The sequence below is a fragment of the Lolium rigidum genome, chromosome 6 (genome assembly GCF_022539505.1).
Source record: "Lolium rigidum isolate FL_2022 chromosome 6, APGP_CSIRO_Lrig_0.1, whole genome shotgun sequence".
NCBI lineage: Eukaryota > Viridiplantae > Streptophyta > Magnoliopsida > Poales > Poaceae > Lolium > Lolium rigidum.
The window spans coordinates 315,870,460-315,941,508 of NC_061513.1; the positions used below are offsets into that span (position 1 = coordinate 315,870,460).

General features: G+C 47.4%; 3 protein-coding genes and 1 pseudogene across 7 annotated transcripts; 2 read left to right on the plus strand and 2 right to left on the minus strand.

The window, feature by feature from the left end:
• Positions 1-25,520: 25,520 nt before the first annotated feature.
• Positions 25,521-28,707, minus strand: LOC124665971 (annotated as a pseudogene).
• Positions 28,708-36,291: 7,584 nt separating this feature from the next.
• Positions 36,292-47,664, plus strand: LOC124665251 (aspartate--tRNA ligase, chloroplastic/mitochondrial-like). The gene is made up of 15 exons (XM_047202672.1): positions 36,292-36,684; positions 37,290-37,430; positions 37,865-37,974; positions 41,650-41,761; positions 42,237-42,308; positions 42,578-42,669; positions 42,954-43,074; positions 43,434-43,556; positions 43,931-44,126; positions 44,214-44,401; positions 44,558-44,629; positions 45,368-45,466; positions 46,073-46,153; positions 46,819-46,876; positions 47,237-47,664. Exons 1-15 carry the CDS (start codon positions 36,292-36,294, stop codon positions 47,404-47,406), a joined length of 2,028 nt encoding a protein of 675 aa, XP_047058628.1. The 3' UTR covers positions 47,407-47,664.
• A 5,586-nt stretch (positions 47,665-53,250) lies between these two features.
• LOC124666836 lies at positions 53,251-58,279 on the minus strand. 2 transcript variants are annotated; one of them, XM_047204168.1, is made up of 3 exons: positions 57,777-58,279; positions 54,310-54,363; positions 53,251-53,406 (listed from the first exon to the last, which is right to left on the minus strand). In XM_047204168.1, the coding sequence occupies exons 1-3, from the start codon at positions 58,002-58,004 to the stop codon at positions 53,287-53,289; spliced, it is 402 nt and encodes a 133-aa protein (XP_047060124.1). In that variant the 5' UTR covers positions 58,005-58,279; the 3' UTR covers positions 53,251-53,286. The 2 variants fall into 2 exon arrangements, with proteins under 2 accessions (XP_047060124.1, XP_047060123.1); XM_047204167.1 differs by having other exon boundaries at positions 54,310-54,366.
• LOC124666835 lies at positions 53,274-56,979 on the plus strand. 4 transcript variants are annotated; one of them, XM_047204163.1, is made up of 4 exons: positions 53,274-54,132; positions 54,446-54,528; positions 54,603-54,736; positions 54,822-56,979. In XM_047204163.1, the coding sequence occupies exons 2-4, from the start codon at positions 54,473-54,475 to the stop codon at positions 56,537-56,539; spliced, it is 1,908 nt and encodes a 635-aa protein (XP_047060119.1). In that variant the 5' UTR covers positions 53,274-54,132; positions 54,446-54,472; the 3' UTR covers positions 56,540-56,979. The 4 variants fall into 4 exon arrangements, with proteins under 4 accessions (XP_047060119.1, XP_047060121.1, XP_047060118.1 ...); XM_047204165.1 differs by having other exon boundaries at positions 53,274-54,127; XM_047204162.1 differs by having other exon boundaries at positions 53,274-53,420; positions 54,026-54,528.
• Positions 58,280-71,049: the final 12,770 nt, after the last annotated feature.

Here is a 71,049-nt window from a genome sequence, read left to right on the forward strand (position 1 = left end):
CAATGCCTACGGATTGTACACTAGGGTTTAGTTGGAAGTAGAGGGCAAGTAGATCTTGAAGGTTCAGCCGGAAAAGTACTCGACTGCTAGAAAACTAGGGTTGTGTTTGACAATGAAATTGATCCTCTCTTTCTCCCTCGACTCCCCCTTATATAGGAGGCGGAGCCGAGGGTTTCGTGACTTACAAGTTACAAAGTCCGGGGGACTCCTTGAAGCCGTCCCGTAATCGTTACAAATCATTATTCCTATTACAATTCTATCTTTCCAAACTATCTCTTAATTGGGCTTCCGAGCTTCCCAAACATCAGGTCGTGGGCCTTCAGTAAATCCCGGGTACCATCTTCGGCAGGCCCATTGGGGATGCCTATGTCCCTCGGACTATTGCAAATCTAGCTTGCAAAACACCGAAATCTCATTCTATATCTTTTCGAGCTGTCTCTTGTGCTTTTGCAAACTCACCTTCAGCTCTGTTCCCTAGCTCTCAGATGGTTTTCACAAATGTGGCCCAATCCGTGTATATACCGTCGGCAAGGTAGTACCCCATTGTGTACTCCCTCCCGTTGACGGTGTAGTTGCAATCCGGGGCATCACCTTTAGCAAGTCGGGCAAGAAGATGAGATCGATGCAAGACATTTATGTCATTGAGTGAACCTGGCAAACCAAAAAAAAAACTGTGCCAAATCCAAAGATCCTGCGATGCAACGGCCTCAAGAACGATTGTTGGGTCACCGCTCCGGCCACAATACAAACCTTGCCAAGCTTTTGGACAATTTTTTCATGTCCAATGCATACAATCTATGCTTCCTAGCATGCCCGGCCACCCCGTTGTTCGTTCTCCGCTATTAATCTTGCAGTGTCTTCGTCATTGGGAGCTCGAAGATATATCAGCCCATACACGCGCATTATAACCTTGCAAAAACGCCGGACAGACTCCAACGTCGTATCCTCGCCCATGCGAAGATACTCGTCGGCATAGTCCGCCGGAATGCTATATGGGAAGGTGCGCATGACGGCGGATATTTTTTGGTGAGCGCTAAATCCCAAGAGCCCGGCGGCATTCCTTTTGCGCTTGAAGTAGCGGGTGTTGTCCTCACACATTGCGACGATTTTGTTGAACAAAGATCGCCGCATTCGGTACCGACGGCGAAAAAGATGGGGCGGGTATGTCGGTACCTCGGTGAAGTAGTCGCGCATGAGCAAGGTGTGGCCGAGGGCGCGGTTCCGCAGGATGCACAGCCGCCCCATGGTCAAGCCCTTCCGCTTCCTCGGCCGCACGTCCGTGGCCGCCGCCGCGAGTATCACCGCCATCTGCTCGAGGTCATCATCGAGGAGCTCCTCCAAGTCGGAGTCGTCGGAGGAGGACGAATCCTCCAACAAAAACAGTGCGCACGGGTCCATCTGCAAAGGCGCAACAACCGCGGCAAACAATTAGAGCTACGGCGGCTGCGGCGAGCTTGGGAGAAGCTTACCGGCGAGGCCGGCGCGGTGGGGTTAATTCCAGCCGATTGGTGCCCGATTCGCGCGCCGGTGGGCGGAGCAGATGCGGCGGGGCCACGCGCGTGCTTCTACCTACCGGATTCGGAGAGGAAGGGCGGGGGAGGCCATGATCGGAGGCGCGCGGCGATGGCTGTTGGCGGGAGGAAGAGGGGAAGGGGAGAGCTGAAACTTCCTTCGTGCCAAGGGGCGGAAAGGGATGGAGGCCGGCCTCGCACATCCCCTCCTACCCAGAAACTTGGAGGTTGCGCGACGCGAATCGGGGCGGTCTGGAATTATTTTTGAAAATAGGGGTCTGATACGGGATCTGAACGGCACGTATTTTGCTCTCTGAACCGAAAATCCCCGGTTATAATCTGGTAGAGATGCTCTAACTAAACAGCTCTCTATTTTCTCTTAGCCTAAGACAGCCGACCAAACGTCGTGGCCTCGTGGGTTTTTTACGCCTTCAATGTGAAAAAAGGCTTGTTGGCATCTAAACTAGATGATTTTAAACACTATGTATCGGGGTCCGATTGAAAGCAAATGGCCGGGCCTCTCCAAAGCCGTTCATCTCATCTCCATCGGACGGCCTGGTTCTGTATTAAAGAAAAGAAATTCCATTAACTGAGCATCTTTTAGCCGTAAATTCTGGTAAGTTATGTTGATTCCATATCTTCTCCCCCAAACGCCTCCACATATCGATTGAAGCACAGCATAGCTCCCGTTCCGTCCTCATCGCTCTGCTTCCTCCGTCGTCCCCGCGACACTACTCTCACGCCTCGCCTCGTCTCCCATCCAGGCAGACACCAACTTGGGGGCTACTGCACCGGCACACATGATGCTTCGCCGCCGGAGACTTTGTCGAGGCAGCGCTGGTCGGCGGTTGGCGCAAGTAGGTGTCGGAGGCGGCGCAGGTTGGTGTTGGCTGACGATCCGGCTAAAGGTGATGTCCTTCGACCCTGTGATGCATCTATCCTCAACTGGACAAACGCCGACTTGTGATGCCGTTCCACCGCGTGTAAACATCGCCGACGTCTCTGTACTAGCCAGCTCGTCGCTCACTGTTTCCTCCGCCGATGGTTGTGCATGCCCTTCTCCACTGCGACAGCTGGCAACAATACGTCACCGACGGGAAACACGGTTGCGGCAGCTCACCTCGTGCGCAAGCACATCTCGGCTCCAGCGGCAGTAGGTACAGCAAGATCCACCAATCATGCTAGCGTTCCCTGTTTTCCCTAGATTTCCGTTTTATGATTTTAAGAATAAACCTACGAGTGTAGTGCTGTCTCCTCCAGCCCGGCCTGTATGTATTGACAATTGCAATCCTCTATGTATGAAGTGAACAGATGGAACACTGGAAAAACTGTATATTTTCTAATTTGTTCATGGGAGCAAAATTTAAACTGTTTCGAAACACTATCCATTTTGTTTGAAGCACATGTAAGTAATCTGTGACGATGGTCATACTATTCTAGAAGGGAAAATTCATATTTTGATGGAAGCAATATTATTGTCGACGGAAGCATTATTGTGATGTTTTTGAAACATGTATCCCTAACATAACAAACACATCTGTGTTAAACTGAAGCACTCTTCATTCACCTTGAAGCAAGATTTCGGAAACAAAATATGCTTTAGAAGGAAGCAAAGTAAGGTTTTTGGAAAAAAAAAATTAAACTGAAGGCCTCAGCCCTGCTTTAAATTAATAAAGCGTCAACACACCATACAAAGTCAGGATACATAACGAGCAACCGCTCCCACACCGAACACAACGACACACGGGTCCCCAGACCTAACAAGAGCTACAGTTCAAAGGATGTAAAACAGCACCAGATAAGATAAAGTTCATCACAACAGGAAGCACCATCCCCCTGGTACAAAGAAGATAGAGGAAACTCGGCGACATCAGGAGCCCGCCTGCACCACCAGATCCGCATGCATCCGCCTAAGAGAGTCCATCGCCGCATCCACGAGGCCTCTATCCTTCCACTTCACCAGCATCCTCCATTGCTGCATGTAGATGATCATTTTGAACAAGGCGTCAGCTGGTTTGCTAATGATAACGCCTTCCATAGTTAGCTTATTACGAATATTCCATAAGGCCCAAGCTAACGCCGCAAAGGAGAACCAAACTACTCGTCTATACGCCCCAGTCAAGCCATGAGAGATAGCAAGGAAATCGCCTGCCCCTGCAGGGTTCCAGGAGCAATGCAGGAGCTCCCTAACTCCCGCCCATAAGAAGCGAGCCAATGGACACTTGAAAAAGATATGATCGCAGTCCTCAGGCTCACCACAAAGAGAACAAAGCCCATTAGACGGACCTCTCCGTTTGGCCACCTGCATAGAGCAAGGCAGTTTACCCCAAAGGAGTTGCCACAAGAATACCCTTATCCTCGGAGGCACCCTCGTCCGCCAGACTTCTCTAAAGTGCGTGACCGCCGCTCCCTGCGACAGCCGGCAATATAGGGACTTAGCAGAGAAGTCACCAGAAGCCTCCAAACACCAAGAAACCACGTCGTCATCGGCACTGGCCTGGGTAACGTCTAGCTCCCTAGTGAGATTGTCCCATTCAACCGTCTCGGCAAGGGAAAAAGGGCGCCTAAACCGCAAGCGCCAACCCGGGCCGTCCCTGGCCCCCAGCACCGTAATGAACGGTGAGTCGCAACAGCTGAACAGCACCGGATACCTATCTCTGAGCGGAGCGGTGCCCAGCCACCAATCCAGCCAGAAAAACGTCCGTTTCCCATTACGGACGCAATGCTTCGCGCCAAGCTTAAAATACCACTTGACTCTCTGGATGGAGTTCCAGAATTGCGAGCCCTTGGTAGGTACCAACGGCGAGAAGAGGTCATGCTCCCCGAGGTACTTGGCTCTGATGAGATCCGCCCAAAGCCCATCCGCGTTATGGTAGAGCTTCCAAACCCATTTGAGCATAAGCGCAATGTTCATATGCCTAGTGTTGAGGATACCCAAACCCCCAACCTCCTTAGGTCGGCACACCGTTGCCCAATCAACCATGTGATACTTGCGCTTATCCCCCACCCCTTCCCAAAAGAAGCGGGAGCGAACCTTGTCAAAAGCCGCATGCGTCGAGTCAAAGAGCATGAACAAGCTCATTGCAAACAACGGGAGGCTAGACAAGCAAGAATTCGTCAGCTCCAGGCGCCCCGCCGAAGCCAAGAAAATTCCCTGCCAAGGGTCAACCCGTTTGGCCACTTTCGACGTCAGGAAATCCCAGTCCGAGGCGCAAAGCGTTTTGTTACTCAAAGGCAGACCCAGGTATTTGATGGGGAATTTCCCCAAGCGGCAGTTAAGGAGCCGAGCCACCCGCTCCTGCTCCTGGGGTGTGGTCCCAACCACAACAACCTCACTTTTAGCAAGATTGATCTTAAGTCCAGACATCAGCTCAAAACTAAGCAAAACAAGCTTAAGATTGGCAATACCCTCATCTGACGGCTCAATCATCACCATAGTGTCATCCGCATACTGCAGGTGAGTGACTCCCCCAGGAATCAAGTGCCGCACCAGGCCCACAATGTGACCAGCCTCCTTAGCCCGCGACAGCATGGCTGCCAAGGCATCGACCATGAAGTCAAAGAGGATGGGCGACAGCGGGTCTCCCTGCCTGACCCCTCGCGCGTTCCGGAAGAAAGGTCCGATTTCCCCATTGACGTTCACCGCCGTTTGGCCACCCGAGACCAGCTGCATCAAGCGGTGAACCATAGTGGCAGAGAACCCTTTCCGACCAAGAACTTCGCGCAGAAAATCCCAGTCCACGCGGTCATAAGCCTTCTCAAAATCAAGCTTGAGGAAGAGGCCCCCTAGCCTTTTAACCCGCAGTTCGTGAGCAATCTCATGCAGGGCCAACACTCCCTCGTGAAGGGCCCTGCCCTCGATAAAAGCGATACCGTGAGCGGTCAATCGTCCTATGTGCTAACGGCGCTAGGCGAGACGCATAAGCCTTAGAGACAAACTTAAAAATAACATTGATAAGGGCGATCGGTCGGAATTGCTTAACGGAGTCAGCCCCTTTAACTTTGGGAATCAAGGAAAGGATCCCAAAATTCAGCCGTGAGATATCCACCCTCCCTAGGGCAAAATCATTCAGAATCTGGAAAACTAGTGGTCGCAGGGTTCCCCAGAACCGCAGAAAGAAGGCCACAGGCAAGCCATCCGGTCCAGGAGCCGAATCCACCTTCATATCATGAAGGACAGCATCCAGCTCCTCTATGGTAAACGATCTCTCCAACTCCCAGTTTTCAGCAACGGAGATACGTTTGGAGGCAGGCCAGAGGTCTTGAGCAAGGGTGAAAGCCCTAGCCTCGCCGGCTGTGCCCATCAACTGGCGGTAGAAGTCGTACACGTGTCCCATGATAGCCTTCTGATCCGAAAGCTCGCCATGTTCCGAGATCAGGCGAGGAATTCCGCACCTTCGACGCCGCCCATTGGCGATGGCATGGAAATACGCCGTACACGCGTCCCCTTTTATCAGCCATTGAATGCGGCTCCGCTGGCGCCAATATTCCTCCTCTAAGGAGTCAAGCATAACCACTTGGTCCTCCAGGTGATAGCGGAAGGCCCATCCTTCCTCGTCCAGCCCGGAAGAGTCAGCCAGCACATCCAGTGCCGCAACTCCGAGCCAAAAGCCCAGCCTTACGGTCCCGCTTCTCCTTCCCGAGGTTGGCCCCCCAACCCTTGAGGAACTGACGCGACAACCTGGCCACACACATCCAGAGGTCAATCGAACCCCTATGAGGACCAAAGTCAGTCAAAAAGGATTCCAGTTTACCCTTAACTAGATCCAGGAAACCCGGAACCCCAAACCACCAAGTCTGGAACATGAACCTAGCTGGCCCGCATCGCTCATCCTCTCCACTATTAAGAAGAAGAGGGGTGTGGTCCGAGCCAATGCGGGTGATCGCCGTCAAGGAGCAGAGTGGGAACCAAGCCTCCCAGGCAGGGGACACAAAAACTCTGTCCAGCACACATCTCACCGGCGACAAGCCGCTTGTTCGTCCAGGTGTACCGCGCCCCAACCCTTGCCACCTCCCTAAGTGACAAGTTAGCAATGACGTCATTAAACCTATGGACCCTGGGCCAGTTAATATTGGCGTTATTCTTATCCCCAGCCCGGCGAATAAGATTAAAGTCCCCGCCCAAAACCACCGGGTCCTGGTAAGAGCTAACTTCCCTTGTCAACTCTTCCAAGAACTCGTCGGTACGCCGGTGGTCTGCTGGTCCGTAAACCAGCACAAACCACCACTTCCTGTTAGACCTCCGCTGAAGGATATGAGCGCTGAGGTAGAAGGTACCCTTCCTCCACACCCCAACTTCAAAGGTCTTGTCCCTGAAACCTAGCAACAGGCCTCCCGAGTGCCCTGTCGCTGGCAGCCAATTCCAGTTAAATTGGCCACCGACCTCTAACCTGCGTAACTCGGAGGCCGAGAACTCCTGCCTAATCGTCTCTTGGAGACCCACAAAATCAACTTTCTCCGACCGCAGATAATCAAGCATTTGGGTGCGTCTCCCAGTCGCCCCGAAGCCCCGGATATTATAAATGAGACCTCGCATCGCTAACCGGCGCACGTACCCCGTCCCTTACGGGTTGACAGCATTGGCCGCTTTGCGTACGCACGCTTGGGCTTGCTTCGGGTCGAAGGACCGACCCCCTCCGGGTCCGCCGTCGCCATAGGGCCCTCCTCCGGCGACAAAACTTGCACCCCGGCCTCCCTAGCCGCGGCAAGTTGCTCTTCCCTCTCCTTCTTGAGGGCTGCAGCCGCAATGGAAGCCTGGGCGAGCTCCCTTGCTCGCACCAAGTCCAAAATCTCACACGGTGAGCCCCTGCTCGGGTTGAAGAGGATGCAGCTATCCACAAGCACATTCGAAAGCCTAGCATCAGGGAGAGAATCAAGAGAAGTGGAGTGAGGCGTACCTGGGTCGAGGTTCTTGTCTGCAGCCAGCCTCTTGGCCTTCTCCAGCACCGAGAGGTTGACCGACGCCTTGTTGTGCCTGGAGCTCTTCCTCACGGACAGCATGTTGTCCTTCCCCTTCTTCTTGTGCGCCCTCGAATACGTTGCCGCCGGCATCGTCTTCTCCCCCACCGCAGACACCGCCGACACCACCTCACCATCCTCAGGAAGCACCACCCCCGGTAGCGACGGGGACAGCTGCCCCCCAGCACCATCATGGGGTCGCTCCGGCGTGGCGACGACGGGACCCCCGGCACCCGGAAGCTCTCCCTGAGCCTCCGCCATGGGAACTACCATCCCCTGGTCTGTCCCCGTGTCCGCACCCCCCTCCATGGCGGGATCGCAGACCTGCGACTCAGTTGACCCCTCCGCCACCTTAGGAGGGGAGGCCGCAGGCACCATGAGTGAGCGAGGCTGGCGAAAGGAGGCCAACATACCGCCAACCGCCAGGTTTGACCCATACTCGAAGATGAAGCGCAGCCTCGACTCCGCGACGCCAAGCTGAGGGGCGCTGTGGTACCCCCCAGCACCCGTCCCCCCTCCAGGCGCCTCCGCCGCCCGCTCCTTACCCTTGGCCGCCTCCGGCGACTTCACGGCCGCCGCGTGCTTCGTCTTGTCCTTGTCCTTCTTCCCCAGGTCGTTCCATTCCTCCTCGGATGGGGACAGGTCATCATAGTCCTCATCATCCTGATCATCGTCCCTTGGAGGCGACGGAGCCGGCCCCGACCCAGAGGTGCCGCCGCCCCTCCCACCAAGCTCAGCCTTCACCGTGATGTCGTACCCTTCCCCATTAACCACCAGCTGGACAGTCCCTTTGATCCGCTCCGGGTAGCGGCACTGGAAACGCATCCGAATCGGCTCCGTACGGCATTTGCGCAGCGACAGCTCATCCACCTCCAAAGGACGGCCAATCAGCACCATCGCGGCCATCAAGCGATCCACCTCCAAGAGGTCATCCGGGACGCCAGATAGCTGAACCCACACCGACGGTAGGCACAAGGCAGGTTTGGGGCTAAGGAACGCCTCCCGAATCTCCACCTCCACCTTGTTGAGAGGGAGGAACAGCTTGCCATGCCTCGTTCCCATACGAAGCGTGGCCTGAGAAGGGAAACACACCGAGAACTCCGTCTCCGATAAGCGACACACCTGCCAATCCCACTGCTCGTCCACCAAATCTTTGAATTCATCCGAAATCTGCAGGGGTGACAGCGGAGTGCTCTTGAACTTGATCACCGCGGAGAAGGACTCCCCGGTGCCCTTGCCCTTGATCGGATCCACCTCAATCGCGAAGAACCCCGCCCCCGCAATGGCGTGTCCCATGGTCCGCAAACGCAGAAACTTGCCGCGAGACGTACAGTTTGCAGACGCGTGCCCCTCACCTCCACAAATCACACAAATCGGCTCAAAGGTGCACGATGTTTGAAAGTGTCCAGGGCGCCCACACCTGAAACATTCAGCATCTGCCGCGGCCCCAACCGGACCAGCAGCCCCGGCTTTGCCCTTGTGCTTGCCGGCACCACCCTTCCCTGCTGCCGGCCCCTGCCGCCCAGCGTTGGGGATCCTGGCGCGGTTCTCGCCAGCCGGGCGTCGCTGCGCCTCACGCCGCTGCTGAGCATGCGACGCCGGTGGCTGAACCCATCCCTCCTGTTGCTGGTAGCCCCCGCCACCTCCACTGCCTTGGCCCTCGGAGCGGAAGCCGTTCTGGCCACTTCCTCCCTGGAAGTGCCCGGCCTCGCCTTCCGGCCGGAATTGACCCACCGTCTCCTGGCGGGAAGAGCCACCGCCGCCAGCCGCCTGGCGAAAGGAGCTGCCTCCCTCCTGGCGGTAAGAGCCGCCCCCGCCATGGCCATGACTGTCACCCTCCTGGCGGTAGGCGCCACCTCCACCGTAGGCGCTCCCGCCCTCCTGGTGGAAGGGGCCACCACCACCACCACTCTCCTGGCGGAAGAAGCCGCCCCCGCCTCCGCCGCCGAAGCCGCCGCCCTCCTGGCGGAAGGCCGCCACCGCCACCCTCTTGGCGACGCCCCCCGTCCGACCCGCCATAGCCGGGCCCCTGCCAGTTGTTGGCGCCGTAGCCGTAGCGACCGCCTCCCTGCTCCTGCCTGTGGCCGCCGCCCCACCGCGCTACCTCCCTCCCGCCGCAGCGCCGCACCGCCGCCGCCCCCCTCCAGGCGCCGCCCGTCACCGCCGTCCCCATCGAGCCGACGCTTGTTGCGGCCATCACCACCCATCGCCGTCACCTCCGCAAAAGACCGAAGGAGCACCGGTGGATTTGGGGGGCGAATGGTGTACTTGGACTGTCTGGAGAAGCGCCGTCGCACCTCCTCTCCTCTTGCAAGAAACCCTAGACGTGGATCAGAGACCCCTTTTGGCATCCAGAGCCATCTCTTAACCCCAATGGAGGCCCCTTCCAGGCCCGTTGGAAACGAGAGTAAAAAAGGCCCCGACCCCGCACACGGCCCAGAGCCCGAAAACAAACCTGGCAGCTGAGGAAACTCCTCCGGGCCCGGAACCCCAGCGCTGGCAGGCCGGCCCAAATCCAGCCCACCAGAGTGGCACGAAGCTCTCGGCTGCGAGACGCTCCGCTCCCCCGCCGCCACGGCCTCCGGCGGCGCCGAAGCCGCCGCCGCGTCCCACCGAGTGCTCCGCCGCTGATCTCCCGTGACCAGGCCGCGCACCGCAGAAGACGCCGCCGCCGAGGAACCACGGCCACCCCGCCGCCCTCCGGCGTCCCCAAGCCTGACAAACCTGGGAGCCACGCCCGCCGAGAAACGCGAGCCCTTGCCTCCCGGAGCAAAGGCCCGCCTACGCCGGTGGCGGAGAGAGCCCCCAAGCTCCTCCGCCCGAAGGATGAAATCCTCCAGCGTCACCGAGGTCACCGGCCTCCGCCGGCCCTCCGCGGAAGGCGAATCCCCAGATCCCGCCTCCGCGACCACCTCCACTGCGAGGCACGGGTCCTCTCCCCGGACCTCGTCGTCGGACACCGCGAGCGCCCGAGAGCGGCCGAAGCTCCGCCCCATGCCCTCGCCGGGGGACGGAGCAGGCAGCGAGCCCCTGTCCTGGCCACCGTCGGGGACAAGCAGGCCGCCGTCGCCCCGCCATCGCCATTCAAATCGCCTATCCCTGTCCGAACCGTCATGCGCACTCGTGTTTGCAACCGTCCAGGTTTTTGGAATCAAAATGTGTTTCGAGAGGAGGCAAATTATATGGATATTTCTGTAATTGCTTCACATGGAAGCATCTTGTCCGGTGTATGGAAACATGAATTTGATGTGCTTGTAGCTTATTTTGGCACGTGTAAAACAAAGTTCAAATTTTTATGTGAAAGTGGAGCAAGGAAACAAATTTTTTATTTTATTTGAAGAAAACTTCAGTTCCTAAGATGCAAAGTAGAATAACCTCTGAAAAAATATGCTTCATATGGTAACCGAGCTAGTGTAAGTAATCACTTTTCAAAAGCCATCAGCTAGTTTCCTAAAAATCAGCGTTCGGAGTTATCAGCTGAAGAAGTCAAACCCACCTTGGGTTACCGGATGCGATTATCTGCATGCACACATCTATACCTAATAATAAAGGAGCTAAGGTTTCTGCCAAAATTTTCGTCCAATTTTTTATTGGACAGTTTTGCCCTCCCACCAAAATACATAATACAGCCAATGCCACGGTACCGTTTCGTTCGCTTCTTCTTTTCACCAACCGGAAAACACGCCTACTTACGAGGTCCACCTCTTCCGACCCATCCACAGCCGCATGGGCGCCTCCACGAATGTCTGGCATCTCCCTCCAACGCATCTGTGCAGAGCAACTTCTGGTCGCCATTATTCTCGTGCTCCCGTGCTCGGCCGCTTGATCGAGGAAGTAAACTTTTCTTGAGCTCCGAGCTTGACCGGAGGCTTGACCGTCGAGGTCGCGGGCGGCCGGCGTGGAGGAGCTCCGGGCTTGACCGCGGTCTTGGGCGGCTCTTGGAGCAGCCGGCTCGGGCCTAACAATCGTGGTCACCAGCAACTCTGGGAGGAACACGGGTTCGCGGTGGTGGAGTTCGAGGTGGACGATGCCGCCGGCGGGGACAAGATTGGTGGAGGTGCTATTCACGGGAGGACAGAGAAGGAGGAGCCGCGTGCGAGAGAGCGGAGTACTAGAGAAGGCGACTCCCAGCAAGGAAGGGCGGTGGCGGCCATCAAGGAAGGGAGACAGCGGCGGCCGGCGAGTGAAGGGAGGCAGAGGCGGTAGAGGATTCGGCAGGCGTGGGACGAGAAGATGATAAGATTTGGGATTTTTTTTCTTTCGTCTGCTTGATGTGTGGTGCTAACGATAGAACGATGTGAATTAGCGCTACTGGCCTACTGGGCTATCTTTAGTCATTTGGCTGGTTGGGTTAGCACGAGTGATACGGCGGTACAGCCCAACGACCATGTGCTACAACGTGAAAAAAAACTAGCTGGACTGTATGTACGATTAAATAGTTCTTAAAATTCTCTGAAAGTAGAGGTTTATATATATAATTAACCTTCCCCTCAAAAAATATATATAATTTACCTATAAGAGTTATGTTACTTTAGAAACCGGTCGGCATTATTTAGTCTGTTAGACGATCATACTATATTAATACAAGTTTTAAAAGGTAATCTATTAATGCGAATACATTAGATAAGCTATAGGTATCGATGTTTGTTTACTTGTATGACTCTTTATTGAGAAAATCTAGCTCATGTTTAATTTGCATTAAAAGTTCCAGTCTTCGATGTACGGTATTTCGTATTGTGGACTTTGCGCCTGTCATAATCGATACATCGTTCACCGACAGTTACGCAAATTGCCGGGCCTACCTTCTTGATTGATATGTTGAACACAACTAGGAAACAAACCGTGTTGTACGATCATACGATGTGTTCGGTCAATTGAAGGAAATGTTGCGCAACCACAAGCAAATAATGGTTGCAACTCACACACGTTACGAGATCCTCGCAACATAGGGCCATCATCGTGGTACAACCGATAAATTATATAGGCAACATTGTATATACGCGTATTTTCTACCAATTGCGAGGCATGGCGATATTTCCTAATTTATTATGGCCAGTGATGGGCGTTCCGAGACTAGAAGCCTCGATCCTCCGCCTCCTACGCTCGACATGTATCCACTTCCATCCCCACGTCCTAGAATTTGAATGTCACCCCCTACGATGTCAACACAAAGGGCTGTGCGGGCATGCTTGAGTGGTCGGAGACCGGCGTCGCGGGCGTGCTCGCAATGGTGAATACCGACGACGAGAGAGCTCACGTGTTGTGGGCGGGAGAGCCGACACTCCACCGTAGGGATGGTCGTGCGGTATTGGTATTGTTGATCTCAGAGAACAATTTCCACCACAGTGGTGGGCCGCTCATGCCACCGTTTTCTCCACAAAAAAGACATGTGGGTGTTCTCGAGTAGGATGACGCGATCTCATCTGTCTGGTCGAATCAAAGCGTTTCATATTTATTATCCGGGTATCTAAGTCGGTGGTGGCAACACACATGCATTTTTCCTATTCAAACCTGTCGAAAGTTGGATGCACATGACAGATTTAAGGAACACGAGAGGTTTTCATTATATATTTATTTCCCCGATGCAACGCGTGGGCACTTTTGCTAGTTTCCTAAAAATCAGCGGTTAATTTTCTGGAATCACGCGCCCTTACATCCGACGTTCAGCCCACTTCCAATCGTACCACTAGCAGCTGGTCCGATGGGAAGCCCATATCGGACGCCGATTTCTAGCGGTGCCCACTTTTAGATTGGCCCAATCCATCAGGTATAAAAAAGAATCCAAACCAAATCCCGTCTTCCTTTTGCCTGCTTCGTCCCGATGCTCCTCCGCGCCTCGTCAAATCTCTCCCCTCCCACCTCACCTCCGCCGCACCTCACCCTTCTCATGTTCCCCGCCCACGCTAGAGCCCCTGCGGCCGCGGCGGTGGCCACCGATGCGGCGAACTCAGCGCAGGCGACACCGGGCGCCTGGTGTGGCTGGATCGCCCTCCGCCGCATCTACTCCGGCCTCTACTTCCCCAACTTCTGAATTCCTCAGCCATGGTCCAGGTGAACCATTTACGCTTTAGTTCTGTTGGCGACATTAGTAATGTACTAGGACATCAGTACTACTTGTTACCTCCTGTCGACTCGTCATCTCTTAGAGTTAGCTGTGAGCTCGTGATTACAGTACTAGTGTAGTTGCTGCAGCTGCTTCTGTAGAGATAGCTTAAGATATATCTGACCTCTGAATTTATCACATTTTCGCTAAAGCTTTTACTGCACGATTTGTGCAATCTGGAAAGATTTGCTGTGTCAAGAAGTTAACGGTGTATGCCGTAGCACACAACTTGCTTCTGTTTTGTGGAGTAATTTTGGCAAATGTTTGTAGTCAACAAAGGTCAATGGAGTAACAGTATCCCGTTACTGATGCAATCGCGGTTGCCCTTAATGTTTGTTTCTCTTCGCAAAGTCATATGCTGTACCTACCAACATTGGGTGACCAGGATTCTTTCACAGGTAAAAATATTCTGTCTCACTGGCTCATAGATCGACATTTTAACAAGATTGTTTACCACTGTTATTGTTCAAACTGTTTAGTAATCTCAAGCCCAGTGGTTATTCCACTTTGTCTCTAGGTGACAATTTTGCCAGAATACCTTGAAGATTTTGCTATTGCCGGTTTTTGCTGTTCAGGGAGTGGTACGGCCACGCCCGGAAGAAGCCTGTAATAAAGAGCATGACGATATCAGGAAACACCTGCCCCTTCTCTTTCTCCAACCTCTAACACCACTCTTCCCCAGCTTTTCCCACGGAGTCCCACTAGTAGAAACAAGGGCTTTGGTTTTTTGCCCCAAATGGCTTTTGCACCGGATTTGGTACGAACCGGTGCTAAAAGGGGTCATTAGCACCGGTTGGTGGTGCGCAGCCGGCCGAGAGACCTTTTGCACCGGTTCGTGTTACGAACCGGTGCAAAGAGCTATCTTTGCACCGGTTCGTAACACAAACCGGTGCAAAAGCTTCGTCGCCAGGCACGTGTCAGCCGAGGAACCTTTAGCACCGGTTCGTGTTACGAACCGGTGCAAAAGATAGACCATTTGCACCGGTTCGTAACACGAACCGGTGCTAAAGGTCCCCAGCCCTATTGGAAAAGATAGACCATTTGCATATTATGATGTTTTGTAATTGTTTATTGATAAACTTAATTAATTATTTGATGTAGATGAACCGGCGGCAATGGATGTACGTTGACCGACGTCTACCCGAGTTCAGATCGGGCCTGGAAGAATTTATCCGTGTGGCTCGGGAAAACCCACGGGCGGATGGTTTTATGTGTTGTCCATGTGTTGATTGCCATAACTTGAAGCAATACCCTGAATGGCAAGTCATTCACTCACACCTGCTTTGGAAAGGTTTCATGCCCAGCTATAATTGTTGGACCAAGCATGGAGAAAGAGGGGTTATGATGGAAGACGACGAAGAAGAAGAAGAGGATGATGATATGTACCCTAACTACGGTGATACCGCAACAGGGCATGATGAAGATGAAGATGCAGGGAGGAGGTGATCAAGATGAAGAGGCATCGGATGAGCCCGTTGATGATGATCTTCGTCGGGCCATCGCCGATGCACACAGAGATGCAGAAACGAGAAAACGAGAAGCGAAAGTTAAAGGGCATGTTAGATGATCACAAAAAGAAGTTATACCCAAATTGCGAAGATGGCAACACAAAGCTCGGTGCCACCCCGGAGTTGCCGCAATGGAAGGCAGAGGCTGGTATATGTGACAAGCCATTTGAGAAGTTACTGAAAATAATGAAGAGGAGGTTTCCAAAGGATAACGAATTGCCTGACAGTACGTACGAAGCAAAGAAGGTTCTCTCGCCCTCTAGGATTAGAGGTGCTGAAGATACATGCATGCATTAATGACTGCATCCTCTACCGCGCTGAGTATGAAAATTTGGAAAAATGTCCGGTATGCACTGCACTTCGGTATAAGATCGGGCGAGATGACCCCGGTGATGTTGAGGGCGAGCCCCCTAGGAAGAGGGTTCCTGCCAAGGTTATGTGGTATGCTCCTATAATACCACGGTTGAAACGTCTGTTCGGAAATAAAGAGCATGCCGGGTTGTTGCGATGGCACAAAGAAGACCGTAAGAAAGACGAGATGCTCGAGACACCCCGCCGATGGGTCGCAGTGGAGGACAATCGATAGAGAGTTCCCGGATTTTGCGAGATGACGCGAGGAACTTAAGGTTTGGCCTAAGTACGGATGGAATGAATCCTTTTGGGGAGCAGAGCTGCGAGTCATAGCACTTGGCCTGTAACTCTATGTATCTATAACCTTCCGCCTTGGTTGTGCATGAAGCGGAAGTTCATTATGATGCCTGTGCTCATCCAAGGCCCAAAGCAACCCGGCAACGACATTGATGTGTACCTACAGCCATTATTTGAAGAACTCTTACGGTTGTGGAGCAAACCAGGTGTACATGCATGGGATGAGTACAAACAGGAGTCATTTAACCTACGAGCGTTGCTTTTCGTGACCATCAATGATTGGCCTGCTCTTAGTAACCTTTCGGGACAGACAAACAAGGGATACAATGCATGCACGCACTGTTTAGATGAGACCGAAGGTGCCTATTTGCATAAATGTAAGAAGGTTGTGTACACGGGGCATCGTCGATTTCTTCCAAAGAGGCACCCCGTCGAAAAGAAAGGCAATCATTTCGGAGGTGAGGCAGATCGCCGGGTGAAGCCCGAACTCCGTACCGGTGATGCTTTACTTGATATGGTCAAGGACCTAAAAGTAATCTTTGGAAAGGGTCCCGGCGGCCAATCTGTTCCGAATGACGACGTTACCGGACACGCACCCATGTGGAAGAAAAAATCTATATTTTGGGATCTACCCTATTGGAAAGTCCTAGAGGTCCGCTCTTCAATCGACGTGATGCACGTGACGAAGAATCTTTGCGTGAACCTGCTAGGTTTCTTAGGCGTGTATGGGAAGACAAAAGATACACCGGAAGCACGGGAGGACCGAGTATCGTATGAAAGTCCCAAAAGACAAGCAAGAACAGGATTACAAGGATACGAGGAGTCGCTTAAGTCCTACCGAGCTACGCTCTTACCAAAGCAGAGAAGGATATCTTTTTTGAAGTCCTTTACGGTATCAAGGTCCCGTCCGGCTTCTCCTCCAATATAAAGGGAATTATAAATATGGAGAAGAAAACATTCCGGAACCCGAAGTCGCATGATCGCCACATTATTATGACGCAGCTTGCTTCCGGTTGCACCGAGGGGGCTTCGCCGGAAAATGTTCGAATACCCATTGTGAAGCTATGTGCATTCCTTAATGCGATATCTCGGAAGGTAATCGATCCAGCTAGTCTTCCAAGGTTACGGAAGGATGTGGTGCAATGTCTTGTTAGCTTTGAGTTGGTGTTTCCACCATCTTTCTTCAATATTATGACACATCTCCTGGTTCACCTTGTCGAAGAGATTGCCATCCTCGGTCCTGTCTTTCTACACAATATGTTCCCCTTCGAGAGGTTCATGGGGGTCTTAAAGAAATATGTTCATAACCGTGCTAGGCCGGAAGGAAGCATCTCCAAGGGCTATGGAACAGAGGAGGTCATCGAGTTCCGTGTTGACTTCATTCCCGACCTTAAGTCGATTGGTGTTCCCGAATCGCGACACGAGGGGCGACTAAGTGGAAAAGGCACGCTAGGAAGGAAATCAATGATATGTAGGGACGGCATTTCTTTCACTCAAGCACACTACACAGTTCTACAAAGTTCCACCTTGGTGGCCCCGTATATCACTGATCACAAGAATATTGTGCGCTCGGAACATCCGGGGCAGTCCGAAGACCGGATTACGCATAAACATATGCGGACATTCGGCGGTTGGCTCCGAGAACATCTCATTAATAACAACGGTATTGTAGATCAGTTGTACATGTTGGCTGGGTCACCATCTTCGACTATAGTGACTTTCCAGGGGTACGAGATAAATGGAAATACCTTCTACACGTTCGCCCAAGATAAAAAGAGCACCAACCAAAACAGATGGTGTCCGCATTGATGCAACAAACACTAGCAGATGGCAAAAAGGACACATATTATGGTTACATAGAGGAGATATGGGAACTTGACTATGGACCTTCTTTTAAGGTCCCTTTATTTCGGTGCAAATGGTTCAAGCTGGATGGAAAAGGGGTAAAGGTAGACCAGCTGTACGGAATGACAACAGTGGATACCAACAATCTTGGTTACAGAGACGAACCATTCGTCCTAGCCAATGATGTGGCTCAGGTTTTCTATGTGAAGGACATGTCCTCTAGACCGAATAAAAGAAAACATAAGGAAACGAGCTCATCCGATGAGCCAAAGCGTCACATAGTTCTTTCAGGGAAAAGAACCATCGTGGGAGTCGAGGACAAGACGGACATGTCAGAAGATTATAATAAGTTTGCTGAAATTCCGCCCTTCACAGTGAACATTGATCCAACCATCGCGTTAAATGGTGAAGATACTCCATGGTTACGGTCGAAGCGATCATAATGTATTAATTATTATCATGTACCTTGAGCTCATATTGTGAAGCGTTTGTTGTGATATGTATCTGTAACATTGGTCGTTTTAACTAAATGCAATTATCCAAGTTTATTATTTTTGTAGATACACATGTTTGGAAATTTATCCTCACCTACTGGTTGTTGGGTGTATAGTAGCAGCTTCCGAGCGGGACTTGCGGGAAGAGTTACTCGCGGCTTTGGAGGCATTGTGCAATGGGCTAGGGTTCAGTGATGAGTGAAATGGGAGACACGGGGGAGTACTATTTATAGAGGGCGTTTAGGCGGGAAATCTCCGCGCTGGGCGTCGTGGAGGGAAAATGTCAAGTGCGGCGTCGTGGCGGGAACATATCCCGCGCAGCGTCGTGGCGGGAAAATGTCCAGCGCGGCGTCTTGGCGGAAACCCGCGCAGCGTCGTGGCGGGAAATGTCCAGGCGCGGCGTCGTGGCGGGAACATATCCCGCGCGGCGTCGTGGCGGAAACCCGCGCAGCGTCGTGGCGGGAACTCGATCCCGCGCGAAAGAGAGAAAAAAAAGGCGGGAAGAATGCAAAATTTTCAGCCAAAATTGGGGTCTTTTGCACCGGTTCGTGGCTGGACCCGGTGCAAAAGACTCTTTTGCACCGGTTCCAGCCACGAACCGGTGCAAAAGACCCCAAATACTTAACTGCGCGCGCCCCTCTTCTTCCCCATTCGCGCGAGGAGAGCTTGGACGCCGGCAGGCTGCCAAAATCGCGCCCGCCCGCCCGCCCGCCGCCCGCCCGCCGCCCGCCCGCCGTCCGCGCCCGCCCGCGCCGTCGCCGCCGCCGGCCGCGCCCGCCCGCCGTCGCCCGCCCGCGCCCGCCGCCCGCCGCCCGCGCCCGGCTCCTCCTCTTCCTCCTCCGGCCACACCGCGCCGCCCGCGCCCCGCCGTCGCTCGCCCGCGCCCGCCGTCGCCCGCCCGCTCGCCGCCGTCGCCCGCCCGCGCCCGCCGCCCGCCCGCGCCCGCCGCCCGCCCGCGCCGCGCCGGCCCTGCTCCTCCTCTTCCTCCTCCACACCGCGGCCGTCGCCCCCGCCGTCGCCCGCCGCCGCCGCCCGCCGCCGCCGTCGCCCGCCGTCGCCGCCCGCCCGCCGTCGCCCGCCGCCGCCGCCCGCCCGCCGTCGCCCGTCCGCCGCCGCACGCCCTCAGGTGAGCAGCGCCGCCCGCCCCTGCCCCCTCTTTTTTTTTTTTTTTTTGTTAGTTTTTAGTTAGGAAAATTTAGTTAGAAATTTTAGTTAGAAATTTAGTTAGAAATTTTAGTTAGAAAATTTAGTTAGAAATTTTAGTTAGAAATTTTAGTTAGAAAATTTAGTTAGAAAATTTAGTTAGAAATTTTAGTTAGAAATTTAGTTAGAAATTTTAGTTAGGAAATTTAGTTAGAAATTTTAGTTAGGAAATTTTAGTAGTGTTAGAAATTTTAGTTAGGAAATTGTTAGAAATTTTAGTTAGAAAAAATTTAGTGTGTTAGAAAAAAGTTAGTGTGTTAGATGTGTTAGGAAATTTTAGTTAGAAAAAATTTAGTGTGTTAGATGTGTTAGGAAATTTTAGTATGTGTTAGATTTTAAATATGTGTTAGAAAAAATTAGATGAAATATGTAAGTACTTTATTTTAGATGTGTTAGAAAAAAATTAGATGGAATATGTCAGTACTATATTAGTATGTGTTAGAAAATTTTTAATTACTTTGATTCATATTCATAAGTACTTTATTCAAATTCAATATTATATTTGTTAGTTTGCATACGATGCCGCGGCCTCCGCGTCCCGGAGCTAGGACAGTTTTAGAGGAGATGCAGCGGATGGGGAAGTCCGGGACCGGGCTCCGCCGGGGTGGCACCGGGAGGTGTTATCTTCCGGGGCGCGCACCTTGGTGCGGAATCCGGGTCCCGTCGTCGACCCGGATATTCTCTCGGTGGAGGTCCTATGGGCCACGTTCGTTTCAGAGGGAGCCGGCCCCGCCGGAGGAGGTAGCTCAGCGCATTGAAGCGGAGGACCAAGCACGTTCGCCGTTACATGTATGCGTTAGACAACATGTATAGGGGCGGATGGAGCGTTATGCAGGGATCTCATGTTAGCTATGCTCCCGTTGTTGTTCCGTGGCTTTGGGGGCACACCCAGCGCGGCTCAGGACCCGGTCGGCGCCCTCTAGGACCCGGTCTGCGCGGTTGAGTGTTTGTAGTAGTGATTGATGTATTATCGATCTATGTATGCATGTAATCTGCACTATCTGCTTTCAGCACTATTATTGATCATGTATTGAGCATTATTCTTAATTACTTGTAAGTCTTTGCAGAAACTTGTAAGTCTTTGCAGAATAATCTAGCTTCGTTGTGTTTATAGCATTAGAATAACTTTTAAGTCTTTGCGAAACTATGGAAAGAGACCTAGAACAAGAATACCTCGTCGAGGAGATTATCCGTGATGATGACGATATCACCTCTCTTTACCTAAACCAATCCGGCGAGGGAGACGAGCGAACCCGAGGAGACGGCTCGATGAGGAAGATGATCAAGACCACCGTGGAGACGGCTCCGGTGAGGGAGAAGGTGACGACTGCGAGGGAGAAGCTCACCACGTCGAGGTGTATATATATTAATTAACCAAGCCTACAGATATGTGCATATACATATATTAACGTTGTTTCTTCTTTTAGACCTCCCAATCAACACACTCTACTGGCAGAACTAAACGAGGCGCGGCGAGAAAGATGGAAGAGCATGAAAGGTGCATCATCACGGAAATCGCTATAGACGGCGAACCGATTTCTCCCAAGGATCACGCAAAAAAGTTTGTAAGTCAATGCGGAGTTATTGTTAGGGACACCATCCCGATCACCACTCAAGAATGGAAGAAACCTTCAAAGGAGGACAAAGGAGTTACTTACGTCGATACGAGATCCAAAAATCTGATGTTTAGGAAACTCATGGTAAATTTCACATTTCCGGAGCCAGCCGACTCGATAGTGATAATAAAAGGCCGGACCCTGAGGATCCCGAGCTGAATAGCATACAACGAAGAGTCAAGAAGTGGGCTCTTAAGAAGATGGCAACGCAGTTCAACGACTACAAGAAGAAATTGGACAACTCCTTTATCAAGAAAAAGAAGACTCCAGATTTCAAGGGCCCCTATGAGAAGATAAAAGATCACTCGGGAGGCATTTGTGAAGTACAAGACATCGGAGAGGGCAAAGACAAGGTCAGACACCAACAAGAAAAATGCTGCTAATAAGATGTACTTCCATACCATGGGGCGAGGAGGCTACAAGGCTGGCAGACCTAAGTGGGAGAAATGGGAGAATGACCTAATTAAGAACGGGATCCAGCCGCAGGTACGGAAATGGAACCAGCGGTCAAGGGATTGGTTTTACGCGCATGGGGGCACGTTGGACGCACAAGGGTTCTGCATATATACACAAAGACATCGGGAAAACCCACTTCCCATCGAAGCCTTTAGAAATGCCGCAAAGGAAGTTGAAGAGGGGAAGTTCCGTCCCGAAAGCGAGAAGGACCAGCTCACACGCGCCCTTGGGAATCCCGAACACTCGGGACGAACACGAACCACATCGGTGGCAAGCCGTGGTGTATTGGGTTTCCTGCAGAAACGAAGAAATATCCGGATAGAAGCCGTCAGAGGCAAAAGGATGTGGTTCAAGAACGCGTTGCTAAGCTAGAGGAGCAAGTGAGGATGATAATGTCAGGCTCAGTCACAGTCACCCAACCTCAACCTAATCCGCGGATAGAAGAAGTTGCATTCGATGCTACCGGCCAGGGATCTCGGCGGAAGAGCAGCGTGGCTTCCACGGAGCTGCCCGGTGATGATGCGGATGTGGATCCGCGGATGGCTCCTCCCTCCCCCGTGGATCCGCAGATGGCTCCTCCCTCCCCTGTGGATCCGCAGATGCCTTCTGATCTCTACCCTGTGGACTTTATCACAGAGTCGACACCTTGTGAGCTACATTTCCAAACGATGGGCTACTTAACGCTCAAGGCGGCGATCGGCTATGTCTTACCGCCGGTACCTGATCAAAGATATCACTTCAAGCCGGTTCCACCTGGATACGCTGTTGCCGGGGTGGATCAAGTTATGGATGGGTATGGGCCGCTGAGGCTTGTCCACCCTGCCGGTGAAGGGGATTTGCTAGAGCCGGGAGAGGCCAAGAACACTACAGTTCTATGGCGAAAGGAATTCATTGTGATTCCGGGTTGGAAGGCGCCAACAAGGTCTCCACCGAGCCAGCATTCTCCACCGATGCAGCCGTCTCCAGTGCGTGAGCCTTCCCCGCCGGCGCGTGAGCCTTCCCCGCCGACGCGTGAGCCTTCTCCGCCGCCGCGTGAGCCTTCTCCGCCGCCGTGTGAGCCTTCTCCGCCGCCGCAGCCCAAGTCTAAGAGCAAAATTAGGCGGTCCGCTACGACACAGCTGAGTCGTAACGGATCACCGAGACGCAAACAAGAGCCCCTCCCAAGAGTGCCTAAGGTTCCTCCCAAGAGACCTTATGACTATACGAGTTGAGGAAAATGCCAAGATCGTAGCTGAACAACACAAGCAACAAATGTTGAAATTGAAAAAGCCCCGCCTGAGCCGGAGCCAGCTATATCTCCGGAAAAGAAGTTGAAACTGCTGAAGAACCTTCATCAACCTGAGCCAAGTCTTTCATCGAACTATGACCGGTCTATTCGCAAGTCAAATGTGTTAGCAAAAGAGCGGTGGGAAAAAGTAAGGTAGATGGGAAACCGGTTCCCCAGCTTGGAGCCCGGAAAAACTCCTCGCCCCCGCTCCAAGTGTATCCCGATGTCCTAGCGTGCCTTGATCCAACGATGGTAAAACTATACAAAGATGAGGCAGATGCGGCCGGTATGAGTATTCCCGAGTACTTAAGCCGCATCGAATTCATGGCCACGGACGATGTCCAATTAGCATACCATTACACATACGGGGAACCTCTTGTCGAGCTGCGGAGTTGCCTAATCTATCAACACAGCTGCGAAGACTACATAATTGGTACTTGGATGCATGTAAGGACGGCCAGAACCGGATCATGGTGGCAATAAGAGATGAGCACTACGGGCGAACCGACGTGATGAACATCGAATTTTGTGAATTATTTCAGTTATTCAACCAAGACGCCCTCGACAAATCTCTGCTGAGTGCATACTCGTCCGTAAGTATTATTTATGTAATTAAGTCTCTACCGCGACTCGTCCATTATTGCTAGCATATAACCATACTCTCACCGTATTATGCGGAATGAAGATTCGCGAATGCCGCAAGGGGCAAATCTATGATCTTGGGTTCGTTGACCCATATACCGTGAATGGGTATACCGTCGACAACTCTCCCAAGGACACGGAGAATAACTTGGTATATGTCTTAAGGAAAAACTCATACAAAAGGGCAATACTATTTCCTTACAACTTCGCGTGAGTGTTACCTGTCTTCACACATTAAATCTTTTTCGCTTACTCCATGTGTTAAGTGTAATTGATGAGTTATGCATATATATGTGTGTCCGCAGGTTTCACTATATCCTCGCTAGTCATTGAACCCGACACCGGGATAGTAGAAGTCATGGACTCGAAGAGTAAACCCCTTGAGGCGTGGGGGGACATGGCTGATATCCTCCTCAAGGCTTGGAAACGGTTCACCAACAAGTCTCCGGGTTTAAAGAATAAAGAACTTCGAATAAAACATGTACCGGTAAGTACTACCGGCTAGGCCGCGCATCTCTTTGATTGTAGTTTCAATACCATTATTATCATCCTTGATTATATATATATTATTTTGATTGAACTTTGTTCTCGTAAAGTGCTTGAGGCAGGAGGACGGGAATAATTTATGCGGGTTCTACGTTTGCGAGTTCATCCGCCAGAATACCCACCATAAGAGGGACATTTTGGAACAAGTTCATGTAAGTAATTAAACAACATTCATGGCTTTATTTTATCGATCACCTTGTGTTTCATTCACATACACACATATATATATACCGACCATCGTACCTTCTTCAAATTATTAGATCGAACGGTTGCGGGATGGTCTTCTAGCAACAGAGCGTGTACGAGCAATTCAAGAAGAACTGGCGGGGTTCTTACTTGAGCAAGTCATAGCTCCAGATGGAGAACACTATGTGGACAACCGCCAATATCAATGTTGATGTAGACATATATATATGCATGAACGTGTGTCACTTTGATCGATATATGTAATACAATGGTTTCCTATATATATATTTGAATTGTCTGCATTAATATTATACCGTGTTTCGAATGGGGCAGAGTCTCTGCCGCGGCAGCATTTTAGTGCAATTCCCTGCCGCGGCAGAGTCTGCCGCGGCAGGGAAGGGCATTAAAATGCTGCCGCGGCCCAACCCTTTTGCACCGGTTCGTAATACGAACCGGTGCAAAAGCTTCCCCGCCGAGCGCCCCACAGCCGGCCACGTGGAGACCCCTTTAGCACCGGTTTGTAAGCCAACCGGTGCAAAAGGGGGGGGCCTTTTGCACCGGATGGTTTGCACCGGTTGCCCATCCGGTGCATATGGCCTTTAAAAACCGGTGCAAAAGAGCAGTTTTCCACTAGTGTCCAACGGCTTCTTCTCTCCCTCCTCCGCCGCGCCCGCCTCTCTACCTCCTCTCCCATTAGATCCAGACCTCTGCCGAGCACGCAGTCTCTGAGGACACCAAGTTCGCATCCTCTTAGGTAGTTCCTTGGTGGTAATTTCTGTTGGGACTCTGGTTACCTTGTAGTATCTGTTAGTGTTCTGGGAATTAACATGATGGGTACCGATGCTTTTGGAAATTGTTTCCTGACATATATGGATAGCACGGGTGCATTTCTAGTCAGTGGGAGTTTTTCTGTCAGCCTGCGTACATCTACTCCCTCCTGCCCATTTTATGTTGTGCATAAGTTTTCGTGCAAGTCAAACAGTGCAAACTACCAAGAATATAGATAATAATACAAAGATCTACCATGCCAAATGCATATAATATGAAAATATATTTCATAACAATTCTTAAAATATTATTATTTTGTTGTATATGTTTATATTTTTATCAATATAGATGATTAAACTTTACCAAGTTTGACTTTGACCAAAGCTTATATGCAACATATTTTGGGCAGGAGGGAGTATGATCTATGTTGTTGTGCTTCCTAATAGCATTATCTAGAATATCCATTTGTTGCTAGTGGATTCCATGTGAAGAATTCAGGTCAATTTCCGTTCCATTCCCAGGATTTTTTTTTTGTACCATTTGATATCTGAAATCTCTAGAACTTGCTATAGTGCTATTGTAGAAAACCACGGTTTTCTGTTTTACATTTATCTGATACGGTCGTAGAGAAACATCATTGTAGAAGTGAGTAAATGGTTAACTGAAATGATACATATGAATTTTATTGTTGCAGGATCATGTCTTGTACCAGCTTGTTCAATGCCGTGCTTAATGGTTTGAGTCGCTGCTGCTTTTTTCTGCTCCGTGTTCCACTATGAGCTAGCAACAAATGCGATGTAGGCATCTCTGATTGCATGCATCTCTGCCGCTGCATCTCTTGTCAATTTTCGGTCTCGAGGCTGTTTCTTTGAGCAGGATATGCCAAGCCTGAAGATGGAAACCAAGCATTCCTGAATCCTACTAGTAACATTATCATGTGGTTCTCCGTGCAGCCAGATTGTTGGGTCAGCTATCTCAAAGGTTCTGTCTGGAAGAGCATCCTCGGCAAACTTGTGCAGACCTAATGAATCTCTGAATGCGCTATCTGTTGGGCTCCTTCCGGTAAACATCTCAAGAAGCAATATGCCAAGACTGTAAATATCACCAGGAGTTGAGACCGCAGAGCCTTCTCCATACTCTACAAATATGCAACATTTTTTTGGTAAGCATGACATATTTGTGTGAACATTATAAAGATGAAACTAGAAGAATTTCAGTTACCTGGAGCAACATAGCCTATGGAACCTCTAATTCCAATTGAGCTATATGAATTTTGCATCGTCTCACTCGTATTTTCTTGAATAATCCTTGATATGCCAAAGTCTCCAACTCGGGCACTCATGTCGTCAGCAAGAAGAATGTTGCTTGGCTTAAGATCACAATGGATTAGCAATGGTTGACAGTAGTTGTGGAGATATTCTACCGCATCCACAATATTGACAGCAATCTCAAGCCTCTGGACAAGGCTGAGTGTGTTGTTTGGACTTGGCTCTTCAGATTTTGGGTGAAGCCAACCATCCAGATTGCCATTGGGCATGAACTCAAAAACCAGTGCCTTGAACTCTTGACCTTGGTGGTTAACACTTGAACAAGACGTAATGATCTTTATGAGATAACGGTGTCGTATCCTCCTCATGGCCTCACATTCAGCCTCAAAACTCTTGGAATATCTGGATTGACCAAGGTTAAACACCTTGACAGCCAATGTTCTTTCCTCATTGGCCAAAATACACTTGAAAACTGCACCGTAACTTCCTCTCCCGAGCAAGTTCTCATCTGAGAATCCGTTAGTTCCTCTCAACAATGCATGATATGGGATCCTCTCGTAATGGTCCTCAGCGACTGAATCTTGGACTATTGTTTTCTTGCTTTCTTTGAGCTTCTTGCGAAGTATCCAAACAAGAAGAATAACTGAAAGTAACAACATTATTGCTCCAGTTGTTGCTAGAGAAACTACAAGAGACTTTGGTATCTTCCTCTTATTCTTGCTCAAGGTGCTTGTGGAGCATGGAGCCAAGTGAAGTTTAGGTGTACCACCACACAGATTGATATTGCCAGCAACTGCTGTAGAATTGATGTTTCTGAAAATGCCTCCATCTGGCACCTCGCCTTGCAAATTGTTGAAGGATACATCCAATTTGGTCAATGATGTCAAATTTTGTAGAACTGCCGGGATTGATCCTGACAAGTCGTTGTGTGCTAGGTATAGTTCCTGCAGGTTTCCAATACTACCAAGGGCATCAGGGATATTACCAGAGAACTTATTCATGGTCAGGTTAAGTTTACCGAGTCCCTTTATATTCTTCAGTGACCGAGGTATGCTTCCCCCAAAGGAATTATTGTCTAACAAAAGCCATTCCAACACAATGCAGTTCTGAATACTGTCAGGTATCTTGCCAGACAACTGGTTTCTGATAGAATCAGTTGGTTTAGGTTTGCTAAGCTACCAACTTCATTAGGAAGAGATCCAGTAAAGGAATTGTATGACAAGTCCAAATACCAAGAAAGGCTAGGTAACTTGAAAATTTCTTTGGGAATTGAACCGTTAAGTTGGTAATTTGTTGACAAGTCAAGTACAAAAAGGTTTTTCAACTCCCCCAGGCTTGCCGGAATTGGTCCCTCCAAGTTTCCATAGTATGCATAAAGCCTATTCAGCTGCGAAAGATTTCCTAGTGATGATGGTATGAGGCCTGACAAACTGTTGTAAGCAAAGGATAGCTCGACCAAGTTTTCTAGCTTGCCAATGCTGTCTGGAATAACTCCGGATATGTAAGTCTTTTCTATAGCAAGCGTGTCAAGACCAACCAAATTGCCTATGTCGCTAGGAACACCCCCAGAGACCTTACTCTCCATTATGTATAGCTTCTGGAGAGTCGTTGAGAGGTTTGTAATGGAAGCAGGTAGCTGTCCCCCAAAAGAGTAGCCACCGAGTGCCAAGGTCTGCAGCTGGCTACAGTTAGCCAAAGAAGTGACGAATTCCCACCCCTTTTTATCATTTGCTTCGAGCTTATTCTCAGTCAAATCCAGTGTTTGGAGAGCTTCAAGCCTCCCCAAAGCGGGAGGCACATATCCACTAAATCTATTTCTGTTGAGATGAAGATATATGAGATAAGATAGATTTGATATTGAGGAAGGGATGGTGCCTGTGAGGTGATTCCCATCAAGGCCAAGAGAACTTTCATCTTGGGGAACTTCTGGCCGATATCACTGGGAATGCTCCCATGCAGCATATTGGTCGCTACCCCAAATATTTCCAAGGATGACCAGTTGTAGAGAGAAGGTGGAATCGTACCGGTGAGATTGTTGCTCGAGACATCGAATAGCCGGATGCTGCCAAGATCAGCTGGCGGGATTGAGCCCACGAGCTGGTTAGTGGAGAGATCAAGGTTTCGTAGAGAGGAGAGATTAGCAAGTGATGCTGGGATTGGCCCTGTGAAGCTATTGTTACTCAGCCAGAGTGTTGACAGGGACATGAGCTTTTGGCCGAGCTCAGCTGGGATGCGCCCGCCAAGCTTGTTGTCGTGCGATCCCATATTGGTCAAGCTGATGCAGGAGCTCAGGTTGACGGGTAACGTGCCGGAGAAGGAGTTGTCGTACAAGTCGAGCCTCTGCAGGCGGCGGAGGCGACCGAGGCTCGCAGGAATCTCCCCATGGAGCCAGTTGTAGCTCAGGTCGAGCTTCCGCAGGAACGTGAGGTTCCCAAGGGCTGGGGAGAGTGCTCCTGCGAGGCCGCTGCCATTCAAGCTCAGCTCCACCACTCGTACGGGCCTCTGGCTGCTGCATGTCACGCCTTCCCAGCTGCAGAAGTCGGCACTGCTGTTCCAAGAGGACAGCGAGCCGCCATCGCTGAGCTGTGCTTTGAAAGCAAGCAGTGCGGCCTCGTCGCTGGCGCTCACCACGGCGATCATCAGGACGGCGAGAAGTGGGCATAGCAAGCTCATGGCCATGACCCCCATTGCCGTTGCTCTCTTGATTTGGTTGCCGAGTAGCAGTTGCCTACTCCATATATTTATTTGGTTTGGTTGCTGAGTAGCAGTGGCGTCCAAGAAATGATTTACACTTTGTCCTTTTTTTGACAACTTGGCATAATCATTGGTTATATACTATGTCAAACCTTGCAGACTGTTGAACCAGAGGTATCAGACTATATGTCAGCAGCGGTGGCTGAGTGATTTGGATTGGATTGGATTGGCAAAACGGCGCCCACCATTTTGTTCCTTGAGAAGTGATTCTCACTGGTGTCTGAACTCCACGGGGGGATGGTACGTCTGTACACATATTTCCTTTTCTAGGAAAACGGCGAACACGGTAGGTGTGTATTCTCCAATGTGTTTTGATGTTGAGTGAGTTCTTGTAGCGTTGTAACCTCTGTAGCTGCTTACCGTGGAATGTAATTCTGCTGTTTTTTTTTCTTGAGAATGTCGGCGATTTTTTTTTTTTGAAAGCCCACGTATATTCAACATAAAACCACGTACAAAGTACATAGTACAGAAACGAAATACACCACATCATACGTAGGGGATACAGAGCCAGAGCAAACCGCAGCAGCTCCACCGGCAATGGCGACGAAGGCCGCCGTCCCCCTTCTCACCACGCCCCGAGAGCACCTCTCTTGAAGAAGACCGCCGCAAAGGCCCGTCCGCCGCGCAGCGACGGAGCTTGTACCGATGAACGAGCACGGCGAGTGCCCTCCCGCTCCATCTTCTCCACCTTGCCGTAGCCGTCTTCTCCACCATGCAGAGAGGAGCCACCGGGCTTGCCCAGCTCTGAGTTCCGGCCGCCAGATCCGCCGCCAGCACAGATCCGACGGGAGGCCGAAGGACTCAAGCACCACGCCGGGCCTCGAGCCCCGGCAAGTCGAGCGCGACGACGACGAGCCCCTAGGGGCTCCACCACCGGAGAAGGTCGCCCCGACACCAAACCACCCACCAGCAGCACCAACTCCTCCAGAGCGACGCCGGCGAGAACTCCACCCTACCCTACCGTATATACAAGCCGGAGCCGGGGATCCCTCACCCTCCCGCCGCCGAAGCGGCCGGCGGAGGAGAGGAATCCAGCGACTCGGCGGCGCGCACGGTGGATTGACGGAGACGCCCAAAAAACGCCCATCTCCTCTGCTACAGTGGCGGGGAGGGGATAAGGTTCGGCAATTTATTGATTAAGCAACATCATTACAGAGTACATCTCTGATAGAGTCTGGGATAACATCAACAAAAAACTTGGTACTGTACAAGAATTTGGCTCACTATCCCATCCAAGCTAAGACATGTGCCGGTACATTCAGATTACGACCATAATGTTTGAAAGAGCAACTCAGGAAATCTGTACGCTGTTGATGGCTTTCTGTTTGGTATAATGGACATGCGGATTTCCGAGCCCAGTGATTGAAATGTTGAACATATTTACTGTCAGTAATGGAGTAATTGTTTCGGCCTCTTGTTTCACTATACTACTTCAGTTTCAAAAAAAAAATTTGCGAATATATACTTGAGTTTATAATTAGTTCCAAATCAAAATATGCATCCCAGAGTTCAAATCTATCGAGATTCGCTATTCATCTCTGCAGTTAATTATAGGGTGTGAAGAGGCACTCCCGCACTTAGGCTCCCTGCAATGGTAAAACAACAACTTCCTCCGTTCCAAAATAAGTGCCGCAGACCCCCAAGTTTTTTTTCCCTACCCCCAAGTTTTTTTCCCTCGCGTTAGGGTTTCCTCCTCACGCGACCTAGTCGACGTCGAGTCTTCCTCCGGCCATCACCCGCACTCTCTCCCTCTGCTCGCTCTGGCTGACTCAGGGTCGTCCTTGCGTCTCTGCCCGGCCTGGGTGCATCGGTGGGTTTAGGGTTGTGACTGTGCCGCGTGAGTTTGGCGATCTTCGATCGTGGTTCTGGTTCGGGAGCTTCTGGAAAAAGCGATCTGGATTCAATGATGAAGAGGCTGGGGCTGCGAGAAGAGGATCTGGATGACGTTGTGTTCGAGGATCAATCTCCGCCGCCAGTAGATGCAACAAGATGGTTAGCAATTGCTAGGGTTCATACTGATCATGAGTTTAGCGATTTCTGGTTCTTCAAGAACATGCGTTCGGCATGGGATCTGGCCCAGGAAGTGAAATTCAGATCTTTGGAAAACAATCTGTTTACCATGCAATTTTCTTGCCTTGGTGATTGGGAGAAGGTGATGGAAGGAGGTCCCTGGACGTTCAGAGGGCATTTAGTCCTATTAGCAGTGTATGATGGATTCACCAAGCCCTCCGAGATTGAGTTGAACACCTTCAAAATGTGGATTCAGATCCATGACTTGCCTGATGGTTATAAACCAATGATTGATGTGCTGGCCTCCAAGGTGGGAAAGGTGATTGCAGGAGAACCTACTTCAGGAGATTTCACTGGAAATTTCTTCCGTGTAAGAATTCTGTTTGATGTGAGGAACCCTCTGAAAAGTGTTGTTTCGATGATACATGGTGGGAAGCGTCAGCTATTTTTGGTGAAGTATGAGCGTTTGCCAGATTGGTGTGCTGTCTGTGGAATGATTGGGCACCTCTATACCGAACACGGAGATGGTATTCATCAGCCAGAATCTCTAATATACAAGGATCTGAAAGCAAGTTGGAGTATACGCGCACCTGGTCGTGGAAGAGGGCGTGGCAGGGGCCCTGGACGTGGACAAGGAAGAGGAGCCCGGGAGTTTTACGGTGAGGAACTCCTATCCTCACAGTTTAGTGAAGAGGGATTAGGGGATGAAGAAGATCCTATGAAAGTTGACTTAAATCAGAAGCGTATGATGAGTGGCAAGCTATCTGATGGTTCTAGTGCCAATGTAAATGCTTTGGTTAATCAATTTCAGTTACCGAACCCTCAGGCCACAATTCCACCTAGTCTACCGCCCAAGAGGGACCCTAAGAGGATGAGATCTGGAGCAAATACAGAGAGCAATGGGAAGGATATGGAGACTGAAAATCAATTGGCGCCATCGGCGGCCTCCCTCGAGGAGGACCGCCGGGCCCAATGAGTCTTCTGGGATGGAACTGTCGCGGCGTGGGTCAGCCGGCGACAGTTCGTGAATTAGACTGCCTGTTGCAGTCATATAGACCCTGTTTGGTGTTCTTGTGTGAAACTAGGCAAAGTGAAGAGCGTGTTAAAAATCTTCGATTCCGTCTAGGCATGAGCGGATGTTATACTGTGAAGGGGGACGGAAAAGGAGGAGGGTTGGTTCTGTATTGGCAAGAGGGAATTACAGTTGATCTTCTTTCTTTCAGCAAAAGACATATTGATGTTCATATAAGTGGAGGTCCATATGATCGTATGTGGAGGTGCACCTTTGTTTATGGGGAGCCAAAGGCGAGCGATCGTCATCATATGTGGACTCTGTTGCAACAGTTGAAGTCAAAATCACCGGAACCTTGGCTTATGTTTGGAGACTTCAATGAAGCTATGTGGCAGGAGGAACACTTCTCGTTGTCAAGAAGGCCTGAGAGATTGATGGCAAATTTCAGAGAAGCCCTGTCTTTTTGTGATCTCCATGATATTGGCTTCTCAGGCTCTCCCTGGACCTTTGATAATAAACAGAAGGGGGACCGTAATGTTCATGTCCGACTTGATAGAGCGGTGGCCACGCCTGCTTGGTCGACCTATTTTCCGCAGTTTCGCCTCCGACATTTGTCTTCGTCACGATCAGATCACTGCCCGCTGTTATTGGAGGCAGAGCATGTCATTGGCTGCCAATCGGGCTCCTTCATTCGCCGCTATGAGATCGCGTGGGAGCGCGAGCCTTCGCTTCCTGCCGCGGTGGAAGAGGCGTGGTCACGACGCGTCCCATGCGAGGATTTGGGCTCAGTCCACGACACTCTTCGTGATATGATGAACAATCTTTATGCCTGGAAGAATACCCACTTTAAATCGGTCCCAAAAGAGATGCAATGGAGACGTGACAGATTAAATGAACTCCAACAGAATTCTGACTTGGCAAGTTTGGAGGAAAAACAAGTGCTGCTACGGGAGATGGACGAACTTCTATACCGTGAAGAAATTCTTTGGATGCAGCGATCTCGCGTTGCTTGGCTGCGAGAGGGAGACCGTAACACAAAGTATTTTCACAGGAAGGCATCTTGGCGCCATAAAAAGAACAAAGTTAGAAAGCTAAGGCGGAATGATGGTACCTGGACTATGGATCCGGGTGAGATGGAGAATATGTCTAGAGATTTCTTTGAGGGGTTGTTTACAAGGGATGAGAATGTAGACCCTGCTATCATCATTGATATGCTTCATGAACGTGTTGATGAGGCCATGAATGAAAAGCTATGTGCTCCGTTTTCAGAAAAGGAGATTGGTGATGCTCTTTTCCAAATCGGGCCTCTAAAGGCTCCGGGACCAGACGGCTTCCCGGCAAGGTTCATGCAAAGAAACTGGGACATTATGCGCCACGATGTGACACGAGCAGTGCAACGTTTCTTTGAGGATGGCATTATGCCTGAGGGGGTAAATGACACGGCTATTGTTCTAATTCCAAAGAAGAGTGACCCGGAATCGCTTAAGGATTTTAGGCCAATTAGCCTATGTAATGTGATCTATAAGGTGGTGTCTAAGTGCATGGTTAACAGACTACGTCCTATTTTGCAGGACATCATCTCTCCTACCCAGAGTGCGTTTATCCCAGGGAGGTTAATTACTGACAATGCACTGGTTGCTTTTGAGTGCCTGCACTCAATTCAAGCAGGGTCTGCTGCAAGGTCGAAATTTTGTGCGTACAAGTTGGATATGGCTAAGGCTTATGACCGTGTTGATTGGAGATTCTTGGAAGTTCTTGCGAAATTGGGCTTTCATCACAAATGGGTTCAGTGGATTATGGCTTGTGTTACCATTGTTCGCTACTCTGTTCGCTTTAATGGGCAATTACTGGACTCTTTTACTCCATCACGTGGGCTACGCCAAGGTGATCCCTTGTCACCATATTTGTTTCTCTTTGTTGCTGATGGCCTATCTTGTCTGATTAGGAGGAAGATTGAGGAGGGAGCTCTGAATGACTTGGTTATATGTAGAAGAGCGCCTGGCATCTCACACCTTCTCTTTGCTGATGACTGTCTTATGTTCTTTGAGGGGTCGGTGGAGCAAGCTATGGTGGTAAAAGATGTCCTTGATAATTACGAGAGATGCACTGGACAACAGGTTAGTCTCGGGAAGTGCTCCATTCTTTTTGGGGAGAAATGTTCTGCGGAAGCGCAAGCTAGTATAAAAGGAATTCTGAAATACGAGACTACATGTTTTGAAGAGAAGTATTTGGGCCTCCCCATTCCGGAGGGTCGCCTAAAGAAGGGCAAGTTCCAGCCGTTGAAAGAGCGTTTTAAGAAAAAGGCGACGGATTGGGCTGAGAAATATATGTCGTCTGCTGCCAAGGGGACCTTGATTACTTCGGTCCTTCAATCACTGCCCACCTATGCAATGGGAATATTTAAATTTCCGGCTGGTTTGCTAGAAGAGCTCACAAAAATTGTCCGCGACTTTTGGTGGGGCGATGAGGAGAATAGAAGAAGAATGCACTGGATGGCCTGGGACAGATTGGCGCGGCCTAAATATCAAGGGAGTGTTGGATTTAGAGATTTAAAAGTGTTCAATCAAGCACTCCTGGCACGCCAAGCGTGGAGACTGATACAATTTCCTGATAGCCTGTGTGCGCGACTTCTGAAGGCTCGTTATTACCCATCGGGCAATCTCCTTGATACGGCTTTCATCCAAAATTCCTCTACAACCTGGCAAGGTATTATTTATGGTCTAGAGTTGCTCAAAAAAGGTGTTGTCTGGAGAATTGGCAATGGGTCCAGTGTGCGTATATTCAGAGATAACTGGCTACCACGGGTTGATGATCCAAAAGTGGCTATGAAGAGGCGTACTAATAGGAGGCGTTGGGTCTCTGAATTGATCAACCCGGACACACGTTCGTGGGATGAGCGGCTGATTAGGGAGATCTCCTATGCCCATGACGCTGACATGATATTATCTATCAAGCTACCGATGACGCCGTGCGATGATTTTGTGGCCTGGCTACCTGAGAAGAATGGCATGTTTACGGTTAGCTCAGCTTATCGGCTAGGTTTGGAGCCTGCCCTTATTGCTATGAGCCCGGGACAGTCAAGCTCTAATCCTAACTGGCGAAAGAAGAATTTGGGACCTGGTGTGGAAAGCAAAAGTACCTCCAAAACTGAGAGTCTTCGCTTGGAAGGCTGCTACGGAAACCTTAGCTGTTAAAGTGGCGGTTCATCGACGTATATCGACAGTTCTACCTACATGCACTATATGCGGATGCGGGGTTGAGACTGTGCATCATGCCCTGGTTACATGTACTCTTGCTCGTGCACTGAGAGAGGGCATGCGGTCACATTGGGATTTACCGACGGAAGAGGAGTTCAGGTTTTCTGGGAAGGAATGGATTCTTAATCTCCTACTTCAGGCCCGGGCATCGCAGAGAGATCAAGTCATCTTCCTTCTCTGGCGTGTTTGGCATCATCGGAATAATGTGATACATGGGGATGGGAAGGCGTCTATTGCAGCATCGATCCCCTACCTCCGAAATTATGTTGAGTCCTTTAGAGACTGTACTGGACCAGCCCCGGACCCGAAAGGAAAAACCCCTATGCTTTCATCTCATGTGGTATCGCATGCACCCAAGGCCCCTGCCCCATCTCGATGGTCTCCACCGTTATCGGGGGAGCTCAAGGTAAATGTCGACGCGGGCTGGAATGAGGGGGCAAAATCAGCTGGCCTGGGAGTAGTAATCCGAGACACACACGGACAGGTGGTTCAATCTTCATGGTATCATATCCCGAGCTGCTCTAGCGCTGAAGAGGCGGAAGCCTTGGCCTCGTCCGGAGGGCCTAAAAATATTCGGTCCTCGTACTCGCGACAGGCGATGGTAGAAAGTGATTGCCTGCGAGTGGTGCAAGCTCTAACTAGCGATGATCGGAACCTATCACATTGTTGGAGTACTATTCTGGATGCCAAAGGGCTGCTGCGGGCCTTTAATCATATCACAATTAGAAAGGTTGATCGAGGAAGTAATGGAGTTGCTCATAGTTTAGCGCAGATAGGTAAAGATGGTTTTAGAGGCACTCTTACTGGATCTGTCCCAACGGGTGTGTTGGCGGCTCTCCAAAACGATTGTAAGAACACTTTGTAATCTTGTCGCAGCAGATTTCTTACGCACTCTTTTCCTTAGCAGGGTACCTAAGGGGACTGGAAGGTTTTTAATGAGGCGGCCTGTTTGCTAATATACGTGATTCTTACTTCAAAAAAAAAAAAAGTGCCGCAGTTTTGTTTATAGATTCATTTCTATCTCGATAAATTTGCGATACTTATTGTAGAAAGATACTTCAAAAATTTCCGAACATCCCAATCACTGAGTCAAAAACGTTTGGACGGAAGGCGTATTTCAGTGCAAACGTAAACTCACTTTCAAAGCGTAAATTCGCACTGTAAGATTCGCGCCGGGAGGATAAGGCCATCGTCGTCTCCAATCCCCCAAACCCTCTCTTCCTTCCCACGACGCCTCCAATGGCGTCCTCCCTCCTCCGCGCCTCGCCGCTCTCCCTCCTCTCCCGCCTAAACCCGCTCAGCCGCCGCAGGCCTCCCGCCGCCTCGCACCTCCGCCGCCTGCTCCTGCTCTCCGGCTCCGCCTCGCCCTCCTCCTCCCTCTCCCCGCCCACGCTCCGAACCCTAGCCACCGATGCGGCGACCACGGCCGAGGAGGCGGCGCCCCCCGCGGCGGAGGCCGCGAGGCTGGAGAGGATGCAGCCCCTGCAGTGGCCGCAGCGGGACGCGCTGTGCGGCGAGCTCGGCGCGGGCGACGCCGGGCGCCGGGTCAGGCTCTGCGGCTGGGTCGCCCTCCGCCGCAACCACGCCGGCCTCACCTTCCTCACCCTCCGCGACTCCTCCGGCATGGTCCAGGTCCGCCATTTTCGTTTTAATGCCGTCCGTGGCGCTTTGCTGGCTATTGCCGTTGTTGCTAGCACACGCAGCAATTCGTGATCCCTTAGCTGTGAACCCGTGATTGTTGTAATGTACTTGCTGCTGCTTCTTCTGCAGTATAAACAGCGTATATAGATATATACAGCTGACCACTTATAATATCACATTTTTCGCTAATGCTTTCACCAAATGATTCGTGTAATCTGCTGTGCTGACAAGTTGGTGGGATACGCGGAAACAACCAGATACTTTAGTAGAGTGATTTTGGCAAATGCTTGTAGTGTAGGCAAAAGAAAATTTAGAAGCATTATTCAATACTGATGCGTTAGCGTTGTCCTTAATACAGTATTTTTTTCCTCACAAGAGTAAATGCAATAACAACTGAGACTGCGCGTTCATGTAACTTTCACAGGCAAACAAATATTCCCTTTATAATTTATATGGGAAGAATTTTTGCACTCTCTGCAAATTGATAATCGTTACAAGATTTTTTACATGTTATAATAGTTGATGCTTACTGTCATTATGGTTCAAACGATTTAGTGATCTCAAGCCAGCCAGCGGCTATTATACTCTTTCTGTAGGTGACAACGTTGCCAGAATACCCTGAAGTTTATGCTGTTGTGAACAAGCTGAGAGTGGAATCAGTGGTTGCTGTTGAGGGGGTGGTGCGCCCACGCCCAGCAGATGCCATCAATGCAGATATGAAGACGGGGGCCATAGAGGTATTTGATGGTTTTTGTGGTACTTCGTTTAATGTTTCTTTTGGGAGGAAAGAGCTAGAGGTGACTTTGGGTGATTTGAATTTGAAAATTTACACTTTCTAGTAGAGAAACGTTACTACCTACTTTTACAGATCAGCAGTAGGTGTTGGTTTTGTCCAGAACTTGTGTGTGGTTACACTCTTATCTTTCTGTTCCAAGTTGTAAGACTGCAAGAGTTTGTTACTTCTATTGATCGTAATGGAAATGGGATCACGCCCATTTCGAAGATGAAACATGCAGAGTGTGTTGGAGCTTAAATAAAGGAGAGGAACCATATGCCACATAGTTCATACACTCTACTAATTGTTTCCTTTAATTGTCATGAGCTTTTCTATCTTTTTCTCGTGTTCCACAAACGGTGACATTAACGATGATATCATGTTTGCATCTTGAAGGTTGCTGCAGATAGTATATTGGTGCTCAACTCAGTTACTCGTTCCCTACCTTTTCCAATCACTACTGCTGATACTGTCAAAGACAAATTTCCAGAAGAAGTCAGATTGAGGTAACACGAGCACAATCTGTGTTCTCTGCAGATTTTCTTGTTGGCATATTGTCAAATACTTGGAAGAAAGTTTTGGTGGATCCCTCGAAGTATCTAGCTACCGATTAGTTATTGGCTAACAAGTTTTTAACTTATCAAGTTTGTGCAGAAGAACATGTGATTGGGTGGTACATCTAAAGTTGCACAAAAGATTTTAGGTGCAAAGATAATGTTTGGGAAACTTAGGCATCGCCAACCACTTCTTTTGTCAAATATGACACTGACTATTTGGGACTAGGGAGCATATAATTTGATTAGATTTAACCATTCTGCAAAGTAAATATCAATTCATCGCATGTTTTATGACTATCGAAATTGCTTGCGTGTATAATCATTGTCAGTTTGGCAACTTAATCATTCTAATACTATAATCATTTAATACTTATTCTTACGGAGTTCCGGTATCTTCTCCTTTGAGTGATACATTATTTGTACCATGGAGGTTTACAGATTCAGTTTAGGTGAAAGTTTTTGGCCATTATATGGGTCATGCTAACTTGTGGCAGTTTATTTAAATATCATATAGTAGTCCGTCAAATCACCATTTAGATTCTACTGGACGATAAGCAATATTATGTTGTAATGATAAATTTCTCATTCGCTGTAATCATCCCTAGTTCCGGAACACAAAGTCATGGGATACCTCGGAATGTCATGTGGTGGGCCTTGGAGAAACACAAAGTCCCAATAAAGTACATTACCCTCATCAAGGATATGTATGATAATGTTGTGACAAGTGTTCGAACAAGTGATGGCGACACTGATGACTTTCCAATTAGAATAGGGCTACACCAAGGGTCAGCTTTGAGCCCTTATCTTTTTGATTTGGTGATGGATGAGGTCACAAGGGATATACAAGGAAATATCCCATGGTGTATGCTCTTTGCGGATGATGTGGTGCTAGTCGATGATAGCCGAACGGGGGCTAATAGAAAGTTAGAGTTGTGGAGGCGAACTCTAGAATCGAAAGGTTTTAGCTTAGTAGAACTAAAACTGAATACATGAGGTGCAGTTTCAGTTCTACTAGGCACGAGGAGGGAGAGGTTAGCCTTGATGGGCAGGTGGTACCGGAGAGAGACACTTTTCGATATTTGGGGTCCATGTTGCAGAAGGATGGCGATATCCATGAAGATGTGGGCCACCGAATCAAGGCTGGTTGGATGAAGTGGCGCCAAGCTTCTGGCGTACTCTGTGACAACAGAGTGCCACAAAAAGCTAAAAGGCAGGTTTTATAGGATAGCTATCCGACGTGCGATGTTGTATGGCGCGGAGTGTTGGCCAACGAAGAGACGACATATACAACAGTTAAGTGTAGCAGAGATGCGCATGTTGAGATGGATATGTGGCCACACAAGAAAGGATCGGGTATGGAATGACGATATACGGGAGGGAGTTGGGGTAGCACCGATTGAAGAGAAGCTGGTCAAACATCGTCTTAGATGGTTTGGACATATCCAACGGAGGCCTCCGGAAGCGCCAGTGCATAGCGGACGGATAATGCGTGCTGAGAATGTTAAGAGGGGTCGTGGTAGACCAAACTTGACATGGGAGGAGTCCGTTAAGAGAGACCTGAAGGTTTGGAATATCGACAAAGATTTAGCCATGGACAGGGGTGCGTGGAAGTTAGCTATCCACGTTCCGGAACCATGACTTGGCTTCGAGATCTTATGGGTTTCAACTCTAGCCTACCTCAACTTGTTTGGGACTGAAAGGCTTGGTGGTGGTTGTTGTTGTTGTTGTAATCATCCCTAGTTCCAAACCACAATTTTGCTCCAGATAGAAATACTCCTGTCAATAATATGACCCTCCTTGTTCTCACCCCTTCCTCCTTCAGCGTACCAATTTACTGCTAATCTAGTATGCTTGATTTTATTGAAATGATGCATGTACACCATTTTAAGTACGAACTAGATGATACCCCGCGCGTTGCTGCGGGAATTTTTTGGCTAAAATAGAAGATCGAGTAATATAATTTTAAAATTTGTGAGCAAAATAAAAATATTTACTTAATTTACATGTAATAACAATATAACATGGGTGCCCGAAGGACTTTTTTATGTATGTAATTAAGTACAGAAAGATGTGAGCACATCGACATTCTGTGGTGACACAAAAAGGAAGGTGATAAAAAACTACATAAATTTTAGTTGTACACTTATCTTACAAACATAAAAACATCAATCATCTCGTGAAACAAAATGATAGTCAACAGTGATAGCGTATCAGTAGCCACATGAATCCATAATCTAGTTGAAGATATTTCCTTAAGATCATGGGGCGCGTGGAGTTAATCAATTCTTGGCCAATCCATGCATTACTTGATATCACCATATATTGTTATCATCAATTCGTTTCAACTGAAAATTAGAAGGACCATTCTCATACTTCATCGATTATTGACATAAATATTCTTTGAAATTGTTGGTGTGAAATAGACTTCCTACATACGTACCAGGCTCCAACAATGTTTCTTAATCTGAAATACACCAGCTATAACCCTCAATAGATGGTATGCAGAACAATAAGTCACCAATTGGTCTAGAGGCTTTTTGTGTGTCTCCGATAAATTTTGTTTTAGACAACAACCAGATAGGCAAAAGCGAAACCACTTCATGAAGATGCATACATTTGTTGATTCGGTCTCCCAAAGGCACAAATCGAACCAAAAATATTGGCATTAGTTGCTTCTTAGATTAAGCTGCACGAAGAAAAGAACAAAAAAGTTAGATTGCACAAATGAAAGTAATATAACAAAATGGACATTCATGCAAAAAAAAATTTACGCGAAAAACAAAAGAGTAGTCCATCTAAAAATATATATGGAAGATGCTGAATCAAAAATATCCATTTGGCAATCTGGATAGTGTATGTCCCTGATCAGTCCATCGATATCCATACCAAAATAAAATCTTGCAAATACCAACTGAATGTTAAATAATATTATGCTTTGTTAGACAAATTGTAGAAGAGGCCGATTCAAGAGCAGATCAGCAAGAAAGTGTTTTAGCAATCAGCACAAGAACATTTCAACTCCTGGCTTCTCCTTCCACCGAATATATGAGCACCTTAGATTACAAACAAATGGCATAGGAAAAAATACCAGACCGGAAGGCATCTACTAGCTTGGAAAATTTCCAGGAGAGAGAGAAGAAATGGGGCTACAACTTACCTTGAAGTGGAGATTACAGAGAATACCCAGTCAGTGAGTGGAAGAAGCCTGAAACCAAGAAATGTGAAAATGAAGCGCACAAGGAGGTGATGAAACTGGTTGTTGAGAAGATAAAGAAGGAGAAGAGGAACGGCATGAGAATAAGAAAGTGGAGCACATGGATGGAAGGCAAAACGACAGCTTGTCTCTGGTGGAAACATTAATTGGTATCTCATCTCCGTATGAAATGTAATTGGCATGGAGGTGAAGAGGCAAAGACTGTGAAGTCGTGGGTTACAAAAAATCGAAAATAATCTAAGAAACGATGATGTGGCAAACTTACTGAGGTGGAAGGCTTGCATGATAGAAGGCCCACCTGATGATGTGGACATGTTGCATGTTGAGAGAAATCATTTAGTGGGTTGCTCCTATTTAGATATTATAGATTTCCTTTTTTAAACTGACTGTCCTATTTATAAATATTGTAGATTTAGGGTGCTGGACTTGCGTCGACCACAAATGCAGGCAAACCTGAGATTGCGCCATAAAGTTATTAAGCACGTTCGTCGTTATTTGGAGGATAGACATGATTTTGTTGAGGTATGCTAGTTATATGTACTGATTATTTCGTGATGTCCTCTGGCTGCAACCTGTTGTACTTGCTTTTATATGCCTGTCATTTTCATTTTGGCATGCACTAGCGCTATACCCTAGTGGTCCTGTTCTTAAACTGCAACAGAAATATCAAGGTAGTTTCTCTGGTAATATATGACAAGAGGTCAATATGTTCTTGGAGGTGCTACCTCTACAACCACGTGTCTAACACACCAGTTTTAATGCATAATCTGTTTTCTTGATTGGGTGCATAAAGGATACATAAAGATGACTATTCATTTGTCACCAGTAGTACAATTAATCGATGCAATTTGCGTGGATTGGTGAAATAGACGAAGTGAGTCACTAAAGTTAAGGAACTGCAAGTCTAATATATCTTCCAATATGTAGATTGTATACATCTCTCGAGTTATCATTCTCTTTAATGTTTCATCTAAAGTTACTACATGTTCCAAGGTAGATTGAGACTCCAATCTTATCCAAGTCTACACCAGAAGGTGCCCGGGACTATCTTGTACCTTCAAGAGTTCAGGTGAATAACCTCTGTACTTTTGCCCCCTCATTTTGCAGACAATTGTATTAATCTCTGATCACAATTGTATTAATCTCTGATCACTATTAAGCACAATAACCTCTGTACTTTTGCCCCCTCACTTTTGCCCCCTCATGTTGCGATTGCTTGTTAATTCCCTAGTGCTAGGCATAGTAACTTAATAAGTAGTAATAACTATGCACTGAAGTTCATGGCTTTCCAACAAGTGCTTACCGTTCCTCTGGTTTCCTCCAATATGATTTCTGAAGCCAGGGACATGCTTTGCTCTTCCTCAAAGCCCTCAGCTGTTCAAGCAAATGTTGATGGCCTCTGGCTTTGAAAAATATTTCCAGATTGCAAGGTACGTAGGTACTGTGTTTAAAGGTCTTAGTGTTATTTCATGGATATAGTTGTCTTTTAACATTGTATAGATTATATTAATTGGTGCAACTATCTTTTCAACAATATTTCATCTTCATTTTTGTAACCATAGCCTCCATTTTGCCTGAATACAATGAGTATAAATCTATCACATGACTCATCTCTAGCTGGCAAATAATACTGTACTAGTATCGAAACAATTAACTACCTCTATGAAAGCTGCCTGGCACCATTGTGTTTGCTCACTGAGCTGCTTTATGTCAGATGCTTCCGGGATGAAGATCTGCGTGCAGACAGGCAACCAGAATTCACACAACTTGACATGGAGATTGCCTTTACATCAATGGAGCATATGTTGAAGTTGAATGAAGAATTGATGATACATGTATGTTTGTTTTGAAGTACCTAGTTTAGAATTCTTCATTGTTGTTCTGTCAAATGCAGGCTGAGCAATCCATGTCTGTTTATATCTTCTATTTCCGTTTTTCTTGGCAGACATCTATTCTCATCCATGTCTGTTATTGAAGTACCTAGTTTAGAAGGCAACATAATCGTGTACGTTTTTATAATAATAAAGGGTCACAAGCACCACAACTGTACGCTCCATTTGAAGTTCAGCTACCGAACATTAAATCATTGGTAGTAGTCAGGCTCTTAGTTCATTGTTCAGAAAACATGTTTTCTTTTTCTTGAGTTACTACTGCTATTCATGGTTGATTGAGCTACAGAATATTCATATCGCAGATATTTCAAGAGGTGGGAGATATTAAGCTGCCAAAGTGTTTTCCAAGGCTCACCTATACAGAGGCGATGAACCATTACGGGACAGACAGGCCTGACCTTCGGTTCGATTGGGAGCTAAAAGATGTGAGGACCTTTAATCTATTTGCAAATAGACCTTAGTGTAATGGTGATAACTACTTAATTATTAATATAAAAAATACACCGTAGGGGATTCCCCTATGGTAACGGAGTTAAAAAAACTACTAAATTAGTTATTACTATCACAAATTTAGACATCATTTTGAATGAGGGGCTGCTCTTTGCACCATTTTTCTGTATTAAAAACGGAAAGCTATCCTATTCACAGCTAGTACCATTAGTAGTACTTTCTTTTGGTTTGTATTTTCTTGGGGGCATGCTATGTATATTTACATGCTGCTTTAACATATGCTACCAAGTCCTTTCTTGGCTTGTTAATTGCACCTTCTTTCTCTTCATTGTTATTCTGTCAAATGCAGGCTGGTGATGTATTTTTGAACAGCACTTTCAAGGTATTTGCAGATACCATAGAAAATGGTGGTGTAGTAAAGGCATTGTGTGTGCCTGGTGGTGCCAAAGTTTTTTCAAACACTGACCTAAAGAAGGGAACTGTTTACACTGAAGCTTCCAAAGCTGGAGCTAAGGGCCTTCCTTTCCTCAAAGTTATGGACAATGGTAAATGTCAAATATATCCCTCTTATATTAGACAAAATTAAGAGGACTGGCAGCAAATTTTATGTTAATTTTCGTGTGGTACCATAGGGGAGCTTGAAGGAGTTGGTCCGCTAGTGTCAAGTCTGAAACCCGAAAAGAAAGAGCAGCTGTTGGAACTTTTAGGTGCAAAAGCAGGTGATCTTATCATGTTTGCCCTGGGCGAGCAATCAGCAGCTAATCAAATTCTTGGCAGGTTAAGATTATTTATTGCTCAGAAGCTGGAAGTGATCGACACAGTGAGTCTCTCAAACCAAGAACTTCTGCTACATGTATAGTCAACATATTCTGTACATGTGATCATGGGATGTTGATGAGATACCAATAATAGCTTTGTTTCTGCTTTAGTCATGCTTCTGATGTCACCCTTTAATTGTTCCATTTCTTTATGCCAGTCAGCACACTCAATTCTTTGGGTGACGGATTTTCCAATGTTTGAATGGAATAGTGATGAGCAGAGATATGAGGTCAGTCTTTTAGTTTGTACAAAAAGATTATAATTGGTTCATATTCTTTTTTGCTAATACAAAACCAGAGTGGGCAGTCTTTAAGCCTGTGTTTTGTATGACAGTGTGTTAAAGAACTGCCATTTTACCGATTGCTTTTCTGAGAGACTACTGTTATTTGTTGAATGCTAATAGCTGTTTAGTTGACGATAGTAAATTATTGACAAACCTGAAACCTTGAACCTTCGTATGGTAGGATACATGGTATTATGTTGTATCACTAAAGTACCAACAACTATTGGGAAAATCTTAAGTTTTTCCTGATGACATGCAACAATGATCTGGTATTATTCCGTGCCAAAAACTATGCACCTTTTATCTAGGAACAGAGGGAGTATGTATGAACAGAGATAATTAAGGAAAACATCAGTCGATATACAGTTTTCATCAGTACATGCTAATGCCATTTTGACGAGCATTGGTACATGGCACGGTTTATAATACAGTGATTACCCAAGTTCTCCTGAACAGATGGGTAACTTGCATATCTCTGCTAAAAGTATGAAATGTACTCCCTCCGTTCGGTTTTAATCGACACGAGGGAGATAAGAAAATAAACTAGCTATGCTTTTAAGTAAAGTCAATTAAATACGAACAGAAGAAGTAGGAAATTAAGAGGCTGGATGAACTGGGTGCTAAAAGTAAAGGTTGTATCTTATTTTCTATTTTCTCACCTTATTCTCCCCCGTTCGAACACAGGCTCTACACCACCCTTTCACTGCACCAAACCCGGAAGATATGGATGATCTACCATCAGCTCGTGCCTTGGCTTACGATATGATTTACAATGGGGTGGAGGTACTCCCCGTTTCTCTTTTCAAGTGTATATGCAAGTTCAGATTAATATATTGTTTTAATGTTTCGACGTTTGAATCTGCTTCACACTCTCATGTTCATGTACCTATAGAGTATCCACACCTAAAATATCCAAACAAGACATGGAACGTAGTGATATGCATCAAAATTCAACATAATTAGTACTCCCTCCGATCCATATTATTTGATGCTAAAATGGACGTATCTACAGCTTAAATGTGTCTAGATACCTCTATATTGGCATCAAGTAATATGGATCGGAGGGAGTAATATTATGCATATTAAGATGATACTTTATCCCTCTGTACAAGCACATGTGTTTGTTTGTGTTATATTTGTAGTAGCGTATGTTTCAGAATATCATGCTAAATACTCTTGCACATTGATCCTACAAGATTTGGACATTAAGATACTTTCATAAAGCTGCTTGCTTGAATTTATGCCCTTATCTATTATAAATGATTAATTGAGCAAGGTGTGCAAAGGATAATTTGATAACGATAATAAGTTAGAAGCATCTATGTGAGCTGTGATGTGGAAATAGGGCTGAAATTGTACCGTGCATCTGATGTTCTGTCTTGTTGGTAGATCGGAGGAGGCAGTTTGAGGATCTACAAAAGTGATGTGCAACAAAGAATTTTTGAGATCATCGGCATCTCACCTGAACAGGTGTGACTATTTTTCTGACTTGCCCTTCATGATTTGTGTGTAGTCCCTTCAGGATGTCGAGGATGCTTCTTGCAGTCTTCACTTTGTTGCATTTACTAGTCAATCAAATTTACAAGTGCTTATAGTTTTGTTGAGACCAAAATGTTTGTGTTAGGATGGTACATTTGCATGCTTTGTACTCACTGTGGCATGCCATAATGCTGATAAGATCGTGCATTTTAGGTTCTCGAAGACACATGTTTTGTACTACTACTTTTAAGCCAACAAGTGTATTACTGATTTGCCCAATTGGGACATGCATTAAGATTTAGTAGAAATGAGGATGGGAAAATATTCTGTGATTATGTACCTAGAATCAACTTGTTGCACCATTGCGATTGAAATTTGCTCCTTCAAAAAACTAATTCAATACTTGCAAGATATACATAGATTTTCCATGTTCTGGAATGGATCTTTGGACACATGGTAGTGTACTTCACAAGATTATAGATGAACAAAATTATAGAAGTGAAATTATTGTAGCAAGTTTTCATGTGTGATCTTGAATTTCTTTTTAAATTCCAGTCTTTATATCCACATTCTGTTTATGATTCAAAATTTGCTGATGTTGTATCCAGTGCTGCTCTCTTTTGGCAATAAAATTCATATACAAATTTGCCTTGTAGGCGGAGGAAAAATTTGGCTATCTTTTGGAGTGTTTTGACATGGGTGCTCCTCCACATGGTATGATGTTCAGCAACATGGCTCTCCATTTATATATTCCTTAGTTTAAGACTTGGCTGTGCAGTCCTCTTTGATGCTGCTTCTAAGTTTTATTACTCTTCTATTTCTCAAATAAGAGTAGCCTTCTGAAGTATCTATTTGTTCCTTCCTATGTCTTGTTTATTTGTTGCATCGTATCTCTCTCTTAAGTGGAGCAATCTTTCGTACCATTGGAAAATTTTGATTCCAAGGATGTGCTTCAAGAAAGGCTACTCACTTATTTATTGTTTACTGTCTTGATGGTATTTTTTGTTTAATTTATTATTCATCTATTATATGGTGTAGAATATTAAATAGACATTCGTGATCGACTTATTGCAGGAGGTATTGCCTATGGGTTGGATCGGTTGGTGATGCTTTTGGCTCGCGAAAGTTCGATCCGGGATGTGATAGCTTTCCCAAAGACCACTACAGCTCAATGTTCGCTCACCAAAGCACCGTCTCCTGTGGATCCTCAACAACTGAAGGATCTGGGCCTACGCACTTCATGAGAATACTGTTCATAATTTAGGGATAAAATTGTTAGGAACAACTACATTATACACATGGGACTCAAATCGTCTCTACACATTCTCTTTTTTGTACTGTAGAGAGAATGAGCTGTTGCTCATGATTGTTTTTACCATGTAAGATCACTGGTCACCCATCGGATGCCTATACGAATCAGTTTGTTCAGGAAATTTGGCTGTCTAATTTAACCTGGAGTTGAACAAACTAAGACTTGTAAGATATAATGTGTTCTCTCTGAAGATGTGTGTATACCTCGCTATGATTTAGGCTGTAGTAGGCTGGTCTTTTTCTTTGCATAGTGCTTGGAAACCTGTCCCACGGTCTACCGGCTACGGATAGATATACTCACTCCGATCTAAATTAATTGATTTAACTTTATCTAGATACGGATTAATATGAATTGCCCGAGGCTGTTCCTTTTCGTTTAACCTTCTATACCTGGCTTATGCACTATTGATCCGGTTATCTGCCTATGAGTATTCTGAAAACCTGACCCTCTGAATAGTGATAGTAGTGGGACAATTCGAAGAACATGTTAAGGGTCGATTTGATTGTTTGGATAATAAAAATGCAAGAACAGAAAAAAAGCATTCTCGTAATGAATCCTAAGAAATTTCAGTTTGAATCTTAGGAATAGTTTGTTTGGTTTCCTTACACGAAAAAGAGAGGATTCTTTAGAGAGTTGAGTGGACGGCACATTTTTTTTGATAAAACTTGGTACAAAGCAATCCCCGGGATATTCACTTTGGCTCATAGGAGCATTTGCTCCCACTATGTGAATCTATATTTCGAAGTGTCAAAAAATTCTAAAGTAAAATTTTTCATGTACATCTACACATTTTATGTTCGTGCACAAGTTTTCAAAGAAACTAAAAAAATTTGTGGCTCCTGTAAAAAGATAAATTTTGATGTTATAACACGACTACGTATAGGACATTTTTTTATTTTTTTTGTACACGCCACATAATATATTGTTTCTCTATGAAAACTTGTGCACTAATAAAGAATGTCACGATGTACACCAAAAAATTTATATCAGATTTTTTTGACATTTTTAAAATTGTTTTTAAATATTTTGTATAATGGGAGCATTTGCTCCTATGAGCCAAAACGCCACCTCCGCAATCCCCCCCCCCCCAAAAAAAATCCTATTGATTCAATCCTATGAACCAAAAATCCAACACAAAATTCTTTAAATGATTCTAATTCTCTAAGAGCAACTCCAACCTTGCTTACTTCTATCCCTCTTTAGCAAGATGCCTCACTGCCTAGCCACCATATATGCCATGCTCTCCAACGATACGCGCGTTGCCCACCGCTTGACCCTATTACCCCGCCTTCGGATAATGGCACCGACGAGGAGGTAGAAATAGAGGAGTTCGAAGAGGGCGAGGAGGAGGAGTTGTCGACGAATTCGGAGCATGCAACTCTCCTCGCCTCCTAAGAAACCTCTTTCGCTAGGAGAGGAAAGTTGCCGCCATCCTCGAGGATACGAACGCGGCCATTGAGGCTCGCGATAGGGTGGGAACGAAGGAGGCTGCTAGCTCATAGTCGCTCATCACATGCCATGTCGGAGCTTCTCGCCCAGAGGGAGGTGGAGGCCGCCGCTCGCGTGGCTCAATGGGTTGCCATGACGGAGGAAATCCGCCAAACATGCACAACATCGTAGGCAGCAAGGGTGGAACAGAGACACATTGGCGGGCACTTGAAGCCAGAGCCGAGAGGCCAGCCAAGGCAAGGGGCGACAGTCAGGCTGGTCCCTCTCGTGGCCCGAACAACGACGAGAATTAGATTATAGCATTAAGTTTAGGTTTAAATTTTGTTAAAAAATGAATGAAATTTAGGATCGCTGTTGAAAACGAGTTCAATTCTTTTTTGAAGATAGGCTATTGGAGGCTTAACCGGGGAGGGAGGCCCCAAACGCGGCAATAGTGCTGGCACACAGGTGCGGTTGCCGAAGGGGCGTGCCAAATGCTATGTGTGGTAGTTTTTTTTTACTCAAGTCTCTACTCCTTTAACGTATTCCGAAAAAAATCTTTTAAGCAAATAGGCCTCACTGCCATCTGACTGATGCCTCCGTTTTAAAAATGCACAAACCAACTTCAAGGCATGTACAATAGGGTGATGCCAACTTTCTTTTACGCTTGCCACATAGGATTTTTGCTTAGTTGGAGGAGATAGAAAGAAGAAATAGAAAGTTGTCTTCCTTAGCTAAAGGATGATCTGTTATGAAATATAAGAGAAGAGTATTTTCCTTATTGTACAACTTATCCTCCCTTAGCCACATATTTTCTTATTAAAAATAATTAATTCTTATTTATTAAGAGAAGATATGTTTGTCCTACCATTGTACATGTGCTGACGCAGTAGAGACACCACGCCAAACAGAGAGCGAGGGAATCAGGGCACGTACAATGGGGTGATGTCAGGCTTCCCTTAGAGATGCCACGTCAAATTCTTGCTTAGTTGGAAGAGAGAGAATAAAGAGAGAGGAGGTTGTCTTCCCTTTGCTAATGGATTATTTCTTAGCAAATAAAGAAATATTATTTTCTCCATTGTATCACATATGTCTTCCCTTAGCAATAAATTTTCTATCAAAATTTAATAATTAATATTAATTGCTTGAGATAGTTATAGGAGATAATATATTACATGACTTATATCTAATGTCTTCTCTATCTGATATGGTGATGTGGCGGGTAAGAAAAGGCATGCCTTACATGCCCTCACACGTACGCTTGCTTACTCAAAACATTTCCCCTTTTGTCTGCCTTCTCCAGGAAGGCTTCGCCATTAACTGCCACGCGAGTTCCTCATCGCTAATCGCCACCGCCCACCGGTGAGATGTCGACCACCACCGCCACCAGCAGGACGAGGCCCGCGCTGAGCATGAAGCTCCTCATCGACACCAAGGAGCGGCGCGTGCTATTCGCGGAGGCCAACAAGGACGTGGTCGACTTCCTCTTCTCCCTCCTCGCCCTGCCCGTCGGCACCGCCGTCAGGCTGCTCGGGACGGAGTCCATGGTCGGCAGCGCCGGCAGCCTCTACGCCAGCGTCACCAGGCTCGATGGCGCCTACATCCTGCCCGGCGCCGACCTCGACGCGCTCCTGCGCCCGACTGTCTCCCCGCAGGCGGCGGCCCCCAACAACGCCCTCCTCACCCTGCCAGACTCGCCGTCCAAGGGATTCTTCAGGTGCGGCCATTGCCAGAGTCCCGGCCACGTGACGGACGTGAGGGACACCAGGTGCCCTCGATGTGGCGCTCCGATGAAGGATGTAATCCAGTGCGTGCGGCCCGATTCCGGTGGAGCCAAAGGGTTCGTGCAGGGCGTCGTGACGTACACGGTGACGGACAGCCTCGCCGTGACCCCCATGTCCGCCATCTCCAGCATGGCCCTGCTCAACTCCTTCGCCATCAAGGACTTTGGCGCGCTCCAGGAGAAGACCGTGCGGCTCGGCTCCGTGGAGGTAAGCATTAATCCGAGCACAAACAACGTCCTGATTTCTGTAGCACTTGATGAATGAATGGGTGACGATCTGCAGGGTTTGGCCATTCTCAAGGCGTCGCTGCAGTCCAAGACCGTGCTCACCGATGTTTTCCTCGCCTCCCAGATCAATCTACCTCCATCCATCTGAAATTATTATTTGCTAAATTAGGTTAATTACTTAGTGCCCTTCAGGATGTGCTTGGTGTTCTCTTATATGCAATGTTTGGATATATATGATGCTCGATTACAATGGAATGTTTGCAGGAAATGCGATTACTTACGCTCGTTCTGTGCCGGCGCTTGTCCGCTTATCATAATATTAATCTTTGCACTATATGCTTAAAAGTTCAAATCTTCTTTTAGTTGATGATTGACATTTCTTCTGCGTCGCTCTTGCGAGCGACCATGAGCCCCTCTCCGCCACCACACCCAAGCCTGACTCTCGTGCCTCCTCTCCCTCGCCGCTGCCGGTGGACGTCGCTAGGCAAAGCCTGTGCGGCGTCGGTGGCGGCGAGGCCTTCCTCTCCTATTTGCTAGGTGTGGGGAGCATGAGACGCCTTCTCTGGCGAGGGCGTGGTGCTCGGCAAGGGGCGCCACCGGTGGTGTCTTGCGACAGCGGCGCCCGAGGGCGAGGCCTTGCAATGATGATGCAGAGGAGTCCTTGTAAGTTGCGTGCTCGGAGTCGTCCTACGATGACCATGGGTGGCACGGATCGCCGGTTCCTCGGCCACTCTAGGTCTCTTCGCCTAGGTCCGGTGGGGATTGGACTGACAGACCTCCTCCGGCGGAGTGGCGTCGTGGTGGCGCTGGTGAGCCGCCGGCGGTCAAGGTGTGAGATCCGATCTGGGCCTCAGGGCTGTTCGGGGCATGTGGTCGCGCGGAGGTGCCTTTCGCTCTACGACCAGTCTGTCAGGAAGTGGGTTGGTGGCGAGGGGGCTTGCCAGTCTTGCGAATAAAGGTGTCGGTCCTAGGATTCATCTCACACCATGATGATGACCCGCTTGACGTTTTTCCTCCTTGATCTGTCCGGAGTCAGTCTGTTGCTAGGTGTGGGACATGTCTTTGGTTTCATGGTGAAGTCAGTCACGAACAATGGTATGGAAGCCAAGATCTGATGACTAGTAATGATGGTTCGAGTCACAACGGCGATGAGGAATTGACTTAGTGTTTCGTGACTTGGAGCATCGACAAGTGGGGGCAACAACGCAAGAGAAGTTCAGGGTCTAAATTTTCAGGGTGAAAAACCAATGTTTGGCCTTAATTGGTTATATTTGGCAATGGTCTTGTTGAAGATACTATTTTGTGAGCGAAGACTTTCTCCATGGTGAGAACATATCATCTATGATCAGGGCAACGATGACGCTTGTGCATTGTTTCGTTCTTTTTTGGAAACAAGACCCTCAGGCTCAGCTTTATATTGAAAGCTTAAACATAGTATTAGAACATCAGCCCCACGAAGGAGATACCCAGCAAATTCAGCCTCTACAGGCCATAACATCAATCCTCTATCTACACCAGTAGAGATAAGACTACATCTACCAAAGCTTAACACAACACAAAGCACCATATCCAGTGAGACATGCAAGCAGAGACACACAATAAGAAAAAAAAATCAATCCAGAGCTACGGCTAAGCCAAAGACGAGGACTGACCTAAATTCACGCCACCGTATCGCTGTGTGCGCGTCCACTATCCACACCGACTCCAGTGTACCGCTGGCTCCCCCCCTCAACTTGAACAGATCTGGAAAAAGAGATACTCCCTCCGTCACGTCAAACATGTCGCAGCTCCCCCTCCGCACAGTACATTTTCTCTTTTGCAATAACCCCCCGATACATCCTGGTCGTTTTAAATGTGGGCTTCTAATCAAATTTGAAATACGGCTTCTTCTCCGTCGTCGTCGATCCTTTGCTCCGTCGCCGGCCTGCTTCCGTCGAGCAGACTCCGGCCTACTGGACGCCCACGAACGCACGCTAACATACCGCAGACGCCCACGCCTCCGCAGCTCCGTCGCCGTCTGCCGTTCGCCGTCGATGAAGGTAGTCTCGCCGCCTCCGCAGCTCCATCGCCGTCTGCCGTCCGCCGTCGAGTAAGGAAGTCTCGCCGCCGAGGCCAGAAGAAGCTTGCCGCTGCCTCTCCGCTACGGCTAGAGCTCCCCTGCTGCTCGCGCGCGCCTCGCGGCTGCTCCCCTGCTGCTCGCGCGCGCCTCGCCGCTGCTCCTCTGCTGCTCGCGCGCCCCTCTCCGCTACTCCTCCCTGCGGCGCAGCGCCATTGCTCCCCTGCTGCTCGCGCGCGCCTCGCCGCTACTCCTCCCTGCGGCGCGGCGCCGCTGGTCCTTCTCTGCGCCGCTGCTCCCTGCTCCGCGGCCGCGACTCAGCTCGTCCACGTCCCTGCTCGTCGCCTGAACAAGAACGTGCTGCTCTGTTGCTCACCACCGTCCTGAACTGTTGCCCGTCGTCCTCCCCTGATGAAGAAGGTGTTGCTCCCGTTTCTCTGAAGAATATAAGGTACAGATTCAGTTTCTTGTGCAATGTTGACTGAAAAACTGAAGCACTGCATTTATGTTTGTAAAATGAAATTGCAGTACTTTCTCTTTTTCTGTGAATATGTACTTCCAAGTTCAATTGCAAAGGTGTATATGTTGAAATTGCACAAAAAATCAGCAATATGGAATATGGAATATGTCCTTCCAAGTTCAATTGCAAAGGTCGTTTGGGTCTTTCATTCTTTCTTGGTCCATGTATACCAACCTTCATATGGAATACTGATCTACCATGGCAACACTCACCGCCTTTGCTTCCGCTGGGCTGGGAACGTTTGGCAACCCATTTGAAAATTTGAAGTTGCCAGTGAACATAGCTTCTTTATTTGTTGTTCAAAAGTTCAGGTATAGAAGAACTTGGTGAGATTAAATATTCAAAAAAAAAACTGACATTCCTGTGCATGATGCTGTTATGAAGTTTGGCATCATCCACCTGAAAGTCATAAGCCAGAACTGAAACTCATGCTTCGTTGTCAATCTTGGTTTGACAGTAACTACTCTTGTTTATAATTTCAAAGCATAACAGTAACAATTGACAGTAACTTGCAATATTTACTCCAATATTGACAGTGACGAAATCAGTCGAGGACCAAGAAAACAAAACAAAACAAAAAACAGCAAGAATATCTCAAGCTTAGTTCCAACCAACTGCAGCGAGGCGGCGGAGATACTGTAAGGTAGCAGAGAACCATACATATTTTTCCTAGCATGAACAACACAGAATCATGACATCTAAGTACCCATGTTCAAGTTCTAAGATCAGGCATGAACTGTTACGCATCACAAATTGGAGTTATTGTAAACTGACTACGCATCATGTATCACATGTTTGCACTAGTATCATGAAGGCTTACCTGACCGCGCATTTGGGCCTCTTCATCTTTCTTCCGATCATCCAACTGAGATAACTTCTGTGTTAGGAGGCCAAAAGTCAGTAAACAACATAAGTGTATAAGACTATTGTTTTTTTATACATTTATACATTTGCAGCACTTGAAAACAAATAGTGGGGAGGTCATGAGAGACAACAAGATGAGCCTCAAAATTGACAAGGAAATTGTGCTCTCCAATGAGTAAGTTTTTAAATTTACACCTACTTTTGTCTTAGCAATTTTAGTTGTGATTTGCTAATCTTCTCTTTGCACAGCTTTGTACTAGGACAAATTGCTGGTGTACTTAATCGTCTCCGCGGTAGGAAGAGACTACCTCGTGATGCACTGGATGCGTGGAAGTATACCCTGATGCGCCAAAAGGACATCTTCTCAAAACCTTTGGTACACGGTAAGATACTATGCTCGATTCAGCTGGTGTATTCTTGTTCTCAAAATGTTGACGATGTCATTCCCCTAATCTCGCTCTTTTACAGGAATGTGTAATGACCTACAAAACACCTACAAGGTTGAATTCCCTCGGATGAGTGACTATGGGAAGCTCAAGATGAGACTCGTGAATCTTGATCTCAACTCAAGCCCAACATATGATGGTGTACTTGATCTCAACTCAAGTCCAGCACATGATGAAGCTCAAGATATGGTGGCTGAACAACCTGATGAAGCTCAAGATATGGTGGCTGATCAACCTGATGAAGCTCAAGATATGGTGGCTGATCAACCTGATGAAGCTCAAGATCACCATAGAGGCCTAGATCTCAACTTAAGCCCAGTACATGATGGTATACTTGATCTCAACTCAAGCCCAGCACATGATGAAGAACCTAATGAAGCTCAAGATATGGTGGCTGATCAACCTGGTGAAGCTCAAGATATGGTGGTTGATCAACCTGGTGAGCATCGTAAAAAAGATCTGACAAATGAGGAGAGATATGGTGCTTATTTTGCTCTGGAAGTAATTAAGAGTAGAGACGGAAAGTTTCAAACAGAAGACAAGGAGCTTGTAGCAAGCCTGCTTAACACAAGTGTACGGACAGTCGAGCGAATCTGGGAAAAAGCTCAAAAGCAGCTTGCAGAAGGTCAACCAGTTGATGTGTCGAACAGGAAGAAGGGCAATAGTGGCCCTAAAAGGAAAGATTTGGAACTCTCGAGGATAACAACAATACCACTAAACAAAAGAAGGACAATTCGATCTCTAGCAAAATCTCTCGGTGTTAACCGCTCAACATTACACCGAAGGTTTAAGTGGGGTGAGCTGAAGCGCATCACTGATAGCGTAAAGCCATCGATGACACTAGCTAACAAGATACAGAGGTTGCAATTCTGCATGTCTATGCTTGATGAGAAGCCCGATAAGAACTTGCAATGCAGATTCAAGGAAATGGACAACATGGTCCGTATTGATGAGAAATGGTTCGACATGACGAGAGTGAGAAATACATACTACCTACACCCCGAAGAACCGAAACCATTGCGCAGCGTGAAGAACAAAAATAGCATTGGAAAAGTGATGTTCCTCACGGCTGTTGCCAAGCCAAGGTATAGTGAAGATGGTGTAGTCACGTTCGATGGGAAAATTGGCACATGGGCCTTTGTCAAGAATACTCCGGCTCTTAAAAGGAGTAAACTCAGACCCAAAGGAACAATCGAGATTAAATCAGTGAAAGTTACCCGAGATGTCATGAGGGATTACATGTGTAATCTGGTGATTCCCGCCATCCAGGACAAGTGGCCCGATGAAGATTTGGGAAGAACAATTTTTATACAGCAGGATAATGCAAAACCTCACCTCCTCCCTCACGATGCCGGTTTCCGAAACGCAGTAGCACAAACTGACCTAGACATTAGGTTGCTACAGCAGCCTCCGAATAGTCCAGACATGAATGTGCTTGATCTATGCTTCTTCAGGTCTCTACAGTCCCTTACTGATACGAGAGCACCTAAAAATATTAGGGAGCTGATAGAGGGCGTGGAGGAAGAATACAAGAACTACGAGGTCAAGAAACTAACAAGAAGCTTCATGACGCTAAAGACATGTATGATTAAGGTAATGAAGGCTGAAGGAGCAGTAGGATATGATATCCCCCACATGGGAAAGGATCGCCTTGAGGCGGAAGGAAGGCTAGAAGAGGTAATGGATGATCTATCTATCTCGGCGAACGTACTTCAGAAAACCAAAGACCTTATAGTCTAGTACATCAAGCAAGCAGCAGAAGAAGCAAGCAACCAGCATCAAGCAGGTAACAAACAAGCAAAAATGGAAACAGGAGAAGCAAGCAGCAGCAAGAAGCATGCGAAGCAAGCAAGCAAAAAAAATGGCAAGCAAGTAAGCGAAGCAAGCAGCATCAAGCATGTCGCAAGCAAGCAAGCAGATCAAGAGGAGCAAGAGAAGCAAGCAAGCAAAAAAAAGGCAAGCAAGTAAGCGAATCAAGCGAAGCAAGCAGCATCAAGCAGGTCGCAAGCAAGCAAGCGAATCAAGAGGAGCAAGCGAAGCAAGAGATGTATAGACATTAGTTGTTATACCCATGTTTAGACAGTACAAAGTTGATTAATGTTACACAATCCATCGATGTCCATATTTAACAGGTTGTAAACTCTTTGGTCTATACCAGACAGGGAATATCAAAGGGATTTCTTTTGTTCGTTCATGTTACTGGTTTGCTTTTTTACTCTGAATTAATGATGGAATTTCTAAGCACAACCTACAGAAACAATCAAGTTCTTATGCCCTAGAAACAATCAAGTTTTGTAAAACCAGGGAGCAATTGTGAACTGCACAGTTTTGGTTATGAATGTACACGTTCCTGATCCCCAACCACCCAAACTCCTTTGGCCTGGCAACAATGTCCCAGGACACAAGGCAATGGCGACCCAAGAACATAGGCCTTGTTTGTCACTGACAATTAGGTGCTATCAAATCTAACTCCCAATTCTAAAGATAGCCGCAAGTAAAATAAGATCGAGGTAAGTTGCTTACTGCAAGTAACATAATCAAATGCCAGTAAAACTGTAACCATAATCAAATACAGTGGTGCAAGTATACTTCCTGAATCTATCTGCCTGATCAAAGTACTGCTACTACCGAGTACATCACACTTTGATGAATCTATCTGCCCAAACTACTGTATATTTCAATGAATCAAAACTGAAGCTACGATGTAAACTGAACCGGAAGTTGATTAATGTTACACCAATCAAGGAAGTTCCAGCCATGAGATGTGACAATCTTTGGTTCAGTTTTCAAAATTGAAAATACTCCTGCAGTACTCCTAGAGCAATAATCCTCAAAATAAACCTTGCTGGAGTATCTTTTTTTGTTAATGTATTGTGCAGATCGCAACAGATGAAATCGTTAACATCACAAAGTCACATCTTCTACTCCGCAACACTAGCAAGCTGTGAACTGAACCGGAAGGGGAGAGTGGGCAAACCTGCATCGCAGCCGCGAACTGGCCGAAGACGAGGAACCAGTGCTGCTTGGCGACCGGACATGGTGAAGAGCCACCAGAGAAGCAGCGAAGCATCATCGACGGGCGTCCTGCCGCGTTAGTCCCCATGCCCTCCAGATCGAGCGCCACGGCACGAGCAACGGACCCCCGCCGCTGCTCTGGGGCGAATCCGTGGTGGAGGAGCCACTCACCACGCCACCTCAAAAGCATCAACTTTTTGGCCAGTGTAGTGGATGTGAGGATTCACGCCCGAGGGTGAGGACCGGGAGTAGGTAGCGGGGGAGGACGGGGAGGAGGCGGAGGAGATTTGCGCGTGCGAGGGCATGGTGGTCAACCGCCGGAGTACGCCGACCGGTACGAATTAATGGAGAAAGAGTAGACATTTAGTCCACAAGTGTGGATGAAGGCGGGGGGAGAGAACCTGAAGGAGGCACGGGGGAGCTGCGGGCTAGTGGACGGGAGGAGGCAAGGGGGAGCTGCGCGGCTGTGCCGTCGGCGCGGGCGAGGGCGCAGGCATTGGGGCCGGAGATGGAGCGGCAGCACTACAGAGAGGAAGGGGACGCGGAGTTCAGCCGAGGAAGAAGAGGTGGGAGGACCGCTCGGTTTGTCGGGAAATTCTGAGGGTTTTTTTGCAAAGGAAGTCCGTCCGACAAGTTTGACGTGACGGAGGGAGTACAACAAATCCAAGATGAGACGCGGGTAAAGTCATCAACCGAAGAGGCAAATCACCAAAGGAGGATCATCGATGGGATTGCCACATGTTGGATGGATCATCGTTGCGCCAGCCAGCAATCTTATCAACAACGAGATGGTCCAGTGTCTCATCTAATCTCATCTCCTCTGTTCGACGAGTAAAGAGCCAAAATCTAAGCTGTCACACACGACGCACGCGTTAGATACACCCCTCCTTTCATATTTATAGATGGAACGTCAGTTTGAATTTCGATCGAATGTGGGGAGTGTTGTGGCGGGAAGAGGTTCCACTAAATTTCGGCTCTCTCTCTCAAGGTGCAGAGATACGATGGACTGTTGCGATGAAACGTGCCCACGGATCGGTGACGTGGAGAAGTAGAAGGCAAGTTTTAAACACCGGCGTATCATGCAAACTAACTAATATCTTCTCCCTTAATTTAGGCAAGCCAGGTACATTTGTTTGTGTCATGCATGTGATGGGAATTGATTCGAGTAATTGTATGCCTGCTCGGTTTCCACATTCCCAGAATAATGGACCGTTTTCACAGCCCAGAATAAAATGCGATGCCTTTTTCTCTTCTCCTATTTTCACGGGACCGGATGACAAATCGTCCGATGCCTAAAATAAGTCTTCTCTCCATGATGTACGGCCTGGTGAAGTCATGGGCTAGATGGAGAAATGAGAAATCACTTTGGAATACGGAATCGGAGCACCATACTTTCCATGTGATGTATGCTCCGTAACAACTCTGACCAACCTATTAAAATGACTAGAATAAGTCTTCTCATGATGGAGAATGTTAGAATACATGTAGTGCTGAGATTAGACTAGGTTTAGATCATCTTGTACTCCAAATATCTCTCTTTATACCTCTATATATCCCAAAGGGTTATTGCGATACAACATACAATTCTAGGGTTCCAATACCGACCTGTCAGGGGGCAGGGGCACGACGCCAAATCTTTGACTGCTTTCTCCGGCCAAGGCTTCGCTACTACACCACCAGGCCAGTTCCTAATAAAAAAAAAGAGATCTCCAAGATGTCGGGCACCTCCGCCGCCGCCGCCAGTACGAGGCCCGCGCTGAGCATGAAGCTCCTCATCGACACCAATGCGCGGCGCGTGCTGTTCGCGGAGGCGAACAAGGACGTGGTCGACTTCCTCTTCTCCCTCCTCGCCCTGCCCGTCGGCACCGCCGTCAGGCTGCTCGGGACGGAGTCCATGGTCGGCAGCGCCGGCAGCCTCTACGCCAGCGTCGCGAGGCTCGACGACGCCTACGTCCTGCCTGGCGCCGACCTCGACGCGCTCCTCCGCCCTGCCGTGTCCTCGCCGGCGGCGGCCTCCAACACCTCGCTCCTCCGCCTGCCGAGCACGTCGTCGGCGGCTCCGTCCAAGCAGTTCTTTTGGTGCGGCCAGAACCACAGCCAGAGCTTCGGCTACGGCTACGGCCACGGGGACGGCGCTGGCTGCAACTACGTGACGGACGCTAGCGGTGGCAAGTGCCCGAACCCGACCTGCGGCAGGCCGATGACGAATGTGACAAACTACTGGGCGCAGTCCGACTCCCCTGGCACTGGCCAGGCGGCGAAGGCGGTGGCCGGCGTCGGCGCGAGAGGGTTCGTGCAGGGCATCGTGACGTACACGGTGATGGACAACCTCACCGTGACCCCCATGTCCGCCATCTCCAGCATCACCCTGCTCAACACCCTCGGCGTCAGGGACTTCGGCGCGCTCCAGGAGAAGACCGTGCGGCTCGGCTCCACCGCGGTGAGCTTCGACGAACACCATTGTATCCATTGCAGTAATTGCTCAATTATTTCACAAGTGACTGAACTGAACGCATATTGATCATTGTGCAGGGCTTGGCGATTCTGAAGGCGTCGCTCAAGTCCAAGACCGTTCTCACCGACGTTTTCCTAGCCTCCGGATCCATCTAGCTCCATCTTCTAAACTGAATTTAGCTAATCAATCAAGTGGTCTTCATGGTTGGTCCTCTCTTACGCAATGCTGGATATTATATGATGATGCTCGAAAAATTCAAGTACTCGTAGACTTCTAGCCGGGGCGCAACTGATCATTAGTTGGTATCGAATGTTTGCAGCTAATGTGTTTGATTAAGCTCGTTTAATGCCGGCTCCCGTCTACTTATCAACTTAATCTCCTTCATTGTCAAAAACTTAATCTTGTTCTGCAGTTGATGGTGGTTTCTTTGGTTTCATCGCACTAGTTATGGCTCTTGCTGACGTGACTAATTAACTATAGTGAATACTTCATCCGATTCATATTACCTGTCATTGATATTGATATAGATGTATCTAGAAGTAAAATTTATCTAGGTATGTTCATATTAGCAATAATTAATATGGATCTGGAGGGACTATTTCATTTTTATAAATTTGCAACTTAAATCTCTCAAATAGTGGAACTACATTGGCATTTTTTTCTAATCATCTTATAGTGCAATCCTCTTCTGAAAATTGCAACTATGTAGCTAAATGTATTTTTGTCTAGATTATGCAGATATTGCACTGTTTTAACTTATCTTCTTATATTTTTTAGCATCATTTTTGTAACACAGATTTACGGTTTATGTTCTTAATTCTTTACTCTTGTCCATTGTTTGACCGTTGCAGATTTCTGTTCAATGTAATCGAACATATCTAAAATAATTAAGTTAAACTTAACTTAACTTTTAAAATAAGAAACATTAATACTGATTGGTCCACTCTTTTTTAAAATGTGACTTGCAACTGACCATAACTAAGATGTGAAACTTATCTTCCTGTACTAAACGATACCCCACACGTTGTTGCTTGATATAAAAGGATTTTCAATTACGCTAGATAATCTATGTTTAAAACTGATTAAATATACTTAATACTGTTAGAGTTGTAATACCGGTTATAGTATGTAATAAGTATACCATACATAGATGTGTATTGGATACGAAAACCATGTACTCCTATAGCCCTATATAACACGCAACCCGTACGAGATCCAAGTACGGTTCCCTCAAACACTTTTCACATGGTATGAGAGCAACCTCTTCCATGACCTAGCTGCCAAGACACCGCCGCCACCGCCGCCGATGTAGATCAGCCGCCGCCGCTGCTACATCAAGCCTTGCCGCCACTGCAGATCATCTGCCGTCGCCGCCTATACACGTCCCACACAAGAAGCCCAAGACATCTCGCCACCGCCGCTTCCGTAGCCGCCGCCGCCAAACAAAACCCTAACAAACAAAACCTACGATCTACATCAAGCCGCCGCCGCACCTGTTGTGCCGTCGCCGCATCTACGATCTTCGTCAAGCCGCCGCCGTCGCACATCTCATGTGCCACCGTCGCGATCACGATTTGCAGATGGCGTCCTCGTCCTCTACCACAACGCTCGCTGCAGCCCGTGGGGCTCCCCCCACACAACTCCTGACTCGAGAAAACGCCCTTATCTGGAAGGCGTTGGTTGTCCCCGCCCTCCGTGGCGCGTGCGTCCTCGACCTTGTCGAAGGCAAGGACAAGGCTCCTGTCAAGACGCTCGAGACGGAAGATGAGAACAACAAGGCGGTCACAATGACGAACCCTGCATACATGACCTGGATCGCCCGTGACCAGCAAGTCCTTCGCTGGCTCATCAATGCCCTATCTCCGGACGTTCTGGCGCATGTCGTCGGACTGGAGTTATCTGCTGAGGTTTGGGAAGCAATCAATTGCCATGTCTCTGTATCCTCGAAGTCACGGATCCAACATCTGCGGACTGCTCTTGTTGAAACCAAGAAAAATGACATGTCCGCCGACAAGTATTTCTCCAAGATGAAAGGCATTGCCCTGGAACTCGCTGCTGCGGGCAAACCACTTGATGATGATGAGCTAGTCGGGTATGTCCTGACAAATCTGGGTAGTGCCTACCGCATCTTGATCACCGCCGTTCGCGCCAACCCCAGCACCACCCTGTCTGACCTGTTCAATCAAGTTCAGGCTTTTGATCGTCTGCATAAAGATGATGACAACACCAGCTTCACATCGTCGGCAAATCTGGCCCGTCGTGGAGGTGGCGCTCCCTCCCGCGGACGTGATGATCGCTGGCGTGATGATCGTGGCCAGGACCACTGGCGCGATGACCGTGGTCAGGACCGTTGGTGTGATGATCGCCCTCCTCGCCGTACTGATGATGGGCGTGGCCGTGACAATGGAGACAACCATGCTGGTGGTGGTGGCCACCGTGGTGGCCATCAGGATCGACATGACAATGGGCGCCCCCGTCATCAGCCTACACGCTACGTGGACACCACTTGTCAGATCTGTGACATACATGGACATCCAGCCAAGGAGTGCTGGTGGCGTTATGGTGATGATCGTCGTGACCGTGACAATGGAGACCGCAATGGAAGCAAGGATGCAAGCAAGGATGCAAATTTTGCATCTCATGGCGTGGACACAAATTGGTATTATGATACAGGCGCCACCGATCACATAATTGGGGAGCTGAACAAGCTCTCTACTCATGACAACTACACTGGACAAGATCAAGTTCGCACTGCTGAAGGCACAGGTATGCACATAAGTCATATTGGTCATTCACAATTGCGCACCCCTCATGCATCCTTTAATCTCAATGCCATATTGCATGTTCCCAGTGCATCAAAAAATCTTCTATACGTTCATAGATTTACTCTTGATAATCATGTTTTCATTGAGTTCCATCCTTTCTTTTTTGTGATCAAGGACCAGGCAGCTCGACGCGTTCTGTTTAGGGGTCCCTGCTATGGTGGCCTCTATCCCTTGATGCCCACATCCAGTGTGTTTTCCAAGCATGCATACATCACAATAAAGCCGTCATCCTCTACATGGCATCGCCGCTTAGGACATCCCTCTTCATTTGTGGTTCAACAAGTTCTTAGGCAAAATAAAATAGTTTACACCCCAGAGAGTACTCCATATGTATGTGATTCTTGTCAGTTGGCCAAGAGTCATCAGCTACCATACCCTACTTCTAGTAGTCGATCCACTGTTCCTTTGGAACAAATATTCTCTGATGTATGGGGTCCTGCTCCTCTCTCTGCTGGGAAACATTCATATTATGTAAGCTTTATTGATGATTTTAGCAAATTTACTTGGATTTATTTGCTTAAGAGTCGTGCAGATGTTTATCAAGTCTTCCTTAATTTTCAGCAATATGTTGAACGTAAGTTTGATAGGAAAATTATTACTATGCAAACTGATTGGGGGGGTGAGTATGAGAAGCTTAATGCCTTGTTTCAAAAAATTGGCATCACCCATCATGTCTCTTGTCCTCATGCTCATCAGTAAAATGGCTCTGCAGAGCGAAAACACCGCCACATAGTTGAAGTTGGCTTAGCTTTACTTGCAAATGCATCCATATCACTCAAATACTGGGATGAAGCCTTTCTCACTGCCACATTCCTCATAAATTTGCTTCCTAGTAAGGTTATTGATTTTGAAACACCAGATGAACGTCTTATTCATATCACACCCAACTATGATGCTCTTCGTGTTTTTGGGTGTGCGTGCTGGCCTAACCTTCGCCCATATAACACTAGGAAGCTAGCTTTCCGCTCTACACGATGCGTGTTTCTTGGCTATAGTCCTCGTCACAAGGGTGTTAAATGTCTCGACATGGCCACTGGTCGTGTATATATTTCTCGTGATGTCGTGTTTGATGAAAACGTTTTTCCCTTTGCATCCCTCCACCACAATGCTGGTCCACTTCTTCGCAAAGAATTACTCCTTCTTCCACCATCCACGACATCTCCTCATGAGGGTGCCTCTAATGTTAATGATCATGTGTCTATTGTGCCTATCACTAATGCTCCACAGGTTGCTGAACAAGTTGATGAAAATTTGCTGCACCGTCCCGTTCCAATTCCTCTAGAAAATGACAATGCCTCTCAGTCAGAACACGACGAAAATGGCACGGAAACTGATGCAGATTCGGTGGCAGATTCTGGGGGACATTCCCCTGCTCACGCCGATCCCGAGACGCCTCCGTTCGAGGCAGATTCTCCCGCCCTCGGGAGCCGCGACTCTGCAGGCTCCTCGCATGGCGAGAACACGCCTTCGCCCCATGCTGGCGCGCCACCTGGCGGCCGGTTCTCGCCCACCGTAGACGATCGTGGCGCACACACGCCTTCTCCGAATCAAGACGCGCCATCTGGCGGCCTGTCCCCGCCTGGGATTGCTGCTGGTCCCTCTAATGATGACCACATGCCATCGCCCAATACCAACGCACCATCTGGCGGGCTGTCCGCGCCGGGTGGATCTTCTGTGCCTGGTCGCGGTGGGGAAATTCCTGCTGCGCCTCCTTCTGGTGTTCGCACTAGACTTCAACAAGGTATTAGACAACCCAAAAAATATACTGATGGCACAGCTCGGTATGGCATGTTTTCAGCTACAGGTGAACCATCATCTCTCTCTGAAGCTCTTGGTGATTTAAAATGGCATCAAGCTATGAAGGAGGAATACAATGCATTATTAGAAAATCAAACCTGGCGTCTTGTTCCCTGATACGTCTCCGACGTATCGATAACTTCTTATGTTCCATGCCACACTATTGATGATATCTACATGTTTTATGCATACTTTATGTCATATTTATGCGTTTTCCGGAACTAACCTATTGACGAGATGCCGAAGGGCCAGTTGCTGTTTTCTGCTGTTTTTGGTTTCAGAAATCCTAGTAAGGAAATATTCTCGGAATCGGACGAAATCAATGCCCAGCATCATACTTTTCCACGAAGCTTCCAGAACACCCGAGAGCCACCAGAGGGGAGCCCTGGTGGGCCCAGATGATAGGCCGGTGCGGCTAGGGGGTGGGCCGCGCCCTCCTACTGTGTCGTCGCCTCGTCAGCCCTCCGACTCCGCCTCTTCGCCTATTTAAAGGTCCTCGACCTAAAACCTCGATACGGAAAAGCCACGGTACGAGAAACCTTCCAGAGCCGCCGCCATCGCGAAGCCAAGATCTGGGGGACGAGGAGTCTCCGTTCCGGCACGCCGCCGGACGGGAAGTTCCCCGGAAGGCTTCTCCATCGACACCACCGCCATCTTCATCAACGCTGCTGTCTCCCATGAGGAGGGAGTAGTTCTCCCTCGAGGCTAAGGGCTATACCGGTAGCTATGTGGTTAATCTCTCTCCTATGTACTTCAATACAATAATCTCATGAGCTGCCTTACATGATTGAGATTCATATGATGATGCTTGTAATCTAGATGTCATTATGCTAGTCAAGTGGATTTTACTTATGTGATCTCCGGAGACTCCTTGTCCCACGTGTGTAAAGGTGACAGTGTGTGCACCGTGTGGGTCTCTTAGGCTATATTTCACAGAATACTTATTCACTATTATGAATAGCATAGTGAAGTGCTTATTTATATCTCTTTATGATTGCAATATGTTTTGTATCACAATTTATCTGTGTGCTACTCTAGTGATGTTATTAAAGTAGTTTATTCCTCCTGCACGGTGTAATGGTGACAAGTGTGTGCATCGTGTAGTACTTGGCGTAGGCTATGATTGTGATCTCTTGTAGATTATGAAGTTAACTATTGCTATGATAGTATTGATGTGATCTATTCCTCCTTTCGTAGTGTGAAGGTGACAGGTGTGCATGCTATGTTAGTACTTGGTTTGGTTATGTTGATCTGTCATGCACTCTAAGGTTATTTAAATATGAACATTGAATATTGTGGAGCTTGTTAACTACGGCATTGAGGGTTCGTGTAATCCTACACGGTTAGTGGTGTTCATCATCCAACAAGAGGGTGTAGAGTCTAGCATCTATCTATTTATTCTCGTTATGTGATCAATGTTGAGAGTGTCCACTAGTGAAAGTATGATCCCTAGGCCTTGTTCCTAAATATCGCTATCGCTGCTTGTTTACTCGTTTCTATCGCATCTTTACTTCCTGCAATATTACTACCATCAACCGCACGCCGGCGAAGCACTTTTCCGCACCGTTACTACTGCTCATATTCATTCATACCACTTGTATTTCACTATCTCTTCGCCGAACTAGTGCACCTATTAGGTGTGTTGGGGACACAAGAGACTTCTTGCTTTATGGTTGCAGGGTTGCATGAGAGGGATATCTTTGACCTCTTCCTCCCTGAGTTCGATAAACCTTGGGTGATCCACTTAAGGGAAACTTGCTGCTGTTCTACAAACCTCTCGCTCTTGGAGGCCCAACACCTGTCTACAAGAATAGAAGCACCCGTAGACATCAAGCACTTTTCCGGCGCCGTTGCCGGGGAGGAAAGGTAAACGGCACACACACACCGGATCCCGGCAACGAAGCACTTTTCACGGCGCCGTTCTGTCGGGAGGAAAGGTAAAAGGCACTCATACTCCGGTCCCGGTAACTAAGTACTTTTCTCGTTGTCGTTGTGTGTGTGCTCGAAGCTATTTTCTTTAGATCCCGCAATTGCATCTTTTTGTCTCTTGTTTTACACTAGTAAGGCTTAATGGAAGACAACAACAAAATGAGAGATCTTTATGAACTTTATCTTGAATTAGGACATGATGTGTTTGAAGAGAAAATTAAAAAACCCATGGAACTTATGCATGCTAATGGGAATGTTATTAGTATGAATGCTTTGAACACCATTGTTGGTAATGCTATGGAAGAATTTAAGCTTGGGGAGGTCGGATTTGATGAAAACGATCTCTTTAGTCCTCCGGGTATTGAGGAGAAAGTTTATGTTGATTATGATATGCCTCCCATATATGATGATTATAATGATAGTGGTCTTTTGGTGCCGCCTACTATGAAGGATAAGTTTAATTATGATTACAATATGCCTCCTATATTTGATGATGAGAATAATAATGATAGCTACTTTGTTGAATTTGCTCCCACTACAACTAATAAAATTGATTATGCTTATGTGGATAGTAATGATACTTTTATGCATGTGAATAAGAATGCTTTATTTGATACTTATATTGTTGAGTTTGTTCATGATGCCTCTGAAAATTATTATGAGAGAGGAAAATATGGTTGTAGAAATTTTCATGTTACTAAAACACCTCTCTATATGCTGAAATTTTTGAAGTTACACCTGGTTTTATCTTCCTATGCTTGTTACTTTGCTCTTCATGAACTTGTTTATTTACAAGATTTCTATGCATAGGAAGCATGTTAGACTTAAATGTGTTTTGAATTTGCTTCTTGATGCTCTCTTTTGCTTCAACTCTTATTTCTTGCGAGTGCATCATTAAAATTGCTGAGCCCATCTTAATGGCTATAAAGAAAGAACTTCTTGGGAGATAACCCATGTGTTTATTTTGTTACTGTTTTGTTGAGTCTTGGAAGTTGTTACTACTGTAGCAATCTCTCCTTATCTTTATTTTATTGCATTGTTGTGCCAAGTAAAGTCTTTGATAGCAAGGTTGATACTAGATTTGGATTACTGTGCAGAAACAGATTTCTGTCTGTCACGAATTTGGGTAGGGTTCTCTGTAGGTAACTCAGAAAAATCTGCCAATTTACGTGCGTGATCCTCAGATATGTACGCAACTTTCATTCAATTTGAGCTTTTTCACCTGATCAAGTCTGGTGCCACTTTAAAATTCGTCTTTACGGACTGTTCTGTTTTGACAGATTCTGCCTTTTATTTCGCATTGCTTCTTTCGCTGTGTTGGGTGGATTTCTTTGTTCCATTAACTTCCAGTAGCTTTGGGCAATGTCCAGAAGTGTTAAGAATGATTGTGTCACCTCTAAACATGTGAATTTTTTATTATGCACTAACCCTCTAATGAGTTTGTTTCGAGTTTGGTGTGGAGGAAGTTTTCAAGGGTCAAGAGAGGAGGATGATATACTACGATCAAGAAGAGTGAAAAGTCTAAGCTTGGGGATGCCCCCGTGGTTCACCCCTGCATATTTCAAGAAGACTCAAGCATCTAAGCTTGGGGATGCCCAAGGCATCCCCTTCTTCATCGACAATTTATCAGGTTTCTTCTCTTGAAACTATATTTTTATTCCGTCACATCATATGTTCTTTACTTGGAGCGTCTGTTTGTTTTTGTTTCTGTTTTTGTTTGAATAAATGCTTGTGTGGGAGAGAAACACGCTCCGCTGGTTCATATGAACACATGTGTTCTTAGCTTTTAATTTTCATGGCGAAGGTTGAAACTGCTTCGTTAATTGTTATATGGTTGGAAACGGGAAATGCTACATGTAGTAATTGGTATGATGTCTTGAATAACTTGATACTTGGAAATTGTTGTGCTCATGATTAAGCTCTTGCATCATATACTTTGCACCTATTAGTGAAGAAATACATAGAGCTTGTTAAAATTTGGTTTGCATGAGTGGTCTCTCTAGAGTCTAGATATTTTCTGGTAAAGGTGTTTGAACAACAAGGAAGACGATGTAAAGTCTTATAATGCTTACAATATGTTCATATGTGAGTCTTGTTGCACCGTTTTATACTTGAGTTTGCTTCAAACAACCTTGCTAGCCTAGCCTTGTATTGAGAGGAATTCTTCTCGTGCATCCAAATCCTTGAGCCAAAAACTATGCCATTTGTGTCCACCATACCTACCTACCACATGGTATTTCTCTGCCATTCCAAGTAAATACTTCATGTGCTACCTTTAAACAATTCAAAAGCTATTATCTCTTATTTGTGTCAATGTTTTATAGCTCATGAGGAAGTATGTGGTGTTTTATCTTTCGATCTTGTCATTTATTTTTGACAGACTTTCACAATGGACTTGTGGCTTCATCCGCTTATCCATTAATTTTGTAAAAAGAGCTGGCAATGGGGTTCCCAGCCCCAATTAATTAACTTGCATTAATAATTCTCTTCACATGCTTTGCCCTGATCTATCAGTAAGCAACTTAATTTTGCAAATAGACACTCCTCCATGGTATGTGATTGATTGGAAGGCACCCGAGGATTCGGTTAGCCATGGCTTGAGAAAGCAAAGGTTGGGAGGAGTGTCATCTAAAAAATAAAAAATAAGAACTAAACTAAAGTACATGTGTAAACAGAAGAGAAGAGGGATGATCTACCTTGGTGGTAGAAATAACGTCCTTCATGGGAGCCGCTCTTGAAAGTCTGGTTGACGAGGTAGTTAGAGTACCCGCTACCATTCGTTGACAACAACAAACACCTCTCAAAACTTTACTTTTATGCTCTCTATATGATTTCAAAACTTAAAAAGCTCTAGCACATGATTTAATCCATGCTTCCCTCTGCGAAGGGCCTTTCTTTTACTTTATGTTGAGTCAGTTTACCTATTCTTTCTATCTTAGAAGCAAACACTTGTATCAACTGTGTGCATTGATTCTTACATGTTTACCTATTGCACTTGTTATATTACTTTGTGTTGACAATTATCCATGAGATATACATGTTGAAGTTGAAAGCAACCGCTGAAACTTATATCTTCCTTTGTGTCTGTTTCAAAGCTTTCTACTAAGAACTTATTGCTTATGAGTTAAGCTGTTATGCAAGTCTTATTGATGCTTGTCTTGAAAGTATTATTCATGAAAAGTCTTTGCTATATGATTCATTTGTTTACTCATTATCTTCATCATTGCTTCGAATCGCTGCATTCATCTCATATGCTTTACAATATATAATGTTGATCAAGATTATGTTGGTAGCATGTCACTTAAGAAATTATCATTGTTATCGTTTACCTACTCGAGGACGAGCAGGAACTAAGCTTGGGGATGCTGATACGTCTCCGACGTATCGATAATTTCTTATGTTCCATGCCACATTATTGATGATATCTACATGTTTTATGCATACTTTATGTCATATTTATGCGTTTTCCGGAACTAACCTATTGACGAGATGCCGAAGGGCCGGTTGCTCGTTTTCTCGCTGTTTTTGGTTTCAGAAATCCTAGTAAGGAAATATTCTCGGAATCGGACGAAATCAATGCCCAGCATCCTATTTTTCCACGAAGCTTCCAGAACACCCGAGAGCCACCAGAGGGGAGCCCTGGTGGGCCCAGATGATAGGCCGGCGCGGCCAAGGGGTGGGCCGCGCCCCCCTACTGTGTCGTCGCCTCGTCAGCCCTCCGACTCCGCCTCTTCGCCTATTTAAAGGTCCTCGACCTAAAACCTCGATACGGAAAAGCCACGGTACGAGAAACCTTCCAGAGCCACCGCCATCGCGAAGCCAAGATCTAGGGGACAAGAGTCTCTGTTCCGGCACGCCGCCGGGACGGGGAAGTGCCCCCGGAAGGCTTCTCCATCGACACCACCGCCATCTTCATCAACGCTGCTGTCTCCCATGAGGAGGGAGTAGTTCTCCCTCGAGGCTAAGGGCTGTACCGGTAGCTATGTGGTTAATCTCTCTCCTATGTACTTCAATACAATAATCTCATGAGCTGCCTTACATGATTGAGATTCATATGATGATGCTTGTAATCTAGATGTCATTATGCCGATCAAGTGGATTTTACTTATGTGATCTCCGGAGACTCCTTGTCCCACGTGTGTAAAGGTGACGAGTGTGTGCACCGTGTGGGTCTCTTAGGCTATATTTCACGAGAATACTTATTCATCGTTATGAATAGCATACTTGAA

What these genes read in the sequence shown, in the direction of transcription:
- LOC124665251 (XM_047202672.1), top strand. Translation starts at nt 36,292, where the DNA reads ATGGCGTCCTCCCTCCTCCGCGCCTCGCCGCTCTCCCTCCTCTCCCGC. An exon ending in TGATTTACAATGGGGTGGAG is followed by an intron (nt 45,467 to 46,072) that starts GTACTCCCCGTT and finishes TCTTGTTGGTAG; the next exon opens with ATCGGAGGAGGCAGTTTGAG. An exon ending in CATGGGTGCTCCTCCACATG is followed by an intron (nt 46,877 to 47,236) that starts GTATGATGTTCA and finishes GACTTATTGCAG; the next exon opens with GAGGTATTGCCTATGGGTTG.
- LOC124666835 (XM_047204163.1), top strand. Translation starts at nt 54,473, where the DNA reads ATGAGAGACAACAAGATGAGCCTCAAAATTGACAAGGAAATTGTGCTC. An exon ending in GAAATTGTGCTCTCCAATGA is followed by an intron (nt 54,529 to 54,602) that starts GTAAGTTTTTAA and finishes CTCTTTGCACAG; the next exon opens with CTTTGTACTAGGACAAATTG. An exon ending in CTCAAAACCTTTGGTACACG is followed by an intron (nt 54,737 to 54,821) that starts GTAAGATACTAT and finishes GCTCTTTTACAG; the next exon opens with GAATGTGTAATGACCTACAA.
- LOC124666836 (XM_047204167.1), bottom strand. Translation starts at nt 58,004, where the DNA reads ATGCTTTTGAGGTGGCGTGGTGAGTGGCTCCTCCACCACGGATTCGCC. An exon ending in AGTTCGCGGCTGCGATGCAG is followed by an intron (nt 54,367 to 57,776) that starts GTTTGCCCACTC and finishes CTCCTAACACAG; the next exon opens with AAGTTATCTCAGTTGGATGA. An exon ending in AGGCCCAAATGCGCGGTCAG is followed by an intron (nt 53,407 to 54,309) that starts GTAAGCCTTCAT and finishes TATATTCTTCAG; the next exon opens with AGAAACGGGAGCAACACCTT.